Source organism: Chiloscyllium plagiosum, unplaced genomic scaffold (genome assembly GCF_037043375.1).
Source record: "Chiloscyllium plagiosum isolate Xiang-an unplaced genomic scaffold, Cpla_swu_hap1 HiC_scaffold_47, whole genome shotgun sequence".
Lineage (NCBI taxonomy): Eukaryota > Metazoa > Chordata > Chondrichthyes > Orectolobiformes > Hemiscylliidae > Chiloscyllium > Chiloscyllium plagiosum.
This window is the reverse complement of record NW_028270185.1, coordinates 25,478,936-25,550,730: the sequence shown is the minus strand read 5'-3', so window position 1 is coordinate 25,550,730 and position 71,795 is coordinate 25,478,936. Positions and strand designations below refer to the sequence as shown.

Here is a 71,795-nt window from a genome sequence, read left to right as displayed (position 1 = left end):
GGAGCTGAGTGAGAGCGGGGAGAACGAGGAACTGAATGGGAGTGGGGAAAGCGAGGAGCTGAGTGGGAGCGGTGAGAGTGAGGAGCTGGGTGGTAGCGGTGAGAGTGAGGAGCTTAGTGGGAGCGGGGAGAGTGAGGAACTGAGTGGGAGTGGGGAGAGTGAGGAGCTGAGTGGGGGGAGAGTGAGGAGCTGAGTGGGGAGAGAGTGAGGAGCTGAGTGGGAGTGGCCAGTGCGAGTAGCTGAGCGAGAGAGGGGAGAGTGAGGAGTTGAGTGGGAGCGGGGAGAGTGAGGAGCTGAGTGAGAGCGGGGAGAACGAGGAACTGAATGGGAGTGGGGAAAGCGAGGAGCTGAGTGGGAGCGGTGAGAGTGAGGAGCTGGGTGGGAGCAGGGAGAGTGAGAAGCTGAGTGGGAGTGGGAAGAGTGAGGAGCTGAGTGGGAGCGGTGAGAGTGAGGAGCTCAGTGGTAGCAGGGAGAGTGAGGAGCTGAGTGGGAGCGGGGAGAGTGAGGAGCTGGGTGGGAGCAGGGAGAGTGAGAAGCTGAGTGGGAGTGGGAAGAGTGAGGAGCTGAGTGGGAGCGGTGAGAGTGAGGAGCTCAGTGGTAGCAGGGAGAGTGAGGAGCTGAGTGGGAGCGGGGAGAGTGAGGAACGGAACGGGAGTGGGGAGAATGTGGAGCTGATTGGGAGCGGGGAGAGTGAGGAGCTGAGTGGGAGCGGGGAGAGTGAGGAGCTGAGTGGGTGTGGGGAGAGTGAGGAGCTGAGTGGGTGTGGGGAGAGTGAGGAGCTGATTGGGAGCGGGGAGAGTGAGGAGCTGAGTGGGAGCGGGGAGAGTGAGGAGCAGAGTGGGAGCGGGGAGAGTGATGAGCTGAGTGGGTGTGGGGAGAGTGAGGAGCTGAGTGGGTGTGGGGAGAATGAGGAGCTGAGTGGTTGTGGGGAGAGCGAGGAGCTTAGTGGGAGCAGGGAGAGTGAGGACTTGAGTGGGAGCGGGGAGAGTGAGGAGCTGGGTGGGTGTGGGGAGAGTGAGGAGCTGAGTGGGAGCGGGGAGAGTGAGTAGCTGAGTGTTAGCGGGGAGAACGAGGAACTGAATGGGAGTGGGGAAAGCGAGGAGCTGAGTGGGAGCGGTGAGAGTGAGGAGCTGGGTGGGAGCAGGGAGAGTGAGAAGCTGAGTGGGAGTGAGGAGAGTGAGGAACGGAATGGGAGTGGGGAGAATGTGGAGCTGATTGGGAGCGGGGAGAGTGAGGAGCTGAGTGGGAGCGGGGAGAGTGAGGAGCTGAGTGGGTGTGGGGAGAGTGAGGAGCTGAGTGGGAGTGGGGAGAGTGAGGTGCTGAGTGGGTGCGGGGAGAGTGAGGAGCTGAGTGGGAGCGGGGAGAGTGAGGAGCTGAGTGGGTGTGGGGAGAATGAGGAGCTGAGTGGGTGTGGGGAAAGTGCGGAGCTTAGTGGGAGCAGGGAGAGTGAGGACTTGAGTGGGAGCGGGGAGAGTGAGGAGCTGAGTGGGTGTGGGGAGAGTGAGGAGCTGAGTGGGAGCGGGAAGCGTGAGGAGCTGAGTGGGAGCGGGGAGAGCGAGGAACTGAATGGGAGTGGGGAGAGCGAGGAACTGTGTGGGAGCGGGGAGAGTGAGGAGTTGAGTGGGTGTGGGGAGAATGAGGAGCTGAGTGGGTGTGGGGAGAGAGAGGAGCTAAGTGGGAGCGGGAAGAGTGAGGAGCTGAGTGGGAGTGGGGAGAGTGAGGAGCTGAGTGGGGGGGTGATTGAGGAGCTGAGTGGGACCGGGGAGAGTGAGTAGCTGAGTGGGAGCGGGGAGAGTGAGGAGCTGAGTGGGAGTGGGGAGAGTGAGGAGCTGAGTGGGGGGGTGATTGAGGAGCTGAGTGGGACTGGGGAGAGTGAGTAGCTGAGTGGGAACGGGGAGAGTGAGTAGCTGAGTGGGAGTGGCGAGAGCGAGGAGCTGAGCGAGAGAGGGGAGAGTGAGGAGTTGAGTGGGAGCGGGGAGAGTGAGGAGCTGAGTGGGAGCGGGGAGAGTGAGGAGTTGAGTGGGTGTGGGGAGAATGAGGAGCTGAGTGGGTGTGGGGAGAGAGAGGAGCTAAGTGGGAGCGGGAAGAGTGAGGAGCTGAGTGGGAGTGGGGAGAGTGAGGAGCTGAGTGGGGGGGTGATTGAGGAGCTGAGTGGGACCGGGGAGAGTGAGTAGCTGAGTGGGAGCGGGAAGCGTGAGGAGCTGAGTGGGAGCGGGGAGAGCGAGGAACTGAATGGGAGTGGGGAGAGCGAGGAACTGTGTGGGAGCGGGGAGAGTGAGGAGTTGAGTGGGTGTGGGGAGAATGAGGAGCTGAGTGGGTGTGGGGAGAGAGAGGAGCTAAGTGGGAGCGGGAAGAGTGAGGAGCTGAGTGGGAGTGGGGAGAGTGAGGAGCTGAGTGGGGGGGTGATTGAGGAGCTGAGTGGGACCGGGGAGAGTGAGTAGCTGAGTGGGAGCGGGGAGAGTGAGGAGCTGAGTGGGAGTGGGGAGAGTGAGGAGCTGAGTGGGGGGGTGATTGAGGAGCTGAGTGGGACTGGGGAGAGTGAGTAGCTGAGTGGGAACGGGGAGAGTGAGTAGCTGAGTGGGAGTGGCGAGAGCGAGGAGCTGAGCGAGAGAGGGGAGAGTGAGGAGTTGAGTGGGAGCGGGGAGAGTGAGGAGCTGAGTGGGAGCGGGGAGAGCGAGGAACTGAATGGGAGTGGGGAGAGCGAGGAACTGTGTGGGAGCGGGGAGAGTGAGGAGCTGAGTGAGAGCAGGGAGAGTGAGGAGCTTAGTGGGAGCGGGGAGAGTGAGGAGCTGAGTGGGAGCTGGGAGAACGAGGAGCTGAGTGGGTGTGGGGAGAGTGAGGAGCTGAGTGGGAGCGGGGAGAGTGAGGAGCTGAGTGGGTGTGGGGAGAGTGAGGAGCTGGGTGGGTGTGGGGAGAGCGAGGAGCTGGGTGGGTGCGGGGAGAGCGAGGAGCTGTGTGGGAGCGGGGAGAGGGAGGAGCTGAGTGGGAGTGGGGAGACTGAGGCGCTGAGTGGTAGCAGGGATAGTGAGGAGCTGAGTGGGAGCGGTGAGAGTGAGGAGCTGGGTGGGAGCAGGGAGAGTGAGAAGCTGAGTGGGAGTGGGGAGAGTGAGGAATGGAATGGGAGTGGGGAGAATGTGGAGCTGATTGGGAGCGGGGAGAGTGAGGAGCTGAGTGGGAGCGGGAAGAGTGAGGAGCTGAGTGGGTGTGGGGAGAGTGTGGAGCTGAGTGGGAGCGGAGAGAGTGAGGAGCTGAGTGGGAGCGGGGAGAGTGAGGAGCTGAGTGGGTGTGGGGAGAGTGAGGAGCTGAGTGGGAGTGGGGAGAGTGAGGTGCTGAGTGGGTGCGGGGAGAGTGAGGAGCTGCGTGGGTGTAGGGAGAGTGAGGAGCTGAGTGGGTGTGGGGAGAATGAGGAGCTGAGTGGGTGTGGGGAGAGAGAGGAGCTTAGTGGGAGCAGGGAGAGTGAGGAACTGAGTGGGAGTGGGGAGAGTGAGGAGCTGAGTGGGGGGAGAGTGAGGAGCTGAGTGGGAGCGGGGAGAGTGAGGAGCTGAGTGGGAGCGGGGAGAGTGAGGAGCTGAATGGGAGTGGGGAGAGTGAGGAGCTGAGTGGGAACGGTGAGACTGAGGAGCTCAGTGGTAGCAGGGAGAGTGAGGAGCTGAGTGGGAGCGGGGAGAGTGAGGAGCTGAGTGAGAGCGGGGAGAACGAGGAACTGAATGGGAGTGGGGAAAGCGAGGAGCTGAGTGGGAGCGGTGAGAGTGAGGAGCTGGGTGGGAGCAGGGAGAGTGAGAAGCTGAATGGGAGTGGGGAGAGTGAGGAGCTGAGTGGGAACGGTGAGACTGAGGAGCTCAGTGGTAGCAGGGAGAGTGAGGAGCTGAGTGGGAGCGGGGAGAGTGAGGAACGGAATGGGAGTGGGGAGAATGTGGAGCTGATTGGGAGCGGGGAGAGTGAGGAGCTGAGTGGGAGCAGGGAGAGTGAAAAGCTGAGTGGGTGTGGGGAGAGTGAGGAGCTGAGTGGGTGTGGGGAGAGTGAGGAGCTGATTGGGAGCGGGGAGAGTGAGGAGCTGAGTGGGAGCGGGGAGAGTGAGGAGCAGAGTGGGAGCGGGGAGAGTGAGGAGCTGAGTGGGTGTGGGGAGAGTGAGGAGCTGAGTGGGTGTGGGGAGAATGAGGAGCTGAGTGGGTGTGGGGAGAGCGAGGAGCTTAGTGGGAGCAGGGAGAGTGAGGACTTGAGTGGGAGCGGGGAGAGTGAGGAGCTGGGTGGGTGTGGGGAGAGTGAGGAGCTGAGTGGGAGCGGGGAGAGTGAGTAGCTGAGTGTTAGCGGGGAGAACGAGGAACTGAATGGGAGTGGGGAAAGCGAGGAGCTGAGTGGGAGCGGTGAGAGTGAGGAGCTGGGTGGGAGCAGGGAGAGTGAGAAGCTGAGTGGGAGTGAGGAGAGTGAGGAACGGAATGGGAGTGGGGAGAATGTGGAGCTGATTGGGAGCGGGGAGAGTGAGGAGCTGAGTGGGAGCGGGGAGAGTGAGGAGCTGAGTGGGTGTGGGGAGAGTGAGGAGCTGAGTGGGAGTGGGGAGAGTGAGGAGCTGAGTGGGAGCGGGGAGAGTGAGGAGCTGAGTGGGAGCGGGGAGAGTGAGGAGCTGGGTGGGAGCAGGGAGAGTGAGAAGCTGAGTGGGAGTGAGGAGAGTGAGGAACGGAATGGGAGTGGGGAGAATGTGGAGCTGATTGGGAGCGGGGAGAGTGAGGAGCTGAGTGGGAGCGGGGAGAGTGAGGAGCTGAGTGGGTGCGGGGAGAGTGAGGAGCTGAGTGGGAGCGGGGAGAGTGAGGAGCTGAGTGGGTGTGGGGAGAATGAGGAGCTGAGTGGGTGTGGGGAAAGTGCGGAGCTTAGTGGGAGCAGGGAGAGTGAGGACTTGAGTGGGAGCGGGGAGAGTGAGGAGCTGAGTGGGTGTGGGGAGAGTGAGGAGCTGAGTGGGAGCGGGAAGAGTGAGGAGCTGAGTGGGTGTGGGGAGAGCGAGGAGCTGAGTGGGAGTGGGGAGAGTGAGGAGTTGAGTGGGTGTGGGGAGAATGAGGAGCTGAGTGGGTGTGGGGAGAGAGAGGAGCTAAGTGGGAGCGGGAAGAGTGAGGAGCTGAGTGGGAGTGGGGAGAGTGAGGAGCTGAGTGGGGGGGTGATTGAGGAGCTGAGTGGGACCGGGGAGAGTGAGTAGCTGAGTGGGAGCGGGGAGAGTGAGGAGCTGAGTGGGAGTGGGGAGAGTGAGGAGCTGAGTGGGGGGGGTGATTGAGGAGCTGAGTGGGACTGGGGAGAGTGAGTAGCTGAGTGGGAACGGGGAGAGTGAGTAGCTGAGTGGGAGTGGCGAGAGCGAGGAGCTGAGCGAGAGAGGGGAGAGTGAGGAGTTGAGTGGGAGCGGGGAGAGTGAGGAGCTGAGTGGGAGCGGGGAGAGCGAGGAACTGAATGGGAGTGGGGAGAGCGAGGAACTGTGTGGGAGCGGGGAGAGTGAGGAGCTGAGTGAGAGCAGGGAGAGTGAGGAGCTTAGTGGGAGCGGGGAGAGTGAGGAGCTGAGTGGGAGCTGGGAGAACGAGGAGCTGAGTGGGTGTGGGGAGAGTGAGGAGCTGAGTGGGAGCGGGGAGAGTGAGGAGCTGAGTGGGTGTGGGGAGAGTGAGGAGCTGGGTGGGTGTGGGGAGAGCGAGGAGCTGATTGGGTGCGGGGAGAGCGAGGAGCTGTGTGGGAGCGGGGAGAGGGAGGAGCTGAGTGGGAGTGGGGAGACTGAGGCGCTGAGTGGTAGCAGGGATAGTGAGGAGCTGAGTGGGAGCGGTGAGAGTGAGGAGCTGGGTGGGAGCAGGGAGAGTGAGAAGCTGAGTGGGAGTGGGGAGAGTGAGGAACGGAATGGGAGTGGGGAGAATGTGGAGCTGATTGGGAGCGGGGAGAGTGAGGAGCTGAGTGGGAGCGGGAAGAGTGAGGAGCTGAGTGGGTGTGGGGAAAGTGTGGAGCTGAGTGGGAGCGGGGAGAGTGAGGAGCTGAGTGGGAGCGGGGAGAGTGAGGAGCTGAGTGGGTGTGGGGAGAGTGAGGAGCTGAGTGGGAGTGGGGAGAGTGAGGTGCTGAGTGGGTGCGGGGAGAGTGAGGAGCTGCGTGGGTGTAGGGAGAGTGAGGAGCTGAGTGGGTGTGGGGAGAATGAGGAGCTGAGTGGGTGTGGGGAGAGAGAGGAGCTTAGTGGGAGCAGGGAGAGTGAGGAACTGAGTGGGAGTGGGGAGAGTGAGGAGCTGAGTGGGGGGAGAGTGAGGAGCTGAGTGGGAGCGGGGAGAGTGAGGAGCTGAGTGGGGGGGTGATTGAGGAGCTGAGTGGGACCGGGGAGAGTGAGTAGCTGAGTGGGAGCGGGGAGAGTGAGGAGCTGAGTGGGAGTGGGGAGAGTGAGGAGCTGAGTGGGGGGGTGATTGAGGAGCTGAGTGGGACTGGGGAGAGTGAGTAGCTGAGTGGGAACGGGGAGAGTGAGTAGCTGAGTGGGAGTGGCGAGAGCGAGGAGCTGAGCGAGAGAGGGGAGAGTGAGGAGTTGAGTGGGAGCAGGGAGAGTGAGGAGCTGAGTGGGAGCGGGGAGAGCGAGGAACTGAATGGGAGTGGGGAGAGCGAGGAACTGTGTGGGAGCGGGGAGAGTGAGGAGCTGAGTGAGAGCAGGGAGAGTGAGGAGCTTAGTGGGAGCGGGGAGAGTGAGGAGCTGAGTGGGAGCTGGGAGAACGAGGAGCTGAGTGGGTGTGGGGAGAGTGAGGAGCTGAGTGGGAGCGGGGAGAGTGAGGAGCTGAGTGGGTGTGGGGAGAGTGAGGAGCTGGGTGGGTGTGGGGAGAGCGAGGAGCTGGGTGGGCGCGGGGAGAGCGAGGAGCTGTGTGGGAGCGGGGAGAGGGAGGAGCTGAGTGGGAGTGGGGAGACTGAGGCGCTGAGTGGTAGCAGGGATAGTGAGGAGCTGAGTGGGAGCGGTGAGAGTGAGGAGCTGGGTGGGAGCAGGGAGAGTGAGAAGCTGAGTGGGAGTGGGGAGAGTGAGGAACGGAATGGGAGTGGGGAGAATGTGGAGCTGATTGGGAGCGGGGAGAGTGAGGAGCTGAGTGGGAGCGGGAAGAGTGAGGAGCTGAGTGGGTGTGGGGAGAGTGTGGAGCTGAGTGGGAGCGGAGAGAGTGAGGAGCTGAGTGGGAGCGGGGAGAGTGAGGAGCTGAGTGGGTGTGGGGAGAGTGAGGAGCTGAGTGGGAGTGGGGAGAGTGAGGTGCTGAGTGGGTGCGGGGAGAGTGAGGAGCTGCGTGGGTGTAGGGAGAGTGAGGAGCTGAGTGGGTGTGGGGAGAATGAGGAGCTGAGTGGGTGTGGGGAGAGAGAGGAGCTTAGTGGGAGCAGGGAGAGTGAGGAACTGAGTGGGAGTGGGGAGAGTGAGGAGCTGAGTGGGGGGAGAGTGAGGAGCTGAGTGGGAGCGGGGAGAGTGAGGAGCTGAGTGGGAGTGGCCAGAGCGAGGAGCTGAGCGAGAGAGGGGAGAGTGAGGAGTTGAGTGGGAGCGGGGAGAGTGAGGAGCTGAGTGAGAGCGGGGAGAACGAGGAACTGAATGGGAGTGGGGAAAGCGAGGAGCTGAGTGGGAGCGGTGAGAGTGAGGAGCTGGGTGGGAGCAGGGAGAGTGAGAAGCTGAATGGGAGTGGGGAGAGTGAGGAGCTGAGTGGGAACGGTGAGACTGAGGAGCTCAGTGGTAGCAGGGAGAGTGAGGAGCTGAGTGGGAGTGGGGAGAGTGAGGAACGGAATGGGAGTGGGGAGAATGTGGAGCTGATTGGGAGCGGGGAGAGTGAGGAGCTGAGTGGGAGCAGGGAGAGTGAAAAGCTGAGTGGGTGTGGGGAGAGTGAGGAGCTGAGTGGGGGGAGAGTGAGGAGCTGATTGGGAGCGGGGAGAGTGAGGAGCTGAGTGGGAGCGGGGAGAGTGAGGAGCAGAGTGGGAGCGGGGAGAGTGAGGAGCTGAGTGGGTGTGGGGAGAGTGAGGAGCTGAGTGGGTGTGGGGAGAATGAGGAGCTGAGTGGGTGTGGGGAGAGCGAGGAGCTTAGTGGGAGCAGGGAGAGTGAGGACTTGAGTGGGAGCGGGGAGAGTGAGGAGCTGGGTGGGTGTGGGGAGAGTGAGGAGCTGAGTGGGAGCGGGGAGAGTGAGTAGCTGAGTGTTAGCGGGGAGAACGAGGAACTGAATGGGAGTGGGGAAAGCGAGGAGCTGAGTGGGAGCGGTGAGAGTGAGGAGCTGGGTGGGAGCAGGGAGAGTGAGAAGCTGAGTGGGAGTGAGGAGAGTGAGGAACGGAATGGGAGTGGGGAGAATGTGGAGATGATTGGGAGCGGGGAGAGTGAGGAGCTGAGTGGGAGCGGGGAGAGTGAGGAGCTGAGTGGGTGTGGGGAGAGTGAGGAGCTGAGTGGGAGTGGGGAGAGTGAGGTGCTGAGTGGGTGCGGGGAGAGTGAGGAGCTGAGTGGGAGCGGGGAGAGTGAGGAGCTGAGTGGGTGTGGGGAGAATGAGGAGCTGAGTGGGTGTGGGGAAAGTGCGGAGCTTAGTGGGAGCAGGGAGAGTGAGAACTTGAGTGGGAGCGGGGAGAGTGAGGAGCTGAGTGGGTGTGGGGAGAGTGAGGAGCTGAGTGGGAGCGCGAAGAGTGAGGAGCTGAGTGGGTGTGGGGAGAGCGAGGAGCTGAGTGGGAGTGGGGAGAGTGAGGAGTTGAGTGGGTGTGGGGAGAATGAGGAGCTGAGTGGGTGTGGGGAGAGAGAGGAGCTAAGTGGGAGCGGGAAGAGTGAGGAGCTGAGTGGGAGTGGGGAGAGTGAGGAGCTGAGTGGGGGGGTGATTGAGGAGCTGAGTGGGACCGGGGAGAGTGAGTAGCTGAGTGGGAGCGGGGAGAGTGAGGAGCTGAGTGGGAGTGGGGAGAGTGAGGAGCTGAGTGGGGGGGGTGATTGAGGAGCTGAGTGGGACTGGGGAGAGTGAGTAGCTGAGTGGGAACGGGGAGAGTGAGTAGCTGAGTGGGAGTGGCGAGAGCGAGGAGCTGAGCGAGAGAGGGGAGAGTGAGGAGTTGAGTGGGAGCGGGGAGAGTGAGGAGCTGAGTGGGAGCGGGGAGAGCGAGGAACTGAATGGGAGTGGGGAGAGCGAGGAACTGTGTGGGAGCGGGGAGAGTGAGGAGCTGAGTGAGAGCAGGGAGAGTGAGGAGCTTAGTGGGATCGGGGAGAGTGAGGAGCTGAGTGGGAGCTGGGAGAACGAGGAGCTGAGTGGGTGTGGGGAGAGTGAGGAGCTGAGTGGGAGCGGGGAGAGTGAGGAGCTGAGTGGGTGTGGGGAGAGTGAGGAGCTGGGTGGGTGTGGGGAGAGCGAGGAGCTGATTGGGTGCGGGGAGAGCGAGGAGCTGTGTGGGAGCGGGGAGAGGGAGGAGCTGAGTGGGAATGGGGAGACTGAGGCGCTGAGTGGTAGCAGGGATAGTGAGGAGCTGAGTGGGAGCGGTGAGAGTGAGGAGCTGGGTGGGAGCAGGGAGAGTGAGAAGCTGAGTGGGAGTGGGGAGAGTGAGGAACGGAATGGGAGTGGGGAGAATGTGGAGCTGATTGGGAGCGGGGAGAGTGAGGAGCTGAGTGGGAGCGGGAAGAGTGAGGAGCTGAGTGGGTGTGGGGAGAGTGTGGAGCTGAGTGGGAGCGGGGAGAGTGAGGAGCTGAGTGGGAGCGGGGAGAGTGAGGAGCTGAGTGGGTGTGGGGAGAGTGAGGAGCTGAGTGGGAGTGGGGAGAGTGAGGTGCTGAGTGGGTGCGGGGAGAGTGAGGAGCTGCGTGGGTGTAGGGAGAGTGAGGAGCTGAGTGGGTGTGGGGAGAATGAGGAGCTGAGTGGGTGTGGGGAGAGAGAGGAGCTTAGTGGGAGCAGGGAGAGTGAGGAACTGAGTGGGAGTGGGGAGAGTGAGGAGCTGAGTGGGGGGAGAGTGAGGAGCTGAGTGGGAGCGGGGAGAGTGAGGAGCTGAGTGGGAGTGGCCAGAGCGAGGAGCTGAGCGAGAGAGGGGAGAGTGAGGAGTTGAGTGGGAGCGGGGAGAGTGAGGAGCTGAGTGAGAGCGGGGAGAACGAGGAACTGAATGGGAGTGGGGAAAGCGAGGAGCTGAGTGGGAGCGGTGAGAGTGAGGAGCTGGGTGGGAGCAGGGAGAGTGAGAAGCTGAATGGGAGTGGGGAGAGTGAGGAGCTGAGTGGGAACGGTGAGACTGAGGAGCTCAGTGGTAGCAGGGAGAGTGAGGAGCTGAGTGGGAGCGGGGAGAGTGAGGAACGGAATGGGAGTGGGGAGAATGTGGAGCTGATTGGGAGCGGGGAGAGTGAGGAGCTGAGTGGGAGCAGGGAGAGTGAAAAGCTGAGTGGGTGTGGGGAGAGTGAGGAGCTGAGTGGGGGGAGAGTGAGGAGCTGATTGGGAGCGGGGAGAGTGAGGAGCTGAGTGGGAGCGGGGAGAGTGAGGAGCAGAGTGGGAGCGGGGAGAGTGAGGAGCTGAGTGGGTGTGGGGAGAGTGAGGAGCTGAGTGGGTGTGGGGAGAATGAGGAGCTGAGTGGGTGTGGGGAGAGCGAGGAGCTTAGTGGGAGCAGGGAGAGTGAGGACTTGAGTGGGAGCGGGGAGAGTGAGGAGCTGGGTGGGTGTGGGGAGAGTGAGGAGCTGAGTGGGAGCGGGGAGAGTGAGTAGCTGAGTGTTAGCGGGGAGAACGAGGAACTGAATGGGAGTGGGGAAAGCGAGGAGCTGAGTGGGAGCGGTGAGAGTGAGGAGCTGGGTGGGAGCAGGGAGAGTGAGAAGCTGAGTGGGAGTGAGGAGAGTGAGGAACGGAATGGGAGGAGAGTGAGGAGCTGATTGGGAGCGGGGAGAGTGAGGAGCTGAGTGGGAGCAGGGAGAGTGAGGAGCTGAGTGGGAGCAGGGAGTGTGAGGAGCTGAGTGGGAGTAGGGAGAGAGAGGAGCTGAGTGGGTGTGGGGAGAATGAGGAGCTGAGTGGGAGCGGGGAGAGTGAGGAGCTGAGTGGGTGTGGGGAGAGTGAGGAGCTGAGTGGTTGTGGGGACAGTGAGGAGCTGAGAGGGAGCGGGGAGAGTGAGGAGCTGGGTGGGAGCGGTGAGAGTGAGGAACTTAGTGGGAGCGGGGAGAGTGAGGAGCTGAGTGGGTGTGGGGAGAGTGAGGAGCTGAGTGGGAGTGGGGAGAGTGAGGAGTTTAGTGGGAGCGGGGAGAGTGAGGAGCTGAGTGGGAGTGGGGAGAGTGAGGAGCTGAGTTGGGGGAGAGTGAGCAGCTGAGTGGGAGCTGGGAGAGTGAGTAGCTGAGTGTTTGCGGGGAGAGTGAGGAGCTGAATGGGAGTGGCCAGAGCGAGGAGCTGAGCGAGAGAGGGGAGAGTGAGGAGTTGAGTGGGAGCGGGGAGAGTGAGGAGCTGAGTGGGGGGAGAGTGAGGAGCTGAGTGAGAGTGGGGAGAGTGAGGAGCTGAGTGAGAGCGGGGAGAACGAGGAACTGAATGGGAGTGGGGAAAGCGAGGAGCTGAGTGGGAGCGGTGAGAGTGAGGAGCTGGGTGGTAGCGGTGAGAGTGAGGAGCTTAGTGGGAGCGGGGAGAGTGAGGAACTGAGTGGGTGTGGGGAGAGTGAGGAGCTGAGTGGGAGTGGGGAGAGTGAGGAGTTTAGTGGGAGCGGGAAGAGTGAGGAGCTGAGTGGGAGTGGGGAGAGTGAGGAGCTGAGTGGGAGCGGGGAGAGTGAGGAGCTGAGTGGGAGCGGGGAGAGTGAGGAGCTGGGTGGTAGCGGTGAGAGTGAGGAGCTGGGTGGTAGCGGTGAGAGTGAGGAGCTTAGTGGGAGCGGGGAGAGTGAGGAACTGAGTGGGAGTGGGGAGAGTGAGGAGCTGAGTGGGGGGAGAGTGAGGAGCTGAGTGGGAGCGGGGAGAGTGAGGAGCTGAGTGGGAGTGGCCAGAGCGAGGAGCTGAGCGAGAGAGGGGAGAGTGAGGAGTTGAGTGGGAGCGGGGAGAGTGAGGAGCTGAGTGGGTGTGGGGAGAGTGAGGAGCTGAGTGGGAGTGGCCAGAGCGAGGAGCTGAGCGAGAGAGGGGAGAGTGAGGAGTTGAGTGAGAGCGGGGAGAACGAGGAACGGAATGGGAGTGGGGAAAGCGAGGAGCTGAGTGGGAGCGGTGAGAGTGAGGAGCTGAGTGGGAGTGGGGAGAGTGAGGAGCTGAGTGGGAGCGGGGAGAGTGAGGAACGGAATGGGAGTGGGGAGAATGTGGAGCTGATTGGGAGCGGGGAGAGTGAGGAGCTGAGTGGGAGCGGGGAGAGTGAGGAGCTGAGTGGGTGTGGGGAGAGTGAGGAGCTGAGTGGGAGCGGGGAGAGTGAGGAGCAGAGTGGGAGCGGGGAGAGTGAGGAGCTGAGTGGGTGTGGGGAGAGTGAGGAGCTGAGTGGGTGTGGGGAGAGTGAGGAGCTGAGTGGGAGCGGGGAGAGTGAGGAGCAGAGTGGGAGCGGGGAGAGTGAGGAGCTGAGTGGGAGCGGGGAGAGTGAGGAGCTGAGTGGGCGTGGGGAGAATGAGGAGCTGAGTGGGTGTGGGGAGAGCGAGGAGCTTAGTGGGAGCAGGGAGAGTGAGGACTTGAGTGGGAGCGGGGAGAGTGAGGAGCTGGGTGGGTGTGGGGAGAGTGAGGAGCTGAGTGGGAGCGGGGAGAGTGAGTAGCTGAGTGTTAGCGGGGAGAACGAGGAACTGAATGGGAGTGGGGTAAGCGAGGAGCTGAGTGGGAGCGGTGAGAGTGAGGAGCTGGGTGGGAGCAGGGAGAGTGAGAAGCTGAGTGGGAGTGGGGAGAGTGAGGTGCTGAGTGGGTGCGGGGAGAGTGAGGAGCTGAGTGGGAGCGGGGAGAGTGAGGAGCTGAGTGGGTGTGGGGAGAATGAGGAGCTGAGTGGGTGTGGGGAAAGTGCGGAGCTTAGTGGGAGCAGGGAGAGTGAGGACTTGAGTGGGAGCGGGGAGAGTGAGGAGCTGAGTGGGTGTGGGGAGAGTGAGGAGCTGAGTGGGAGCGGGAAGAGTGAGGAGCTGAGTGGGTGTGGGGAGAGCGAGGAGCTGAGTGGGAGTGGGGAGAGTGAGGAGCTGAGTGGGTGTGGGGAGAATGAGGAGCTGAGTGGGTGTGGGGAGAGAGAGGAGCTAAGTGGGAGCGGGAAGAGTGAGGAGCTGAGTGGGAGTGGGGAGAGTGAGGAGCTGAGTGGGGGGGTGATTGAGGAGCTGAGTGGGACCGGGGAGAGTGAGTAGCTGAGTGGGAGCGGGGAGAGTGAGGAGCTGAGTGGGAGTGGCGAGACCGAGGAGCTGAGCGAGAGAGGGGAGAGTGAGGAGTTGAGTGGGAGCGGGGAGAGTGAGGAGCTGAGTGTGAGCGGGGAGAGCGAGGAACTGAATGGGAGTGGGGAGAGCGAGGAACTGTGTGGGAGCGGGGAGAGTGAGGAGCTGAGTGAGAGCAGGGAGAGTGAGGAGCTTAGTGGGAGTGGGGAGAGTGAGGAGCTGAATGGGAGCTGGGAGAACGAGGAACTGAGTGGGTGTGGGGAGAGTGAGGAGCTGAGTGGGAGCGGGGAGAGTGAGGAGCTGAGTGGGTGTGGGGAGAGTGAGGAGCTGTGTGGGTGTGGGGAGAGCGAGGAGCTGATTGGATGCGGGGAGAGCGAGGAGCTGTGTGGGAGTGGGGAGAGGGAGGAGCTGAGTGGGAGTGGGGAGACTGAGGCGCTGAGTGGTAGCAGGGATAGTGAGGAGCTGAGTCGGAGCGGGGAGAGTGAGGAACTGAATGGGTGTGGGGAGAGCGAGGAGCTGAGTGGGAGCGGGGAGAGTGAGGAGTTGAGTGGGAGCGGGGAGAGTGAGGAGCTGAGTGGGAGCGGGGAGAGTGAGGAGCTGAGTGGGAGCGGGGAGAGTGAGGAGCTGAGTGGGAGCGGGGAGAGTGAGGAGCTGAGTGGGAGCGGGGAGAGTGAGGAGTTGAGTGGGAGCAGGGATAGTCAGGAGCTGAATGGGAGCGGGGAGAGTGAGGAGTTGAGTGGGACCAGTTGAATTGCGCTATTGGAAGGTGAGTGAACTTAAAATGTTCAGCAGCGGCTGAACCCGAGACACAACACAACACATGTAGAGTCTCCCAACCACCCTCCTCCTCTGTCCAAAAAACAACGGATTGTGTTAATGAGCTGAGGTTTTCTATTTTTTTTAATCGTGTGACTGGTAATAAATTCTTTTCTTTCCTTTTTTGTTTATCTTAGTTAAGACTAAGTTAAGCTTCAGTGTAAAAGTGGCAGGAGATCTCAGACGCGTATTAAGCTTCTCTTGCTCCATGTGGGAGCTCAGGAATATCCCCGACCCCTGCATGTGCAGGAAGCGTGTCCAGCTGCAGCTCTTGTCAGACTGTATGACAGCTCTGGAGCTGTGGATGGACTTACTTTGGGGCTTATGCAATGCAGACGGGGTTGTGGATAACGCGTTTGAGTTGGTCACACCGCAGACCTGTAACATCTATCCTTTTATTCCTGATGAAGGGCTTTTGCCCGATACATCGATTTTGCCTGTCCTCGGATGCTGCCTGAATTGCTGTGCTCTTCCAGCACCACTGATCCAGAACATCATGGCCTGGTACATCCCTCACTCAACCATTAATATCAATATAAATCCTGGTTCAAAGATGAGTGCAGGAGAACATACCAGGAACAGCATCAAGCATACCTAAAGATGAGTTGTCAAACTGGTGAAGTTAGCGAACAGGACTACTTGCGTGCCAAATGATATAAACAGCACGTGATGGACAGAACTAAGCAATCCCACAACCAACGCATCAGATCCAAAATCTGCAGTACATCCACAATCAGTCATGAGTGGTGGGGGACAATGAAACAACTCACTGGAGGAGGATGCTTCACTAATATCCCCATTCTCAATGATGGAGAAGCTTGGCACATCAGTGCAATAGATAAGGTTGACTCATTCGCCAAAATCTTAAGTCAGAAGTGCTGCGTTGAAGATCTATCTCGGGCTTCTCAAGTGGTCCCTATCATCACAGATACCAGTCTCCAGCTAATTCGATTCACTCCCATGATATTAAGATTTGGCTGGAGACACTGGATACTGCAAAGGCAATGGGCCCTGAGAACATTCCGGCAATAGTACTGAAGAAGTGTGCTCCAGAACATACTGCTCCCCTAGCCAACCTCATCCAGTACAGTTATAACTCTGGCATCTACCTGACAATGTGGAAAATTGCCCAGGTATGTCCTGTACAGAAAAAGCAGGACAAATCCAACCCAGCTAATGACCGCCTAATCTGTCCACTCTCCATCATCAGTAAAGTGATGGAAGGCATCATCTACAGGGTTATCAAACAGCACCTGCTCAGCAACAACCTGCTCAGTGTCACCCAGTTTGGGGTTTGCCGGGGTCACTCAGCTCCCGATCTCATTACAGCCTCGGTTCAAACATGAACAAAAGAGCTGAATTCCAGAGGTGAGGTGTGAGTGACAGACCTTGACATCAAGGCTGCATTTGACCAACTATGGCATCAAGGAGCCCTGGCAAAATTAGAAGCAATTGGTATCGGGGGCAAACACTCCACTGGTTCAAGTCATCCCTGGCACAAAGGAAGACGGTTGTGGTTGTGGAGGGTGAGTCATCTCAGCTCCACGACATCTCTGCAGGAGTCTCTCAGTGTCCTAAGCCCAATGATCTTCAGCTACGTTCCCTCTGTCATAAGATCAGAATTAGGGATGTTCACCAATGATGAACAGTGTTCAGCAGCATTCGCAACTCCTCAGATACTGAAGCAATCCATGCTCAAATGAAACAAGATCTGGACAACATTCAGGCTTGGGCAGACAATAGCAGTAACATACACGTCACACAATTGCCAAACAATGACCATCACCAATAAGAGACAGTCTAACCACCGTTCATTGACATTCAATGGTATTACCATCACTAAATCCCCCACTGTCAGCATCCTTGGGGTTACCATTAGCCAGAAATTCAAATTGACTCCCCACATAAAAACAGTGGCTACAAGAGAATGTCAGACACCAGGGTTACTGTGGTGAATATCACACCTCCTGACTCCCCACATTCTATCCACTCTCTACAAGGCATATGTGAGGAGGGTGATGGAATACTCCCCATTTGCCTGGATGGGTGCAGCTCCAACAGCACTCAAGAAGTTTGACACCATCCAGCACAAAGCAACCCGCTTGATTGGCACCACATCTGCAAACATTCCTCCACCACCAGTGCTCAGTGGCAGCAGTGTGTGCTATCTACAAGATGCACTGCTGAAATTCACCAAAGATCCTGAGACAGTACCTTCCAAACCCATGACCACTTCCATCTAGAAGGACAAGTGCAGCAAGTACTTGGGAACACCACTACCTGCAAGTTCCCCTCCAAGCTACTCATCACCCTGACTTGGAAATGTACTGTCGTTCCTTTACAGTCATTGGGTCAAAATTCTGGAACTCCCTCCCTGCTGGAATTGTGGGTCAACCCACAACAAGTGGACAGCAGCAATTCAAGATGGCATCTCACCACCACCTTCTCAAGGGCAAATAGGGATGGGCTATCAATGCTGGCCAGCCAGTGATGCCCAAGCCCAAAAATGCATTAAAACAAACTTCCTATCTCTGTGAGCTCCCTCTTCTCCCAACAATCCCTCGATATATTTGAAACCTATTCCAATGCTGATTACCCTTCCTACCTCAGTAAATTACTGCAGTCTCCAAATCATTTCCAATCTCTGCCATCTCCACCTCCAGTTATGACAATAATCCCTATTTCTGTCATCTTGTCCAGTACCTACATTCTCAGTATAACATTCTGCAGCCTCCACCAACCTCCCCATCTGTGCACCTTATTCTAGCCCCTTACAGCACATGACATCACTGTAACTTTCTCCAGTCTCTATAACAGTCCTGCCTCCGGTCTTATAGTGTCTCACAACTTTATCGTCCCTACTGACCTTGCTCTCTATATATACTCCGCCTGTCCCTCCAGCCTTTCCTGCCTGTGTGACCTACTTTAATCCTTCAACCCTCCCTTCTTTATAGTGTTCTGAAGCCACCATCCCTCCCCATGTCTGCAATCTCATCCGGTCTCTGCAATCTCCTCTGTTTCTGTGAACTTCTCCCATCACAACTGACCCTTCTAACTCTGTAACCTCTAAAAGCCATGAAATCCATCCATGGACCAGTGACACCCTCTTGATTGCTGTGTCCAACTTCAGTCCCTACAGCTGTCTCTATTTAGAAGCTCCTTCAGACTGAACGACCGTTGCTAGCCCTGTCACCTCACCCAGTGTCTACAATATTACTAACTTCATTCAATCGTGAAATCCATCCCTGTCTCTGTAGACTTCTCCAGTACCTGAATCCAGAATTGATGAGGTTCCTCATGATAGGCTGATGGAGAAGTTGAAGTTGCATGGGTTCCAGGGTGTACTCGCGAGATGGATGGAGGACAGGCTGGGCAACAGGAAACAGAGAGTTGTAGTGGAATGGAATTTCTCAAAATGGAGAATTGTGACTGGTGGTGTTTCACAGGGATCCGTGCTGGGATCATTGATGTTTGTGTTATACAGAAATGACCTGGAGGAAGGTATCGGTGGTGTGATTAACAAGTTTGCAAATGACACAAATATTGGTGGAGTCGTGAATAAAGAAGGAGGCTGTCAGAGACTACTGCAAAATATAGATAGATTGGAGATTTGGGTAGAGGAATGGCAGATGGAGTTTGATGCTGGCAAAAGAGACGTGATGCATTTTGTTTTGCAGCGGTAGCAGCAACAGCAACTCGAAGGGCGGGAGTTAACACCAGGGGACTGCCGGGAGCAGTGAGTCACTGATTTTGAGCCTTTAAGATATTACCACGAGGGCGGGAGACCTCCATTTCTGTTTTTCAGCGGCGGCAGCAACTGAGTCACTGATTTCTGCTTTTAAATTTGAAGTCAGAGAGCAGAGGTTTTTGGGAAAGGATGGACTTCTTATTTTTATTTCCGTCCTGCTATATAAGTCAGTGTTTTCTCAACCCGAGACCCTACCTTTGTAGGGCCTCCCACACAACCACCTCCTCTAACCTTAAAGACCAGGGACATATCAGGTAAGTCCCTCTTTTTTACTTTGTAACTAGGGGACTAGCAGGGATGGCAGTGCAGGGAGAGCAATGTTCCTCCTGCATGATGTTTGAGGTAAGGGACACCAATAGTATCCCATCCAAGTATATCTGCAGAAAATGCACCCAACTCTCGCTCCTCCAAGACCGTGTTAGGGAGCTGGAGCGGGAGCTGGATGAACTTCGGATCATTCGGAAGGCAGAGGCTGTGATAGATAGGAGTTACAGGGAAGTAGTTACTCCTAGGCAAGAAGAAAGCTGGGTGACTGTTCTAAAGGGGAAAAACAGTCAGTGGAGGGATCCCCTGTGGTCGTTCCCCTGAAAAACATGTATACCGTTTTGGATATTGTTGAGGTGTTGAGGGGACGACTTACCAGGGGCAAGCAGTGGGGCCCAGGTGTCTGGCACAGAGCCTGTCCCTGTTGCACAGAAGGGAAGGAGGGAAAAGAGGAGAGTGCTAGTCAATAGTTAGAGGCTCAGATAGAATGTTTGTAGGGAACGAACGAGACTCGTGGTTGGTGTGTTGCCTCCCAGGTGCCAGAGTCCGTGATGTCTCGGATCGTATCTTTGGGATCCTGAAGGGAGAGGGTGACCAGCCTCAAGTCGTTGTCCATGTAGGTACCAACAACAGAGGTAGAAAGAGGGATAGGGATGTAAGGCAGGATTTCAGGGAGCTAGGGTGGAAGCTGAGAGCTAGAACAAACAGCATTGTTATCTCTGGTTTGTTACCCAGGCCACATGATAGTGAGGCAAGGAATAGGGAGAGACATCAGCTAAACACGTGGCTGCAAGGATGGTGCAGGAGGGAGGGAAGAAGAAGAAAGAGGCTTATGTGTTGATGAGGCAAGATGGTACAGATGGATAATTGGGGCTCCTTTTGGGGAAGGTAGGATCTGTACAAACAGGACGGTCTTCACTTGAACCAGAGGGGTACTAATATCATTGGTGGGAAATTTGCGGGTGCTATTCGGGTGGGTTTAAACTAGCTCAGCAGTAGGATGGGAACCAGAGGTGTAGCTGCAGTGTATAGGAGGATGAGAGTAGGAACGACAGGGACAGGATTTCAGGGTCACAGGAATATGCTGGCAGACAGCAAACTGGTTTGAAGTGTGTCTACTTCAACACCAGAAGTATCCCAATTAAAGTATGCGAGCTTGCAGCATGGATAGGTACCTGGACTTCGATGGAGTGGCCATTTTGGAGACATGGATAGAGCAGGGTAAGGAATGGATGTTGCAGGTTCCAGGGTTTAGATCTTTCATTAAAAACAGGCAAGGCACTAAAAGAAGAGCCTTGCTGTCAAAGATAATACAATGGTGGCTGAGAGAACTTTGGATGAGGACTCGTCTATTGAGGTATTGTGGATTGAGGTTAGAAACAGGAGAGGAGAGGTCACACTTCTTGGAGTTTTTTTATAGGTCTCCCCAGAGTTCCAGGGAGGTAGAAGAGAAGATTAGCAACATTATCCTGGGTAGGAGTGAAAGGAAAAGGTGGTCATTATGGGGGACTTTAACTTCCCCAGCATTGACTGGAAATGTTATAGCTCTAGTACGTCGGATAGATCTGTTTTTGTCCAATGTATAGAGGAGGGTTTCCTGACACATTATGTCAAAGGGCCAGCAAAAGGGGAGGCCACACTGGATCTGGTGTTTGGTAATGAACCAGGCCAGGTGTTTGATTTTGTTCTTGGCGAGCACTTTGGGGAGAGTGACCATAATTCAGTTACGTTTAGTTTAGCGATGGAAAGGGATTGGTTCATGCCACAGGTCAAGAGTTATCAGTGGGGCAAGAGCAATTATAATGCGATTAGGCAAGAATTAGGATGCATAGAATAGGGTAGCAAAATACAGGGGATGCAGACAATTGAAATGTGAAACTGGTTTAAGGAATAGATATTGCGTGTCCTTGATAGGTATGTCCCTGTCAGGCAGGGGGGAAGTGATAAGGTAAGGGATCCATGGTTTATTACAGAAATTGCATCTCTTGTGAAGGAGAAGAAAGAGGCTTCTGTGTTGATGAGGTAAGATGGTACAGATGAGGCAATAGAGAATTACAGATCAGCTAGGAAGGATTTAAAGAGAGAATTAAGAAGAGCAAAGAGAGGACACGAGCAGTCTTGAGCAAATAGAATAAAGGAGAACCCTAAAGCTTTCTATGGGTATGTGAGGAATAAAAGGATGATTAGGGTAGGAATAGGGCCAATTAAAGACAGAAGTAGGAAGTTGAGTATGGACCCTTTAAAAATCGGAGAGGTGCTAAATTAATATTTCTCATCAGTTTTCACTCAGGAACAGGAGGATATTGTAGAGGAGAAGAATGGGGTACGAGATATTAGACTATAAAGGATTGATGTTAGTTACACACAGGTGTTATCAATTCTTGAAGGAGTGAATGTAGACAAGTCCCCTTGGACAGATGGGATTTATCCAAGGATTCTCTGGTAAGCTAGTGAGGAGATAGTAGAGCCTTTGGCTTTGATATTTAAGTCGTCATAGTCAAGGGGTTTAATACCTGAAGACTGGAGTATTACACATGTTATGCTCTTGTTCAAGAAGGGCAGCAGAGATGACCCAGGTAATTATAGACCAGTGAGCCTTACTTCTGTTGTAGGAAAGGTTTTGGAAAGGATTATAAGAGATAAGATTTATAATCATCTAGCAAGCAACAATTTGATTTCGGATAGCCAACATGCTTTCGTCAAGGCCAGATCGTGTCTCACAAACCTCATTGAGTTTTTTGAGAAGGTGACCAAGCATGTAGATGAGGGTAGGGCAGTTGACGTGGTAAACTTGGACTTCAGTAAAGCCTTTGATAAGGTTCCACATGGTAGGCTGATGGAGAAAGTGCAGAGGCATGGAATTGAGGGTGATTTAGCAGTTTGGATTAGAAACTGGCTTTCTAGAAGTAGGCAGCGAGTGGTGGTTGATGGAAAATATTCAGCCTGGAGTCCAGTTACCAGCAGTGTGCCACAATGATCTGGTTTGGGACCACTGCTGTTTGTCATGTTTATAAATTACTTAGACGCAGGCATAGGTGGATGGATTAGTAAATTTTCAGACGACACTAAGGTCGGTGGAGTAGTGGACAGTTTGGAAGAATGTTGCAGGTTGCAAAGGGACATGGATAAACTGCAGAATTGGGCTGAGAGGTGGCAAATGGAGTTCAACACAGCTAAGTGTGAGGTGATTCACTTTGGGAAGAATAACAGAAAAGCAGAGTACTTGGTCAATGGAAAGATTCTTTGTAGTGTTGATGTGCAGAGGGATCTTGGAGTTCAAGTGCATAGATCCATGAAAGTTGCCACCCAGATGGATATTAAGGCATATGGTGTGTTAGGTTTCATTGGTAGAGAGATTGGGTTCCAGAACCACAACATCATGCTGCAACTATACAAAACGCTGCTGTGGCCACACTTGGAATATTGTTACAGTTCTGGTCCCCCCATTAGAGGAAGAATGTCGAAGCATTGGGAAAGGTGCGGAGGAGATTTACCAGGATATTGCCTGGTCTGGAGGGAAGGTCTTATGAAGAAAGGCTGAGCAACTTGGGTCTGTTCTCATTGCAAAGAAGAAGTTTAAGAGGGGATTTGATAGAGACATACAAGATGATCGGAGGATTAGATAGGGTAGACAGTGAAAGACTTTTTCCAATGATGATGACCTCAGCTTGTATGAGAGGGCATAACTACAAACTGAGGGGTGATAGATTTAAGACAGAAGTCAGAGGCAGGTTCTTTACACAGAGTGGTAAGGCGTGGAATGCCCTACCTATTAATGTAGTCAACTCAGCCACATTAGGGAGACTTAAACAATCCTTAGATAAGCACATGGATGATTTTGGGATAGTGTAGGGGACGAGCTGAGAATAGTTCACAGGTCGGCGCAACATCGAGGGCCGAAGGGCATGTTCTGCACAATATTATTGTGTTCTATGTTCCATGATATTTCTGTGTTTCCCAACCTTTTTAAACAGAAGAAGATTTGTATGAAAGTTAAGACTGATAACAGACATTGTCAGACATTGCTTGGTCTTTTGAAATATAAGGGAATTGTTTTATCTCAGCATAATGGGGTATATAGCATTGTCACGATTCAGAGAAAAAAAAAGCTTAAAATCAGAAAGTTTCACTAAATTTTGGAAGGTCATTGAACTGTTCAGGACGGGGTGAACTGACCTACTGTAATCAGCTACAGTTTTCTGTTTTCTCCACAATGTTGGCATGTGCACAATAGACAATATACAGAAACGTCAGCAAGTACTTTATTAAACTAGCTACAATGTTTCGCAAAGCTCTAATGCCACAGAAACTGATACCTGAACTTCAAAATCCTACTGCACGGTTTCAGTCAAGGAGCTGAGCCCATTTCAGGCAAATTTGACAAAACTGCATTCTGGAAGTACGTGTTATGTAGCTATCAATTGACAGCTGGAGAACATTAAACTGGGCAGTCATCAACTCAGTCTTTATTTCCAGGAGATAGTTTTATTTGTTATAACATAGAATTTTTGAAAATATCATTTACCGGTTTACCTACAAAATGACCGCATGTCAGGAGTGCATTCTGACATTGTACTTTTACCAGATTCGCATAGATATCTTTCTTCCACTTTAATTTTCTTTGATTTTTCATTCTGTAATGTAACTGTCCATTGCCTTTTTTTTAACCCTGTCTCCTGTTGCTGGGGTGAAAGTTAGAGGGAGTACCTGATTGCTCCAGGCTGGCTGTGTGGATCTGGTTGCAGAGTAGCCTTTTAAAAACAGTATTGGTGCAAGAATACCAGTCAACTCGGCATCTGCACTTGGTGGCAAATTTATCCTGTGTAGGTGAGGTTAAAATAGGGGATTGTATTTGCCATGAATGCAAACCCTATCAGTCCAGCTGAGGGATGACCTTATAGAGGTTTATAAAATCATTAGAGGCAGGGATAGAATAAATAGACGAAGTCTTTTCCCTGGGATGGGGGAGTCCAGAACTAGAGGACATAGTTTTATGGTGAGGGGGAAAGATATAAAAGAGACCTAAAGGGCAACTTTTTCATGCAGAGAGTGGTGCATGTATGGAATGAGCTATCAGAGGAAGTGGTGCAGGCAATTATAATCGCAACATTTAAAAGGCATCTGGGTGGATGTATAATTAGGAAGGGTTTGGACGGATATGGGCCGGCTGCTGGAAAGTTGGACTAGATTAGGTTGGGATATCTGGTCGGCATGGATGGGTTGTACCGAAGGGTCTGATTCCGTGCTATACATCTCTATGACTCTCTGATGCTATCACCCACACTTTACAAAAATACCTTAATATGTGGTTCCTAATCTGAATGCAAAGCGAGCGGAAGTTATACATTTCTTATTTGTTGTGAAAGGTCATGAGGCACATACAGAACAGGCACCATGTGGGCGGCACGGTGGCACAGTGGTTAGCCTCACAGCGCCAGAGACCCGGGTTCAATTCCTGCCTCCGGCGACTGACTGTGTGGAGTTTGCACGTTCTCCCCGTGTCTGCGTGGGTTTCCTCCCAGGTGCTCCGGTTTCCTCCCACAGTCCAAAGATGTGCAGGTCAGGTGAATTGGCCATGCTAAATTGCCCGTAGTGTTAGGTAAGGGGTACATGTAGGGGTATGGGTGGGTTACGCTTCGGCGGGTCGGTGTGGACTTGTTGGGCCGAAGGGCCTGTTTCCACACTGTAAGTAATCTAATCTAATCTAATACAGAACACTTGAGACACATTACAAAGTGTTATAAAATGATGCGCGGGTTTGATTGACGGTGAACAGCATGCGATCATAAACAAGTTTGTTTCTGGGATCTTACGAGATGAACGGTATCCTGCTACCAAATATTTGGGATGCAGTTTTCTAACCTTTCATCTGAATTAAACACAGAGATAAACAAACCAAAACAACGGTTCATTATGACACAGATGTCCTACCCCAGTCTTGTACACTTGTTATGGTTATAACTTTAATTCTTTTTTTGGGGGGGCTGCTTTCTAGTTTGTTTGTATTACTTTATTAGATGCCACTTGAAGACCATAAACAAGACATCATAGAGAAATTCCTGAATAAGAAATGCCCTTTCAATTGCAACTCAAAGAATTTTCTCATTGTATCAATAGATTCTATTGGACAGGAACATGATACTTTATTACTTCAAATGTTTTACTTAGAGTCATAGAGATGTACAGCACGGAAACAGACCCTTCAGTCCAACCCATCCATTCCGACCAGATATCCCAACCCATTCTGCTCCCCCTTGCCAGCACCTGGCCCATATCCCTCCAAATCCTTCCTATTCATATACACATCCAAATGCCTTTTACATGTTGCAATTGTACCAGTCTCCACCAGTGCCTCTGGCAGCTCATTCCCTACACGTACCACCCTCTGTATGAAAATGTTGCCCTGTAGGTCTCTTTTATATCTTCCCCCTTTCACCCTAAACCTATGCCCTGTCATTCAGGGCTCCCTGACCCCAGGGAAAGGACTTTGCCTATTTATCCTAGCTGTAAGTCGGCGGCACGGTGGCTGTGGTTAGCACTGCTGCAGGAATTGAACCCGGGTTCAATTCCTACTTCAGGCGACTGTCTGTGTGGAGTTTGCACATTCTCCCTGTGTCTGCAGGGGTTTCCTCTGGGTGCTCCAGTTTCCTCCCACAGTCCAAAGTCTGTGCAGGTTAGGTGAATTGGCCATGCTAAATTGCCCGTAGTGTTAGGTCTAGGGGAATGGGTCTCAGTGGGTTGCGTTTTGGCAGGTCGGTGTGGACTTGTTGGGCGGAAGGACATGTTTCCACACTGTAAGTAATCTAATCTAATTGTAAGTCATCTAATGCCCCTCATAGTTTTGTAAATCTCAATAAGGTCACCCCTCAGCCTCCGACGCTCCAGGGAAAACAGCCCCAGCTTGTTCAGCCTCTCCCTATAGCTCAAATTCTCCAACCCTGGCAACATCCTTGTAAATCCTTTCTGAACCCTTTCAAGTTTCACAACATTTTTCCGATAGGAAGGATACCAGAATTGCACGCAATATTCCAACAGTGGCCTATCCAATGTCCTGTACAGCCGCAACATGACCTCCCAACTCCTGTACTCTATACTCTGACCAATAAAGGAAAGCATACCAAACGCCTTCTTCACTATCCTATCTACCTGTGACTCGACTTTCAAGGAGCTAATAACCTGCACTCCAAGGTCTCTTTGTTCAGCAACACTCCCTAGATCCTTACTATTAAGTGTAAAAGTCCTGCTAAGATTTGCTTTCCCAAAATGCAGCACCTCACATTTATCTAAATTGAATTCCAACTGCCACTGGGCGGCACAGTGGCACAGTGGTTAGCACTGCTGCCTCGCAGCGCCAGAGACCCGGGTTCAATTCCCGCCTCAGGCGACTGACTGTGTGGAGTTTGCACGTTCTCCCCGTGTCTGCGTGGGTTTCCTCCGGGTGCTCCGGTTTCCTCCCACAGTCCAAAGATGTGCAGGTCAGGTGAATTGGCCATGCTAAATTGCCCGTAGTGTTAGGTAAGGGGTAAATGTAGGGGTATGGGTGGGTTGCGCTTCGGCAGGGCGGTGTGGACTTGTTGGGCCGAAGGGCCTATTTCCACACTGTAAGTAATCTAATCTACGTTTTATTGCATCAATAAATGTAAGCGTGAATGTGAATGCATTAATTTGTTTGTTCAAAGTACTGTCACTAACTCTGACAATATTCCAGACTAATTGGTCCCCTTGAGGTGAAAATCAGATACAAATGCTCGTGGCATGGTGCTGCTTTGGGAGGACACAGTGCACCAGTGCATTGCTCTCACAGAAAATGCATGCACCAGGAAATGGACCAGCATTTGCCATTTATTATTCACTTCTCGCAGCTTTTGGAGTCCTAGGTAATGTCTTTAATGAAAGGAGTACCAAGGCATTGGACATTTAACTATGTAAGTTTAGATCGGAGTGGTGCTGGAAAAGCACCACTATTTAACTATGTAACCTCATACAGCATAGCCATTAGTGGAATGGTGGTTCAGTGGTTAGCTCTACCACCTGACAGTGCAATCAGACCCAGGCTCGGTTCTGGCCTGGAGCCACTGCCTATATGAAGGTTGCACATGCTTCTGTGCGGGTTTTCTCCAGCTGCTCTGGTTTCTGCCCACATTCCAAAGATGTGCAGGTTAGGTAAATTGGCTATGTTAGGTTGGCCGGAGTGTTAGATGCATTCGTCGGGAGTTATCGTATTGAATACATTTTCCTCACAGCGCCCTTCTGAATTTTATTCTGAGTGCTTTGCAATACCATAAATATCTACTTGTGCTGTTAATGGTCTGACCTGTTCACGTTGGATTCAAATTAATTAACTAACATTTTAACATCAATTTGCTTGCTTGATTATCCTTCGTATTTCAATAGATGTCACCTGTCCTTTTACAAGTGAATTAATATTGCAAACTGTACTATCCTGTATATAAAAAAAAGACATAGTGAATTAGGTCATCAGAGCAGCAAATTAAAATGCACAGAATAATATTTATTTTTCACATTTAGTTTTGATCGGAAAACAATAGACTGTGAGAATATATTGTTCTTTGTTCGATATTGCTGTTCCTCTTTCCGTTATTGTCTCGGTCATCAGGGTTGCAGCATCTGTTATGTTAAGTAATTTCAGCAGTCTTGTTCTCTTACCTGCACATTGGCTGATATCAGTTTTGCGTTGAACAATTTTATTAAATCATTGTTAACTGCTCATCTCCATGTATAATTCCTTAAATCATATTCTCTCTTTTACTTATACAGCCTAACATATTGATATACAAATATATTATTTGACAGAGGTCAGGGTCGGAAGGTGGGGGCGGTATATTTCATGTCTGTTCTGACTTGCCATTGGGCGGTGTTGGTGAGCTGCTATTTTCAAAAGCTGCAATCCACATGATCAAGTTTGATGCATAATCCTGTTATGGGGATCTTGGTCAATCATCAGTGAAGGAGTGGTGATATATTTCCAAGTCAGCATGGTGATTGGCTGGGTGGGGCACCTTCAGGTGGTGGTACACCAGTTTCCCTATTGTCCTCTTCTCTCCAGATGGAAGTGATCATGGGTTTGGTAGATATTTTCTAAGGATTTTTGGTGCATTTCTGCAGTGCATCTTGTCGATAGTGTATGCTTTTGATTTTGAACATTGTTGATGGGGAGCTAGATGCTTGTGGATGCAATGCCAATGGAACACGCTGTTTTGTCTTCTATGGTGTCAAGTTTCTTGAGTCTTGTTGGAGCTGCATTCATCCAGCCAAGTGGGGAATATTTCATTACACTCCTGAATTGTGTGTTGAAGACGGTTGTCAAGTTTTGGGGGAATCAAGATTGGGTTACTCACTGCAGTAGTTCTGCCTCTGACTTGTTCTTGTGGCCTCTGTGTGTATCTGTTGAGTCTAGTTGAGTGTCTGGTCATTTATGGATGCATGTTTTGGGTGATTTAGTGATGATACCATCATTGAATGTCAAACATGGTGATTAAATCATCACTTATTGGAGATTCTCTTTGCCTGGCATTTGTGTGGCATAAATATCACTGGCCACTTGTCAGCCTGGATAATGGCCAGATCTTGTTGCAATTGAACATGGACTGTTTCGGTATCTGAGAAGTCACAAATGGTGCTGAACATTGTGCAATCATTAGTGAACACCCCTTCTTCTGACCTTGCTATGAAAGTCACTAATGAAGTATCTGGGTGGGACTTAGACACAACCTTTAAGACCTCCTGCAGAGATGTTCTGGAGCTCAGATGACTCACTTCCAACAATCACAAGCATCTGCCTATGTGCCAGTAATGATACTAATCAACGAACATTTGCCTCCAATATTCATTGATTTCAGTTTTGCTAGAGCTACTTGATGATGTATTCATAAAATGTGGCTTTGATAATAAAGGCTGTCACTCTCAGTTCACCTCTGGAAGTCTTCTCTTTTGTCCATATATGAGCCAAGGCTGCAATGAGGTCAGACGTTGAATGGATCTGGTAGACACATTCCATCTCGTTACTGATGATTATGAGTAGCCTAATATGCTGGTAATTGGATTTGCGCACATTTCTGTGTACAGGACATAATTAGACAATTTTCCACATTATTCGTTGGATGCCAGAGTTGTAGCTGTTCTCGAAGATCTTGACTCTGTGAAATGGCAAGTTCTAAAGCAGAAGTTATCATGATGATTGTAGGAATTTTGTCAGCGCCCATAGAAAATGCAGTATACTATGCCTTATACAATTTATTTATTATCCTTACAAGGATGTTGCCAGGGTTGGAGGATTTGAGGTATAGGGAGAGGCTGAACAGACTGGGGCTGTTTTCCCTGGAGTGCAGAGGCTGAAGGGTGACCGTATAGAGGTTTACAAAATTATGAGGGGCATGAATAGGATAAATAGGCAAAGTCTTTTCCCCTAGGGTCAGGGAGTCCAGACCTAGAGGGCATAGGTTTAGGGTGAGAGGGGAAAGATATAAAAGAGACCTCAGGGGCAACTTTTTCACACAGAGGGTGGTACGTGTATGGAATGAGCTGCCAGAGGAAGTGGTGGAGGCTGGTACAATTGCAACATTTAAGAGGCATTTGGATGGGTATATGAATAGGAAGGGTTTGGAGGGATATGGGCAGGGTGCTGGCAGGTGGGACTAGATTGGGTTGGGATATCTGGTTGGCACGGACAGGTTGGACCAAAGGGTCTGTTTCCATGCTGTACATCTCTATGACTCTGTGGTTGTATGTGGAATGAACTGAATTAGCTACAGATTGGTATGTATAATTTGAGGGACGAGTGAAGGAGGCCAAGATGGATCATTACCTCGACTTTTCTGATTGTTGCAAAAGCTTCAGCCTATTTTTTATACTGTTGTGTTGGACTCTACCATCTTTGAGGATGAAGATATTTGCGGAGTCACCTCTCCCCGTGACATTGTTTAATTGTTCACCACCATCCACGACTAGATTTGGAGCTGATGTTCTTTCTGTGGGCTAGCTTAGCTCTGTTGATTGTTTGCTCCTTATTTCAGCATGCAAGTAATCCTGTTTGATATTTTCATATCACCTTGCCACTTCAATTTTCGGTATGCCTGGTGCTGCTCCTAGCATATCCTCCTGCACTCTCCACTAAAGCAGTGTTGAACTCGTCACTCGATTGCAATGGTTGATTGGGCACTATCCTGAGCCAGCTGTTGTGGATTGTACTTGAGTATGAATCTATTTCTGTAAATGGCCCACATTACCTCTTGAATACTTAACCTTGAGTTGCTGGATATGCTCGAGGTCTGTCCCATTTAAGATGGTGATAGCGACACACAACACATTGAGGGCTTTCTCAGTTTGAAGGCAAGATTTCGCTTCAAAAGCAAGTATGGGGTAGTCACTCTTACCAATACTGTCAGTGGCAGGTACGTTGTTATGGACCAAGTCAGACCACCCTCAAAACATTTCAAGTAGGCAGCCCAGATCCTAAGTTCACGAGTTGTTTATGCAGATGTAGAGAGGATATTCCAGAAGTGACGCAGCTGGCCCTACAACTCAGTTTTACACAAAATATAATTTATTTACAGACTACTAACAGAAACACAAAATAAAGAACCAAATTTAGAATAGTTTAACTTACTGAAAACCGAATCTACTCTACAGCATATTAATGATGCTGCTCCAAATATTTGCAACATTCCTATAAACTTTCCCTTGACAAGAATAATTAAAATCAAATACAGGTTCTTACAGGATAGATGTCAGAGTGAGAGAGAAAAATCAATATGGAGCTGTTTTTTTTTTGACCCGCAGCTTCAATTATAGACTGCTTGCTAAAACCAAACCCTGCACTGGGAGAACTGGCCATTCCCCTTTAGAAAACATATATGTTTTCTCAAAAAGACTTAAAACTTTTCAAGAAGATAATTCCAGACGTATCAGAACCTCTGCCTTTATGAATCCTGTTGAAAAAAAACAAAGACAACATAACCTTGTCAAAGAGACAGTGTCATCACAGCTTCAAAAGACAGAAGATTGGCAAGGATGAGGTCAAGTATGTTTTATGTCCTCTTTTCTGTTCATTCACTAGCTGCCATAGATCCAATCTCATAGCTATGTTCTTTAGGATATGCTCAGCCCAACTATTAGTGTTGCTACTAAGCTATTGTTGGTGATGGACATTGTAATCACCCATCACTGCTTGGTCTGTCCTGCCTGTTGACAGGACGTATTCAGCAATAGTGATGGCACTCTCAGGGACATTTTCAGATATGATTCCATGAGTATGACTTTTTCAGGCTGTTGCTTTAAGAGTCATTGAGATAGCTCTCCCAATATTGGCACTACCCTCCAGAAGAGAGTAAGGAGGACTTTGCAGGATCTGTAGGGCTGTTTATGCCTTTATCTTTTTGAGTCCTTCGATTGATGGCAGGTGCTCCATTCGGTTTCATTTCTCTGTTGAGACTTTGTAGTGTTTGATACAACTAAGTGGTTAGCAAGGCCATTTCTAAGCGCAGTTGAGAGTCAATCTTGACTGCATTCAATTCTTTGACCTCTACTGTTCATTGCATTCTTACTAATCTTCATTATTTCACTGAGATAAAACACAGCTGGTTTGGTGCTTATTTTATCTTTTTCCTTCATTCATGGTGAATGTGGTAGAGAGAAGTAGTAGAGGAGGATTCTGCACGAATTTAGTGTTCAACTGGAAAAAGAGCATCCAATAGAAAGTAGTAGTGAGAAGGAACTGAGAAATCGTTGGGAGAACTTTGAGTTCTTACTGACAGCATATAAAAGGGAGGTAATCTCGAGCTGCTGTTGAAACCAAAGTATGGACTTCCATGATCATCAGGCTTTGCTGAGGAGGGCAAATAGCATTGATGTACAGCAAGGTATGGAATTGAAATTTCTTTTAATATGATAGTTTCTATAACAGTAGTAATTGCAGTTACTAAAGTGGTATGTTCATCCTGAGAGAGTATGAGATCAGGGAAAAGTCAAATATCTTAGTCACTTGCTCGACAAGAAATGTATTGACCTGAATTTCCTTTCAGAACATAGATTTGTTAGAACAGCAGTTGAACACGGGATGGAGCATTGAAGAGGCAGGAAATTTCTGGATGGAAGTTTGAGGGGTGTGGTCACGTGAAACGTTCAGCCAGATCGATAAGTGGCAGCCAGGAAAGGCAAAAAGGCAGTCTAGGAATCCCATATGGCTGTTCCTTTTCACACGTATATACAGATTTGTATTATTCTGGGGTGGAGTGCTAGGTATGGCTTAACAAGGGAAGACGACATCAGCAGCCAGATCAGTGGCACCATGGTTGATTCTATTGTACAAAAAGGAGGGTACAAGTATTGGTGAGAGATAAGCTTTGGGAACATTGTAGTTAAGGACACAGGTAGACTTTCAGGTGGCCGCAAGCAAGACATCATATGTGTATTGCTTCACTATTGCTCGGGTCAAGGATGTCTCTGAGCTGTCATTAGGTGTTGTCAAAGGGAAGGATGAACAGCCAAGTATCATGGACCACATTGGTGCTGAAGATATAAACAGGAAGATATAATGTCCTGCAAACATAAATTAGGGAACTGGATAGAATGATTGAAAGCAGGACCTCTGGGGTTTTAATCCCTATGCCACATGCTTGCAAGGCCAGAAATATGGAGATACTACATTTGAGCGTGTGACTAAAGAGCTGATGGAGTTGTGAGGGCCTAAGATGGATCATTGCGATCTCTTTCAGGGGAGGAGCATCCACAAGGATGGCTTGTTTCTGAACTAGAGGGGCACGAACACGTTTGCAGGGAGACTTGCTACTAGTCAGTTGGGTTTGAATTACTGTGGAACAGCGGATGGAAACAGAACAGCAACTAGAGTCATTGAGGAGAAGATAAAGGTTAAATCAGATCACTTTAATAGGAAGTAAAGGCGAGGGCCAGTTGAAAGAAAATTTCACACGTTGCTGTGTGAAGTACATTTTTTTTTTGCAAAGTGTACAATACATCAGGCAGATGAGTGCAGAATCTGCCTGTATAGAAGCCTGTTTAAGAGAAGGGCAGGGTAGGCAATTCAAGTGAGTTTTGAGAAGAGTGTTGAGAAGTTGAGCTTTTGGATGTAGGTTTGCTCGCTGAGCTTGGAGGTTCATTTCCAGACGTTTTGTTACCTTACTAGGTGACATCTTCACTGGAATTCATGTGAAGCAATGCTGAAAATTCCTGCTTTCTATTTATATGTTTGGGTTTCTTTGGGTTGGTGACGTCATTTTCTATGATGATGTTATTTCCTGTGATGAAGTAACTTCCTGTTCCTTTTCTCAGGCGTTGATAGGTGGAGTCTAACTCGATGTGTTTGTTGAGAGAGTACCGGTTGGAATGCCATGCTTCTAGGAATTCTCGTGCATGATTTTGTTTGGCTTGTCTTTGGATGGATGTGTTGTTCCAATTCAACATTCCAGACTTTAGATGTTTTGGGTAGGATAACGAAGGATGTAAATAATATATTTTATTAGATTATTTACAGTGTGGAAACAGGCCCTTAGGCCCAACATGTCCACACCGACCCTCCGAAGAGCAACCCACCCAGACCCATTCCCCTACATTTACCCCTTCACCTAACACTATGGACAATTTAGCATGGCCAATTCACCTAACCTGCACATTTTTGGACTGTGGGAGGAAACCGGAGCACCCTGGAGGAAACCCACACAGACAGTTTGCCTGAGGTAGGAGATTGCATTACAAATGAGGAGAATGTCGAAGTTGCTTTCATATATAAATTCTTTCATATATAAATCTCAGAACCTTTTTTTTAATTTACGTTCTCGAGTGAACTTTGAGAACAGGTGCCATCTCATCTCAGATAATGCATTTGAGGTATGAGGAGCCCTGTGTGGGGCTGTCTGTGCCCCGATGTTCAGACAAATTCTATTTCTAAGATAGGGATTTACAGAAGCTTATATGGATTACAGTTTGAGCAAAATAAAGCATAATTCTGCAAATACAAATTCACCCCATAAACTTATATATATACGTGCGTGTGTGTGTGGGGGGGTATGAGTGTTTGTGTGAGAGTGTGTGTGTATATGTGTGAGTGTATGGGAGAGAGCTGCGTATGAGAGAAGGTCTGCATGAGTGTTAGAGTCTATAGGGTGTGTGTGTGTGTGTGAAAGAGAGTGTGTAGTGCAGTGGTGCACCTGTAGTGGGTACCGAACTTGGCTATCAGCCTTTGCTTGGCCACTTTGCATTGTTGCCTGTCCCAAAGTTCACCTTGGAGGATGGTCACCCGAAGGTCCAAGGTCAAATGTCGCAGACAGCTGAAGTGTTATCCGACTCGGAGGGAACACTCCTGTCTGTCGATTGTTTAATAGTGTCCATTCATCTGATGCCGTAGCTTTTGTTTGGTCTCACCAATGTATCATGCCTCAGTGCATCTTTGCCTACAGCGAATGAGGTAAACAACATTTGCCAAGTCACATGAGTACCTGCCATGTATGTGGTGTGTGGTGTCCCCACGTGTAATGGTTGTATCCTTGTCGACACTGACTCATCTTGCAGCATCTGCCGTGACTTTTTGTATGGTATTGACCTGAAAATCGGGCAGTTTGCTGTGAACTATGATCTGTTTAAGGTTTGGTTGCTGTTGAAAGGCGAAAAGGAGGCAAGAGGAAGGTTTTGGTGAGGTGCTCATGCTCTTTGCAGGCTGCGAAGAACACGTCATAGTTTTTCAGCTCTTGGAAGTACTGGACAATGAAGGAGTCCCTGTCGGTTGCAGCTCGTATATGTCTCCTGAGGAGTTCATTCCAGTTTCTTGCTGTGGCACGTCAGAACTGGCAGTTGAGCATTTAACCCCATTCTTATGACGACAAGTGCCCGTTACATTCCTTCTCATCTGAACAGATCATACATCTGCAAAGGGTGTGTCCATAGGGGATGGATGTTTTAATATGTTTGGATGGAAGCTGAAGAAGTGTACCATCGTGAGGTTATCCATGGGTTTGCAGTAGAGTGAGGTGCTGAGGTACCCATCCTTGGTGGAGATGAATGTGTCCCAGTAATGAGACATATGCTAAAGAGTAGTCCATAATGTATTTGATGGTTTAATGAAACTCATTGATATCACTGTGTAGTTGTTTCAGTGACTTCTCAACATGGATGAGAGGAAAAAAATGTCATTAATATACCGAGTGTATCGTGTTGATTGGAGATCCTGCATGGAGAAGAAGTCTTGTATGAACCTGTGCATGAAACTGTTGGCATATTGGCGTGTAAATTTGGTCCCCATGGCTGTTCCATGTGTCAGTATCAAGAACTGGTTGCTAAAGGTAAAGACATTGTGGTCGAGAATAAAGTGGATGAGTTGTAGGACGGTGTGTAGAGATTGGCAGTTGGTGGTGTTAAGTATTGAGGCTGTTGACGTGATCTTATCATTGTGGGGGATGCTGATGTGGAGTGCTGAAACGTCCATTGTGACGAAGAATGTTCCTAATTCAACTGGTGCATGAGTGATGAGTTTCTGTAAGAAATCTCTGGTGTCATGACAGAAACTGGAGGTCCCCTGTACAATGGGTTTCAAGATTCCTTCAACATAGCTAGAGAGGTTCTCACAGGGTCCAATTGCCTGATACAATGGGACGTCCTGGTCTGTTGGCTTTGTGTATCTTTGGAAAACAGTAGAAGTCACCTACATGAGAATTACACGGGGTGACGATATGTAGGAAACTGTGAAGAACTGGATCCAAAGTTCTGATCAATGTTTTTAGTTCATGGGTGTGTTCTTTAGTCGGATCAGCCCGTAGTTGCCTGTAGTGTTTCTGGTTGTTCATTTCTCGGTACACTTCCTTACAGTAAGCTGTAAGGCTATGGCAACAGATGAATAGATACTGCACAACAATCAACAGACAGGAATGTTCCCTTCCAGTTGGAGAATACGTCAGCAGTCAGGGACATGACCATCCTTCAAGGTGGACTTTGGGACAGGCAAAAACGCAAAGTGGCCGAACAGAGGCTGATAACCAAGTTTGGTACCCATCAGGATGGCCTCAACCAGGACATTGGGTTCATGTCACACTACAGGTGACCCCCACTGCACTACACACACACTCTCTCTCTCTCACTCTCACATACACACACAAACGCAGACACACATATGCACACACATGTACAGACGCATAAACTCATGCAGACCCTCTCTCATACACAAGCTCGCTCTCATACACTCATACACACCCACACTCACACCCACACACACACCCTTTACACTCACACTCACACGCATACACATACTTTCTCACAGACACTCATACTCTTCCCCCCCAAAGGGGTATAGACTTATACCCTTCCCCCCAACATACACAGCCACATGCACACTCATACATAAACATTTGTGGGGTGAATGTTTACTCGCAGAATTATATTTTAGTTTACTCAAAAACTGCATGAATCCACTGAAGGTTCTTTAGAAATAGAATCAATCTGAATATTGGAGCACAGACAGTCTCACACAGGGCACCTCACCCCTCCATTGCATTACCTGAGATGACATGGCAACTATTACTAATGTTCACTTGAGAACATAACTTTAAAAAATGTTCTGTTATTTACATATGGAAGAATTTAAACCAACATGGCCATTCTAAAAGATTCGAAAAATCCTGGTCTTTTTCAATATATCATTTCAATTGCATCACTGTGTAAATGTTTGCTATAAATTTTGTGTCTTACGATCTTATACTCCACAACCACATTAAGAAGGAGCAGTGCTCCAAAAGTTAGTGCTTCCAAATTAATCTATTGGACTATAACTGAGTATTGTGTGATTCTTAACTTTGCCTACTGAGGACAGTAAGCATGTCATTTGCCTTCTTTGCCACATTAGCAAACTTGGTTACCATGTTGAGGGAGCAATGAATGTCTAACCCAAAACCTACTATTATTTCAATGTTTCTAAGAGATCTAACATATAGTTTCCTGTTGAACTTGACCATTCCAAATGCTTCAATTCACACTTGAACTCCATTTTACATTTCTCTGCACAACTTTCCAATTGATCTATGTCCTGCTGTAACTTGTGACAAATGTCCTTATTAATTACGACTCCATCAATTTGCATGTCATCTGCAAACATACGAATCAGGTCACTGACCTTTTCAATAAAATCACGTACATGAATTACAAACAGAAGTCCCAGTACTGATCCCTGTGGAACACAACTGATCACAGACCTCCAGTTAGAAATCTATGCCTCCATAACTACCCCCGTCTTCTATAAGCAAACCAAATGTGCAAACGTCTTACCGAATCACTATAAGTCCCATGGGACTTACACTTCTGAACCAATCCACCATAAGGAATCCTATCAAATATTTTTTCGTGAATTCCATGCACACAACATCGGTCAACTGACCTTCATCAAACATCACTGTTACTTCTTCAAATAACTCAATATAATTTGTAAGACAGGATGTTCCCCACACAAATTAATGCTGTCTGTATTAAGTCAATTCTTGATTAATTTGATCTGTTACTGTCACATCTGCTGTAATTCAGTGAAAAGGGTTGTTTTATGTGCTTTATAGGCAGATTGTAAAGTACAAGTGCATCATGTTAACAGAACAGAGCGCATGATGCATTGATACAGGTGCACAGAAATGCAGAGAGAGATAAGCATTAACATTTAAAATATTCATGCAAAAGTCTGATAACAACAATGAAGAGGTTGTTCTTGAGTCTTTTTGAATGTGTATTCAAACTTCTTTATGTTCTGCATGATGGAAGAGGGTGGGAGAATGTATAATCGAGGTGGGAGTCTCTTTGATTATACTGGTTGCTTTCCTGATTCAGTCGAAGTATAGATGATGTTAATAGATGAGAGGCTGCTTTGTGTGATGGACTGTGCTGTGTTCACATCTGCCTGTAGTTTCTTGCACCTTGGGAGCAGCAGTTACCACGCCATGCTGTGATATATCCTGACAGGATGTTTTCTACGATGCATCTATAGAAATTTTTAAGATACTTTTTAGATTAGATTACCTACAGTGTAGAAACGAGCCCTTTGGCCCAACAAGTACACACCGACGCTCTGAAGAGTTACCCACCCAGACCCATTCCCTACTAATGCACCTATTACTATGGGCAATTTAGCATGGCCAATTCACCTGACCTGCACATCCTTGGACTGTGGGAGGAAACCGGAACAGACACAAGGAGAATGTGCAAAATCCACACAGACAGTCGCCCAAGTCTAGAATCGAACCCGGGTCCCTAGCACTGCAAGAGGAATGTTGTGCTTTCTTAATTATAGTGTCAAAATGTGTAGATCAGGACAGATTGTTGGTGATCATTTTCCCAGGATCTTGAAGGTCTTGACCATCCCCAGTTAGCACAATTGATGCAGACAGAGGTGTGCCTTCCACTGAAACTCTGGAAGTCAATCACCAGCTCTTTCATTTTGCTGAATTTGATGGAGTGATTATTGTCTTTACACCATGCCACTAAGCATTCCGTATCTTTCTTGTACTCTATCTTGAGACCCAACTACAATGACGGTGTTGTCAGCAAACATGTGAACAGAGTTGGCATGGAATTTAGCCACACAGTCATGTGCATATCAAAAGTTAATAGGGAGCTGAGTACACAGCTTTGCGGAGAACCAGTGTTAAGGATTATCGTGAAGGAGGTGTCATAATCCATCCTTCCTGATGGCAGTTCTTTGGTCAGGAAGGCGAGAATCCTATTATAGAGGCTCTATAGAGGATAGAGATGAGTTTGTTAATATGGTATTTAAGGGGAGCTGCAGTCAATAAGAACGAGCCTGATTTACGGGTATCCTTAGTGTCCAAATAGAATCATAGAATATAATAGAATCCCTATCGTGTGGAAGAGGGGCATTCAGCCCATCAAACCCAGCCCAATTCTCTGAAGAGAATCCCACTCATACCCTACGTTTTCCTTGGCTAATCCACCCAACCTTCACATCCCTGGATGCTATGGGCAATTTAGCTTTGCCAAATCTGCGCAGTTTTGGACTGTGGGAGGAAAGCGCAACACCCATATAAAAGCCACACAGTCATGGGGAGAGTATGCAAACTCCACACACACACAGTCACCTGAATGTGAAATCAATCTCAGATCACTGACGCTGTGAGGCAGCTGCTAATGACTAAGCTAACGTGTCACCCAAGGGATGCTCCAGTGATGCGTGTAGGGCCTGGGAGCTGGCATTAGCCGTGGGCTATTTGCACTAGTAGGTGAATTGCAAGGGATCAAGTTGATCTGGGAGGCTGGCTTGATGTAAGCCGTGGCCCACCTCCCAAAACATTTCAGAATTATGGATATTAGAGACACCGGGCTGCCGTCATTGATGCATGCTCTATGATTCTTCACCTGCACTGCGATGATGGTGGGCTTCCTGCAGCAGTTGAAGACACAAGATCGTAGTAAAAAGAGGCTAAAGATGTCTACAGATGCTTCTTCCAATGGTCCATACAGCATTCCTTTGGCCCATCACATTTGGTGAGTTCACCTTGAAGATGATGATCTAGCAGTGACCGAATGTACAGATGTATTCGAGGCTGTTAGAACAGGTGATATTGTTTCATTGCCCTTCTGTTCAAAGTGAATGTACAGTGCATTGTGCTCATGAGGTAGGAATGCACTGTTGCTCACAATTCTGTTTGAATTCACTGTGTGACCTGCTATAACGTTAATCCTTGCAACAAACTTGGGATGGACACGTGGTTAGTCTGGGTCTTCAGCTTAGTTTGATATTGCCCGTTGGCATCCATGATGGTCTTGTGAAGGCGGTCCCTGGATATCCTCTGTAGGTCAGGGTCCCTGACTTGATTGTCTCACTCATGGACTACAATACAGAGTGGTTCTCCTGACTCAACCATGCTTTCTGGTTGGGGAACGTTTTGATTAATTTCTTATGAGGTTGTCATTTACACTCTTACTCATGAAGTCTGTTACGGTAGTGGCATGCTCATTTAGGTTGTTCACTGAATTCTTGAATATATACCACCAAATCTAAGCAGTCCCACAGAAGCCCTTCTTTTTCCTCCAGCCAACATTGCATGACTTTCCAAATTGGGTCCACAAGCTTTAATTTCTGCTTGCAAGCCTTAAAGGGAGCACAGTGTTGTGGTCTAATTTTCCAAAATACCGATGGGAGATGGAGTGGTAGGCAGTTTTGGTGCTTGTAAAGCAATGCTCAAGGATGTTCAGACTTCTGATAGGATAGATGTGCTGGTGATATTTTGCTACCATATTATTGACGTTGGCCTGGTTGAAGTCACCTGCTACCATAAACAAGGCCTTGAGATATCCTGATTCAATACTGCACATAGCATCATATATAATGTCAAGTGCACTATTCACTTCCACAATGGATGGGATGTAGACCTCTGTCAAGATAGCAAATGGAAACTCATGCATCAGGCAGGGTGAACAGCATTTCACTATTAAATATTTTAGATTGAACGTTTTTTTCAACTTAGAAATACATTGTGTCCCTAAGAATCTTCTCCAATAATTTCCCTACTACTGAAGTAATGCTCCTTTGCCTATAATTTCCAGGATTATCCCTATTGCCCTTCTTGAACAAGGAACAAAACTGGCTACTGTTCATTCTTCTGAGAGATTTCATGTAACTAAAACAAAATAAAAATAGCACTGTCAAGGCCACAGAAATCAATTCCCTTGACCACTCAGTGTTCTAGGATTGATCTATCTGGCCCTGAGAATTTATGCACCTTGATACTATTCAATCATTGCCAATAACTGCTTCCATTCAAAGTTGTATTATAACTATTGTGCTACCTTCTTGAAACTTTGCAGTCAATTCGTTCTGCAATATTATTAGGGAGCTATTTCAAGAATTTGGACCCATTAACACTGATATAACAGACATAAACTGGTGAGTTGCAGCAATGTAAATGAAGTGATGGCAGATATATTTGTTCAGAAGCCATATTTCATTCATTGCCTATTTTTACTGCACACTCATCATTTCAAATATTTACTGTGAAATTGTTGTTAAGTATGTAATGTTTTCCCTCAATATCTTGATTCCGCTGTTATTGAGATACATTTTATTGTCATTTCTCACAATGCCTACAAATTAATTAACTTATTCAGTAAACAATCATTATTTCTGCCTTTTTCTATCGTGTTGAAGGCTTTAACGTAATTCAGTTGCTGCTATTTCAAGGCAATCTAATATATGAACTGTTTTGGAAATTAAATAAGATTTTTTAAAAAAAAACGAAGTTAAAAATGGAGTGAGACATCTCCTTGTAGTGAGTAAGGCATAATTTAGCATGTAGGAAGCTTAAATGTCAAAAGGGTTTGTGGCAGTGGAAATGGATGTTGATAGAAATTGGATATCAGGGTTCTTAGCAGAGGCAGTAATGCAGAGACTTGAGCAAACAGCTCTGCCAACCATCCAACCCAAAATCTGGGTCCGCTATGTGGATGACACCTTTGTCATTACTAAACGAAACAAGTTAGAGGAAACTTTCAGGACCATCAGTAATATCCTTACTGGCATAAAATTCACTAAATAAGAGGAAAATAACAACAAACTGTCATTCCTAGATGTCACAGTAGAGCGAACAGCCAATGGGGAACTTCAAATTAGCGTCTACAGAAAAACAACACACACAGACCAAATATTGAACTACAGAAGCAATCATCCCAACATCTACAAGCGAAGCTGCACCAGAACATTATTTCAATGAGCCAACACACACTGCAGCACAGTAGAACTATGCAGAGCAGAGGAAAATCACCTAAACCGTGTAGTCAAAAAGAATGGGTACCCAATGAACACAGTCTACCGATTTCTCAGCAACAAATCTAAACAAGCAGATAAATGCCACTCTCCCCTACATCAAAGACATCTCGGAAATGACTGCCAGACTACTCAGTCCCCTTGACATCACGATAGCCCACAAACCTGCCAACACACTAAAACAACAGCTAATGAACTTGGAAGACCCGATACAGACAATGAGCACAACCAATGTCATTTACAAAATATCATGCAAGGACTATAGCAAAAACTACATTGGACAAACAGGCAGAAAACTAGCCACCAGGATACATGAACACCAACTACCCACAAAAAGACATGACCCTTTCTCACTAGTATCCTCAAATACAGATAAGGAGAAAGTGAGGACTGCAGATGCTGAAGATCAGAGCTTAAAAATGTGTTGCTGGAAAAGCGCAGCAGGTCAGGCAGCATCAAAGGATCCAAACACCCATGTGAATTGAGGTCAAATCAGATACCAAAAAAAGAGACAGTGTAGGAGAAGGAAAGGTGGGATCTCGACATGCAGAGACAGGAAACATAAAGGTTTGTGTTTAAATTTATTTAAATGCCTGAAACGTCGATTCTCCTGCTCCTTTGATGCTGCCTAACCTGCTGCGCTTTTCTAGCAACACATGTTTAAGCTCAAATACAGATAAGGAAGGACACCACTTCGACTGGGCCAACAGATCCATTCAAGGACAAGCCAAACAAAGACGCACACGAGAATTCCTAAAAGCATGGCTTTCCAACTGGAACTCTATCAACAAACACAGCAAGTTAGATCCCATCTACCACCCTCTGAGAAAAGGAACAGGAAGTGACTTCACCACAGGAAATAACATCACCACAGGAAATGACATCACCAACCCAAAGAAACCCAAACATATAAATAGAAAGCAGGAATTTTCAGCATTGCTTTGCATGAGGCCCACTGAAGATGTCACCTAGTAAGGTAACAAAACGTCTGGAAATGAACCTCCAAGCTCAGCAAGCTAACTTGCATCCAAAACCTCAACCTGAGCTACAAATCTTCTCAAAACTCGCTAACATTGGCCAGTGATTGGACAGTGTTGTTTGAATGTTCCCCAAGTTAAACAACTTCATAAAAGAATAACAAAGGTATGAATAAATTATAAAAATGTTGCACTTGATTATAAGTGTCACTGCATCATTAGCATTTTCTTTAGATCATATAGAATGTAATATACAAGCAGTAAAGTATTGATTTGAAATTCATAAAACTGAGAATACTGGAAGTCAGAAACAAAATCATAAAGTTTTGGAAAAAAATCTCAGCAGGACTGGCAGCATTCTGAAGAGAAACTGACGTTAACATTTCAAGTCCAATGAGCGTCTCCAGTAATATGTTGATATAGCTCTCAACATTAGTAATGCATAAAATATCAACAACATAGATTTCAAAATCATTTTGCTTGAAACAGACGGTGAAGTGATCAATAATTCATGCTTTTTCTCTGTAATTTACTTACAGCTAATTTGGCAACAATTGTGATTCTCTGCCGTGGAAAGTGTGGTCTATCCAAGTGCATTACACAGTATTTGATATCGATGGCGGTGACAGATCTCTTGGTTATTATCAGTGCTGTGATATTAAGTCGACTTCGTGCTATTTATTTTCCTGCTAGTTTCCTTTCTACTACCCCAGGATGTAGCCTCGTTATTGTTCTCAGTTGTACTTCCAGAGACAGTTCTGTTTGGTTAACCGTTGCTTTCACCTTCGATCGGTTCCTAGCCATTTGCTGCCAGGAACTCAAAACAAAATACTGCATGGAGAAAACAGCAGCTGTGGTGATAACAATCATATGCTTGATGTGCTGTGTAAAAAAACATTCCTTTTTATTTCATATTTGAGCCAATGTATATGATTGATAATGTACCCTGCTATTGCAGTATAAAAGCAAGCAATTACAATTTAATTGCATGGAGAGTATATGACTGGCTGGATCGTATACTAACCCCTTGTCTTCCTTTCATTTTAATTTTACTGCTCAATGTTATAACTGTTAGACATATCCTGTGGGGAGAAAGTGAGGTCTACAGATGCTGGAGATCAGAGCTGAAAATGTGTTGCTGGAAAAGCACAGCAGGTCAGGCAGCATCCAGGGAACAGGAGAATCGACGTTTCGGGTATAAGCCCTTCTCCAGGGAATAGGAGAATCGACGTTTCGGGCATAAGGCCTTCTCCAGGGAACAGGAGAATCGACGTTTCGGGCATAAGCCCTTCTTTCCAGGGAACAGGAGAATCGACGTTTCGGGCATAAGCCCTTCTTCCAGGGAACAGGAGAATCGATGTTTCGGGCATAAGCCCTTCTTTCCAGGGAACAGGAGAATCGACGTTTCGAGAATGCCCGAAACATCGATTCTCCTGTTCCCTGGATGCTGCCTGACCTGCTGCGTTTTTCCAGCAACACATTTTCAGCTCTGATCTCCAGCATCTGCAGACCTCACTTTCTCCTCAAAGATTTCAACCTACTGCGAATCCTCTTACAAGGATGCCTTCCTTGAAGAAGCTCTCTTCCTCCCTCAGAAGGACTTCTGCCCGAAACGTCAATTCTCCTGTTCCCTGGATGCTGCCTGACCTGCTGCGCTTTTCCAGCAACACATTTTCAGACATATCCTGTTGGCCAGCAGAGTCCGTCAGAGACTTCGAGCAAAAAGCAATGGTAAGAATCTGAGTGACACAGAGATGGAAAGCCGCCGAAAGTCCATTATTTTACTCTTTGCCATCTCGGGAAGTTTCCTCTTATTGTGGTTGGCCTATGTTATAAATTTCTTATTTGATCAAATTTCAGGCAGCAATTATTCAATCGGTTCCAATGCTAATGACCCAAACTTTATCCTCCAGGAATGCGGATATATGTTACAACTTCTCAGTTCTTGCACCAATACGTGTATTTATGCAGGGACCCAGACTAAATTTAGAAGAGAATTAAAGGACGCATTTAAAATATTTTTTTAATCTCATTACCAAATGGCATAAACAATGACAATGGCTGAATACAAAGTTGCCATAGTGAAGTCCTTGCATGTGAATCGAATAAAATAGAAGTCAAATTTTAAATGGTGTATGAATAACTTGTGTTTACTATTACTCAGTAATATTTTCATAACTTCAAATGAGGGTGAAAGACCTGTCTATCGGGCTGGTACTTGGGTGGCAACCAGAAGTTCAAATCCTTTGTCCAGAAATTGTTTGCTTGAATTCTCCAGAGTTTTTTTTGTCTTTTGTATATGTCAAAGGAAAAGAAAAGAAACAAGGTGAGCCATTAGAGTTTGGTGCAAATTGTTTGCTCTAGCATTGACATGTAGGAAAAGGAAAAGTCCACCAAGCATGTGGATGAGGGAAGAGCAGTGGATGTAGTGTACATGGATTTTAGTAAGGCATTTGATAAGGTTCCCCATGGTAGGTTTATGCGGAAAGTCCGGAGGCATGGGATAGAGGGAAATCTGGCCAATTGGATAGAAAACTGGCTAACCGGTCGAAGGCAGAGAGTGGTGGTAGATGGTAAATATTCAGCCTGGAGCCCAGTTACAAGTGGAGTTCCGCAGGGATCAGTTCTGGGTCCTCTGCTGTTTGTAATTTTTATTAATGACTTAGATGAGGGAGTCGAAGGGTGGGTCAGTAAATTTGCAGATGATACGAAGATAGGTGGAGTTGTGGACAGTGAGGAGGGCTGTTGTCGGCTGCAGTGGGACTTAGATATGATGCAGAGCTGGGCTGAGGAGTGGCAGATGGAGTTCAACCCTGCCAAGTGTGAGGTTGTCCATTTTGGAAGAACAAATAAGAATGCGGAATACAGGGTTAATGGTAGGGTTCTTAGTCAGGTGGAGGAACAGAGGGATCTTGGGGTCTATGTACATAGATCTTTGAAGGTTGCCACTCAGGTGGATAGAGTTTGTAAGAAGGCCTATGGAGTATTATCGTTCATTAGCAGAGGGATTGAATTCAAGAGTCGTGAAGTGATGTTGCAGCTGTACAGGACTTTGGTTAGGCCACAGTTGGAGTACTGTGTGCAGTTCTGGTCGCCTCACTTTAGGAAAGATGTGGAAGCTTTGGAGAGGGTGCAGAGAAGATTTACCAGGATGTTGCCTGGAATGGAGAGGAAGTCGTACGAGGATAGGTTGAGAGTTCTCGGCCTTTTCTCGTTGGAACGGCAAAGGATGAGGGGTGACTTGATAGAGGTTTATAAGATGATCAGAGGAATAGATAGAGTAGACAGTCAGAAACTTTTTCCCCGGGTACAACAGAGTGTTACAAGGGGACATAAATTTAAGGTGAAGGGTGGAAGGTATAGGGGAGATGTCAGGGGTGGGTTCTTTACCCAAAGAGTGGTGGGGGCATGGAATGCGCTGCCCGTGGGAGTGGTAGAGTCGGAATCATTGGCGACCTTTAAGCGGCATTTGGATAGGTACATGGATGGGTACTTAATCTAGGTTAGAAGTTCGGCACAACATCGTGGGCCGAAGGGCCTGTTCTGTGCTGTATTGTTCTATGTTCTATGTTCTATTTCCCAAGTCAAGCCTTAATATGGTTCTAGGTCCTCGCCATGAGAGTCGCTTATCATACACTCAGGGTAACCAGAAGGGGACAAATATGTACAATAGAAGTTTAAACTGGAAGAATAAAAATGGTGTTTTTCATTTGCCACTAGGACATGAAACATATTCTATTTCACTTCAGTGCACTATACAGTTGACTGCTTCAGATAAGAAAACTTTTCACTCAACCAGTGTATTAAATTGCACTAAAAGAGCTACTCTGAACAGTCTAGAGAACAAGAGAGCTTCACTTAAGAGTATCTATAATTTTGTCCAACATTTTCAGAGTACGAAGCTGCTGCAGTAAATATTTTATGATGTGAAGCCAATATTGATGTTCAACTCACAGTTTTCACTCCCAAGATGTGAGACAAATTTAAAGTGCTTAATTGGGTGGGGGTGGGGGTGGGGGCAACAGTGTTAGTGCAACAGGATAACAGCAAAGTTTAACAAAGGAATGGTTCAGAGGGAATATAAGCATTTTAATATTCAAGGGAGTATGATGACGCTGGCAGGCACTGGTTCAATGCAATCAGTATTAAAAGTAAGAGAGCGTGGTGCTGGAAAAACTCAGCCAGTCAGCATCCAAGGAGCAGGAGAATTGACGTTTTGGAAATGACGCTTGGGGGTCAGCGCTAAGATATAAATGGGAGGAGGGTGGGGTTGGGGTAGGTAGCTGGGAAAGCAATAGGTGGATGAAGGTGAGAGAGAAGGTGATAGGTCAGAAGAGGCAGTGATGGGCGGGTCCAGAGGGCAGTGCTGAGTTGGAGGCTTGGGACTGAGGTAATGTGGAGGCAAGGGAAATGAGAAAGCTGTTGAAATCCACATTTATCCCATGTGGTTTCAGGGTCCCAAGGCAGAATATGAGGTGTTCCTCCTCCAAGCGTCGGGTGGTAACAGTTTGGCGGTGGAGGAGGCCCACTACCTGCATGTCCTTGATGGAGTGGGAGGGGGAGTTGAAGTGTTCAGCGATGGGGCAGTGGGGTTGCTGTGTGCGGGTGTCTCAGAGATGTTCTCTGAAATGATCCACAAGAATGTGTCCTGTCTCCCACATGTAGAGGAAACCACACCGGGTGCAGAGGATGCATTGGTAGAGGTGCAGGTGAATTTCTGACAGATGTGGAAGGACTTCTTGGGGCTTTGGACAGAAGTCAGAGGAGTAGTATGGGCGCAGGCTTTGCACCTCCTATGGTGACCCGGAAAGGTGCCAGGGTTGAGGTATGAGCTGATGGAGGGTGTGGACCTGACAAGGGAGTCGTAGAGGGAATAGTGTGATTGTATGAGGCATGTGACTGCATTTGCTAAATTGAGGACTTATTTACAGTCTGAACTGCTACCTGATGAGGATAAAATGGTTGTATTTGTAGCTGACTCATGTTAGAAAGATCATGATTGAAACCATGTGGGGTTTGCAGTTGTGCAGCAAGAGCAATCTCAGTTTAGAACAGTTAAATTGGAGGCCTGTTTGCAACCTTGTTCAGCACAGCTAGCTGAGTTTAAGGCACTAACAGCAGCATGCGAGTTGATCGAAGGTGAGATGGGGGATATCTATACTGATTCAGCTTATGCTCATGGGGTCTGCCATCTACTTGGGGCAGTCTGGAAGCAAAGGGAGTTCAGGAAGAGCAACAGAAATCCCATACAACATTACCAACAGATTGGAGATTTGACGACTGCGTTAATGAAGCCAAAAACACTGGCTATTATAAAGTGCCAGTCTCACAAAAAAGGCAGTGATATGGTGGTTAAGGGTAATTGTTCAGCTGATGAAGCAGCTAGAATGGCCTCTTCAGCTGTCATTGCACCCCAGGTGCATTTAGATCCGGAGCCTATCGTAGCAAACATCATTGAGATGTAAGGTAAGGTGACCTTAGCTAAACAAATACTGTGGAGACAAAGGGGAGCCAGGTGAAACCAAGAAGGTCTGTGGAACACAGAGGAAGGTTTGTAGGTGGCACCTATGCCTTTGTTGACCATTCTCATCTCAGAGGCACAAGGTTGGATTACTGTGCTAGAGCGGAGGTGCTGAGGAAGATAAAGAAGGACGGCTTCTGGTCACCTTACTTGCAGGCCTCCATTGGATTACATATTGTCACAATGTGATGTCTGTTCTCAAAATAATATCAAAGGGCATAGCAACCCCCATGAGACAACTACCTGAGGGATCATTTAATCATTTAGTGATTGACTATGTGGACATGACAAAGATAGTGAGAAGGGAGACATATATGTTAGTGGCAATCGATAGGTTTAGTAGATGCGTAGAGGCAGCTCCATCGAAAGAGTCAGGGGCAGGCATGGTAGTAAAATTCTTAACAAATGAAGTTATTCCAAGGTTTGGCATACTTTCAGATCAGGTCAGATAACGGGTCTGCTTTTATCCAAGGAGTGGTTAATTTGGTGCTGCAGAGTTTGAGGATCAAGCAGAGATTTGGATGTATCATCCCCAGTCACAAGGTATTAGCAAATTTTGAGAAGATTTGTATAGTGGAACAGATTACCAGAACTTTAAAAGCTAAGTTGCATTAAATTTGTGCAAGTACCAATCGTAACTAGGTCGATGCTCTGCAACTGGCATTGAGCTACCATATGCAAACTAACCACATGACTAATTTGACGCCGCATGAAATGTTTACTGGTAGATCCATGCTAGTGCCCAAGTGGAGGGGTTCATATGACAGGCATACCTTAGAACAATTGGAGCTAGAACTTAAGCAGGGGAGGCAACAACTAACTATGATGCACGAGGAAACACAAAGGGAGCCGGTCTGGTAAACCCGGAGATCAGGAGGAAGTGGAATGAGCCAAGGAGAGAGAGATCCTACACAGTAAGCAAGGCATCGCCCACTGCCATTCAAGCAGAGGGCTGATCCATGTGGTATCATCTCAATCACTGTATCAAGTTGTTCCACAGACAGAGAGGGACTCTGGAGCTGAGGTACTTGAGGGTGGAGAAGGGGCATCAGTGACTGGAAAGGATGCTCTGAGACTCAATACTCCTTCTCGTGATTTTGAGCAGTCAATGAGTGAGGTCTTCGGGGATACTGGTGCCTCCAGAGCTATCAATGATGGGTCTGTGGAAGGTGAATTTCATCACTAATGAAAACTGAAGCAAAGAAACTCATTTTGAGACTCCCCTACCTCTTCAGATTCCAGTCAGAAGTTCCCTCCACTATCCCTGATCAGCGTTATCCTCTCTATGATCATTCTCTTATTCCTCACTTATGTGTGAAACACCTTTGGGCTTTCTATAGTCCTTCCCACCAAGGCTTTTTGTGCCCCCTCCTAGTTCTCCTCCGTCCACTTTCCCAGCTACCCTGTCATCCTCAAATGCTGTGCTTCCTCAACCTTAAATAAGCTTACTACTTCCTTTTGATGAGAAGATCCTCTGCTCTCGTGATCCCTTCACTTTACCACCCTTCCCTGTCTCAGTGGGACAAAGTTATCCAACACTTGCAACAAGTGCTCCTTAAACAGCCTCAACACTTCTGTTGTGCTTTTCCCCAAGAACAATTGTTCCCAAATGATACTCCACAGCTCCTGTCTAATAGCAGTATAACTCCCCCGCCTGCAGTTAAATACTGTCCCGTACTGTCTGTTTCCATCCCTCTCCATGGTTATGTAAAGTTGAGGCAGTTATGGTCACTGTCACCAAATGCTCTTCCATTGAGAGATCTGACACCTTGCCTGGTTCATTGTCTAGGACAAAATCCAATATTGCCTCCACTCTAGTTGGCCTACCTACATATTGAGTAAGGAATCTTTTCAAAATTGGCTCCATCCAGACCTCCTGCACTAAGGCGGTCCCAATCAATGTTGGGGAAGTCACCCATAATAACAAGTCTGCAGCTTTTCAAGATCTGCTGTCCAATCTGTTCTTCCATTTCTCTGCTACGATTGGGGGTGTTGATAGAAAATACCCAAAAAAAGTGACTGATCATTTCTTGTTACTGACTTCCACCCACATTGACTCAGTAGACAAATCCTCCTCACATTTTTCTGCAGTTGTGATGCACTCTATAATTAATAATGCAACTTGAAAGGGTTCAGAAAAGATTTACAAGGATGGTGCCAGAGTTGGAGGATTTGAGATATCGAGAGAGGCTGAACAGGCTGGGGCTGTTTTCCTTGGAGTGTCGGAGGCTGAGGGCTGATCTTATAGAGTTTTACAAAATCAATGAGGGGCATGGATAGGATAAATAGACAAAGTCTTTTCCCTGGGTTCGGGAGTCCAGAACTAGAGGGCACAGATTTAGGGTGAGAGGGGAAAGATATAAAAGAGACCTAATGGGCAACTTTTCACACACAGGGTGATACATGTATGGAATGAATTGCTAGAGGAAGTGGTGGAGGCCGGTACATTTGCAACATTTAAGAGGGAGTGGGATGGGTATATGAATAGGAAGGGTTTGGAGGGATATGGGCCGGGTGTTGGCAGGTGGGAGTAGATTGAGTTTGGATATCTGGTCGGCATGGACAGGTTGGACCGAAGGGTCTGTTTCCATGCTGTACATCTCGATGATTCTAAGACTCGATTCCAGTTGTGATAAAGCTGGTCAGACCACTCAACTTTCAGCAAAACAGAATTTACTTAAACACGAGAGTTTAACAAAACAAAACGGAATTTAGAATAACGTAACCATTGGAAAACGTAACTGACTAGATACAGCAACTTCATTCAGGCACTATTCCAATGCAGTAGCATCCCATAACACACCCAATAGATATATCACCCAATAGACTAGAGTAAGATTAGGACCAAAAAAGGATAGTGGTGGGAAGTTGTGCATGGGGCCCGAGGAGATAGGAAAGCATGAAATGAATATCTGTCAGTATTTACACTAGAAAAAGACAATGTTGTCGAGGAGAATACTGAGATACAGACTCCGAGACTTGAGATGATTGAGGTTCACAAGGAGGAGGTGTTAGCAAATCTGGAAACTGTGAAAATAGGTAAGTCCCCTAGACCAGATGGTAGTTCTCTTCGGATTCTCTGGGAAGTCAGGGTGGAGATTGCCAAGACTTTGGCTTTGATCTTGATGTCACCATTGTCTACAGGAATAGTGCCAGAAGGCTGAAGGATAACAAATGGAACATATAACAATACAGTGCAGAACAGGCCCTTCGGCCCTCAATCTTGTGCCGACCTGTGAACTATTCTCAGCTCATCCCCCTACACTATCCCATCATCATCCATTATCCAATGATTGTTTAAATCTCCCTCATGTGGAGGAGTTAACTACATTGGCAGGTAGGGCATTCCACACCTGAACACTCTCTGACTAAAGAACCTGCCTCTGTCTTCTGTCTTAAATCTATCACCCCTCAATTTCTAGTTATGTCCCCTCGTACAAGCTGACGTCATCATCCCAGAAAAAAGACTTTCACTGTCTACCCTATCTTATCCTCTGATCCTCTTGTATGTCTCTATCAAATTCCCTCTGAGCCTTCTTCTTGCCAATGAGAACAGATCCAAGTCTCTCAGCCTTTCCTCATAAGACCTTCCCTCCAGACCAGGCAACATGCTGGTACCTTTTCCAATACTTCCACATTCTTCCCGAAATATGGCAACCAGAACTATACACAATATTTCAAGTGTGGCCGCAAGAGCATTTTATATAGTTGCAGCATGATATTGCAGCTCCGGAACCCAATCCCTCTACCAATGAAACCAAACACACCGTATGCCTTTTTAGCAGTACTATCCACCTGAGTGGCAACTTTCAGGGATCTATGTACATGGACTCCAAGATCCCTCTGCACATCCACACTATCAAGATTCCTTCCATTGAACCCAATATTCTGCCTTCCTGCTATTCTTCCCAAAGTGCATCACCACACATTTATCTGCATTGAACTCCATTTGCCATCTTTTAGCCCAATTCTGCAGTTTATCCAAGTCCCCTGCAACCTGTAACATTCTTCCAAAATATCCACCACTCCACCGACTTCAGTGTCATCTTCAAATTTACCTATGCCTGCCTCTAAGTCATTTATAAAAATGACAACAGCAGTGGACCCAAAACAGATCCTTGTGGCACACCACGAGTAACCTGACTCCAGGCTGAACATTTTTCATCAACCACCACTCGCTGCCTTCTTTCAGAAAGCCAGTTTCTAATCCAAACTGCTAAATCACCCCCAATTCCATGTCTTTGCATTTTCTCCAACAGCTTACCATGTGAACCTTATCAAAGGCTTTACTGAAGTCCATGTATACCACGTCAACTGCCCTATCCTCATCTACGTGCTTGGTCACCTTCTCAAAAATCTAAATGAGGTTTGTGAGACATGACCTGCCTTGACAAAACTATGTTGACTATCTGAAATCAAATTGCTGCATGGTAGATGATTATAAATCTTATCTCTTATAATCTTTTCCAAAACCTTTCCTACAACAGAAGTAAGGCTCACTGGTCTATAATTACCTGGATCATCTCTACTGCCTTCTTGAACAAGGACACAACATTTGCAATCCTCCAGTGCTCTGGTACAAAACCTGTAGAAAATGACGACTCAACTATCAAAGCCAAAGTCTCTGCTATCTCCTCCCTAGCTTCCCAGAGAATCTTTGGACAAATCCCATCCGGACTAGGGGACTTGTCTACTTTCATTCCTTTTCTGAATTAATGACACCTGTTCGTAACTAACCTCAATCCTTTCTAGTCTAATATATCGTACCTCATTCTTCTCCTCTCCAATATTCTCCTTTTACCGATGAGAAATGTTCATTTAGCACCTCTAAAGAGTCCATACTCAACTTCCCACTTCTGTCTTTGACTGGCGCTATTCCTACCCTAATCATCCTTTTATTCCTCACATACCTGTGGAAAGCTTTAGGGTTCTCCTTTATTCTATTTCCTAGAGACTGCTCATGCCCTCTCTTTGCTCTTCTTAACTCTCTCTTTAAATTCTTCTCAACTGATCCGTAACTCTCCATCACCTCATCTGAACCATCTTGCCTCATCAACACATAAACCTCCTTCTTCTGCTTAACATGAGATTCAATTTCTGTAGTAAACCACGGTTCCGTTACCTTATCACTTACTCCCTACCTGACAGGGACATACCTATCAAGGACACGCAATATCTGTTCCTTAAACCAGCTCCACACTTCCATTGTCTGCATCCTCCACATTTTGCTACCCTATTCTTTGCATCCTAATTCTTGCCTAATTGCATTATAATTGCCTTTGCCCCATCAATAACTCTTTACCTGTACGTATCCTTTTCCATCGCTAAACCAAACATTACTGAATTATGATCACTTTCTCAAAGTACTAACCTACAACTAAATCAAACATCTGGCCTGGTTCATTACCAAGCACCAGATCCAGTGCGGTCTCCCCTCTTGTCAGCCCTTCCACATTCTGGGTCAGAAAAACCTCCTGGACACATTGGGCAAAAACTGATCCATCCGAGGTACGAGAGTTATAGCATTTTGAGTCAATGTTGGGGAAGTTAAAGACACCATAATGACCATCCTGTTCCTTTCACTCCTACCCAGAATAATTTTGCTAAACATCTCTTCAACCTCCCTGGAACTCTGCAGAGGCCTATAAAAAGTAATGTGACCTCTCTTCTCCTGTTTCTAACCTCAGTCCACACTAGCTCAGTGGGAGAGTCCTCATCAAAAGTTCTTTCACCCACCATTATACTATCCTTGACTAACAAGGCCACACCTTCCCTTCTTTTACCACTTTGCCAGTTCTTAATGAAAGATTTAAACCCTGGAACCCATTCCTCACCCTGCTCTATCCATGTCTCCGAAATGGCCACATCGAAGTCCAAGGTACCTATCCATGCTGCAAGCTCACCTACCTTATTTCGGATACTCCTGGCATTGCAGTAGACACACTTCAAACCAGCTTGCTGTCTGCCAGCACATTTCTGTGACCCTGAAATCCTGTCCCCCCAACTCTCATCCTCCCGTGCATTGCAACTACACCTCAGGTTCCCATCTTCCTGCTGAGCTAGCTTAAACCCACCCGAATAGCACCAGGATATTAGTATCCCTCTGGTTCAAGTGAACACCATTTGTACAGTTCCCCAGAATGAGCCCCAATTATCGAAGTACCTTAAACCCTCCCTCCTGCACCATCAGCTGATGTCTTTCCCTATTCCTTGCCTCGCTATCACGTGTCACTGGTAACAAACCAGAGATAACACCAAATATTGTCCCCTTGTTAAAGAAGGGGGGTAGAGACAACCCTGGCAATTATAGACCTGTGAGCCTTACTTCAGTTGTGGGTAAAGTATTGAAAAATGTTATAAGCGATAGGATTTATCATCATCTACAAAGGAATAATTTGATTAGGGATAATCAACCTGGTTTTGTGAAGGGTAGGTCGTGCCTCACAAGCATTATGGAGTTCTTTGAGATGGTGACCAAACAGGTGGATGAGAGTTAAGCAGTTGATGTAGTATATATGGATTTCAGTAAGATGTTTGATAAGGTTCCCTATGATAGCCTATTGCACAAGTTACGTAGGCATGGGATTGAGGGTGATTTAGCAGTTTCGATCAGAAATTGGCTAGCTGAAAGAAGACAGGGGACAGTGTTTTAATGGGAAATGTTCATCTTGGAGTTCAGTTACTACTGGTGTACTGAGGAATCTGTTTTGGGTCCACTGCTGAATGCCACTTTTATAAATGATCAGGATGAGATCGTCAAAGGATGGGTTAGTAAATTTGTGGATGACACTAAGGTCGGTGGAGTTGTGGGTAGCGCCGAAGGATGTTGTAGGTTACAAAGGGATCTCGATAAGCTGCAGAGCTGGGCTGAGAGGTGGCAAATGGAGTTAATGCGGAAAAGTGTGAGGTGATCCACATTGGAAGGAGGAACAGGAATACAGAGCACTGGCCTCATGGTAAGATTCGTTTTAGTGTCGATGAGCAGAGAGATCTTGGTGGCCACATACATTGATCGCTGAAAGTTGTCACCCAGATTTTATTAGTCGAGGGACTGAGTTTCAGAGTGATGACGTCATGCTGCCGCTGTACACAACTCTGGTGCAGCCGCACTTGGAGTATTGTATACAGTTCAGGCCACCGCATTATAGGAAGGATGTGGAAGCTTTGGAAAGGGTTCAGAGGAAATTCACTAAGATGTTTCCTGGTATGGAGGGAAGGTCTTACCAGGAAAGGCTGATGGATCTGAGGCTGTTTTCATTAGAGAGAAGAAGGTTGAGAGGTGACTTAATTGAGACATATAAAATAATTAAAGGGTTAGATAGGGTGGACAGTGTGAACATTTTCCTCGGATGGTGATGGCTAGCACAAGGGGACTTACTTTAAATTGAGGGGTGATGGATATAGGACAGATGTCAGAGGTAGGTTTTCACTCAGAAGGTAGTAGGGACATGGAATGCACTACCTACAACAGTTGTAGAGTCGCCAACCTTAAGGACATTTAAATGGTCATTAGATAGACATATGGAATAGTGTAGGTTAGATGGGCTTCAGATTGACTTCACAGATCGGCGCAACATTGAGGGCCGAAGGGCCTGGACTGCGCTGTAATGTTCTATGTTCTATAATATAAACTGGAACACAGATTCTTACAGGCAAGAGGCAGACTTGATCAGGGATCTGAAGGTGAAGGAATCCTCAGCAGGCAGTGATCATAATATGATTGAAATTACTCTGCAATTTGAGAGGGAGATGATAGAATCAAAGGTAATGGAATTACAGCTGAATAAAGGCAACTACAGAGGACTGAGAGAGGAGGTGGGTAGAATTGACTGGGAGAGGAGTGTATCAGGAAAGACAGTGGAACAGCAATGGCAGGAGGTTCTGAGAGTAACTCAGGAGACACAGCAGAGATTCATCCCGAGGGAAAAGAAGCATGGTACAGGGAGGAAGAGGCAACCATGGCTGACTCGGGAAGGCAGGGATATGGTAAAAGTGAAAGAGAAAACAGAACATTTGGGGAAGGGCAGTGGGAAACCAAAAGATTGGTAACTTGCAAAGACCAATAGAAGGCTACAACAAAAGATATAAGGAGGGTCAAGATGAAATATGAGGGTAAGCTGGCCAGACATAGCAAGGAAAACTGTAAGAGTTTCTTCAGATACATAAAAGGCAAAAGAGAGGAAAAAGTGGACATTAGATCGCTGGAAAATGACGCTGGAAAGATAGTTGTGGGGAAAAGGAAATGGCTGAGGAATTGAATAATTATTTTGTGTCTGACTTCATGGTGGAAAGTACGAGTAATATCAAATATATTCAAGAGAGTCTCAGGGCAGAGCTGAGTATGATGGCCATCACCAAAAGAGAAGATTCTAGAAAAACCGAATGGCCAGAGAGACACAGACAGAGAGATGCACGGTGGCTCAGTGGTAAACACTGCTGTCTCAGTGCCAGGGACCCAGGTCGTACATTCTCCTTGTGTCTGCCCGGGTTTCCTCTGGGTGCTTTTGCTCCCTCCCCCCCTACCCTGCCACCCCACAGTCACAAGATGAGCAGATTAAGTGGACGAGTGGGAAGTGTAGGGTTACAGAGATGGGAAGGGTTTGGGGAGACTGTCCTTCAGAGGGTTGGTGTGGAATCAATGGGCTGAATGGCCTGCTTCCATCCTGTGGGGAATCTATGGAAACCCAAGGAGAGAAGCAAGTCGGTGGGGAGAAAGGCAACCAGAGATACCATTGAGCATGAGCGATGGAGAGGGACAGAGAATGAGGGGGATGTGGCTCAAATGACCCTCAGGGAGCAATAGCAAGATCACAGAGGGTAGGGAGAGGTTGGCAGGAAAGGCCAAAGATCGGAACTACTGAACGACGGATCAGTTCCTGAAAAACCTGGGGAGAGGGTGAGAGAGTGGGCAGGGGTAGATATGAAGGATATGGAAGAGAGGGGACTTTATAGAAAGCTGTGTGAGGGACAGGCAGCTGGGAATATGGAGGCAGAGAGAGAGGGAGGTAGTGAAATCTGTGGGATCAGACTGTGCAGCAGCTCCCTTTTTGCCCCTCTGTCTTCCCACACCCTCTACCGCTCCCCCCCCCCCCCCCCCGAGCTCACCCCCTTGTGGTACAAACCCCAGACACTGCCTGAGCCCCACAATTGTTCTCCCCCGGGAGTGTGTGTTTGTGTGTAAATGAATGACAGGAGATGGGACAGTTTATTATAATTGTTTCCCTCTCTGTCTCTGCATCATCCCGTGTTTCAGCTCCCGAAACGAATCTCCTCGGAGAGGGGAGGTGGAAAGACAGAGAGAGAAATGAAAATTAATTAGTTTTTTCAAATTCCTGCACCAAAAGCACAGCAAGATCCCACCGCTCGCCGCCTGCACAATCTGACAGGCTCCTCCCAACACAGCCCCTGATATTAAACACATGGACCGGGAACGGGAAGGTTACTCAGACTGCCTCCGGACTGTCCCAGTGTTTCTGTTTGAGGGGAGCGGGGACAGAAATATTTATTGTCTCCCACCCCCCCAACTCCCCCTCCCCACACACTACCCCCATTCCCACTGCCAGAGTATGTCCAAGGTTCAGTCTCTCAGAAATCCCCCCAGGAGAGAGATGGAAATTGATCAGATCAAAGCTAAGACGTTCTGAAACAAAACTAAAGAGAAACAAACGAGATCCCATCACTGACTGACTTCCAAAGTCTCTATGTTTAATCAGCACCTCGCCCTAATCTTAAACCCAGAGAATAGGAACAGATTTCAAATGGGATCAAGGGCAAATGCTTTCTGACTGCCCCCTTTTATTTTCTGAGGGACTGGGCAATGACTCAGTGGTGGAGAGTCACTCACCGCAACTTGTGTCCCTCTCCCCCTTTTCCCACCACCCACCCTCCAGCCCCCACCATCCCTTGGGTTTAATCTTCCCTGTCCAGCTGGTTCTCTGACACTCCAGGGGGTAAGAAAAGCACAAAAAACAAGATCAATGTTCCCCTGACCCATTCCCATTCAAAGGGCACCACCCCCGTGCCCACTCCATCTGGGATTGGTGCAGTTTCTACATGAAACATTAATGAGGAACCTTCCCCTGGTACAGACACCTCTCTGTGTGTCTCTGACTCTCTTTCACTCCTCTCTCCCTCTGTCTAACCCTATCCACTTGTCCATCTCTGTTCAGCTTTCTCCCTCTTCCTCTTTCACTGTCCCACCCACACCTCCATCTCTGGTCAGATTTCCCTTTCCTCGCAATAATCTCTCTCTCTCTCTCTCTCCATTCCACACATGTTTTGATTGAAATGCCCTCTCCTGCCTCACGTTTGCCTTGTGCTCCAATCTCTGTGCCATGTTTCGGAGGGTGAGGGAATGACGGGAGGTGTTGGGAGGGTTAGAGCTATGGGGAAAATGGAGGGATGGTCCACCCTAAACACTATCAGACCATCAGTGACCTCAGTCTGTGGCCCTATGGATAGGCTAACGTAACATGTGAGGGTGAGCTGCAGGCCGAGGGAGTGTACAGCAAGATCCCACAGGTAGCTGTATGCGGACCACCATTGTATTCCTTCAACAACCTGTCACAGTCCACCTTCATTCACCACCACCCCCACCGCCCCAGTGCCCCCACAGAGAGGGGTTGATATTGGAGTGAAGGGTGTTCTGCACAGCTGGATCCCACCAGCTGTCCCCAGTTTCCCCCGTTCCACGTTGATTGAAACTGAAGGTTTCTGTACTTTCACCACCCACGTTCAGAACCCCTTGCCCTCACCTCCTGAATTTCCTGAATGTGAAAAGTGTTGCTCCCTACTACTGTAAAGGAAATGGCTGCAATCTATCCCCACAAAGCAAGATCCCACAGGCTGCAATGTGAAAACAGCACCCCCCACCCCCCATCCCCACTAAGCCACCAGCAAATACTAAATTCTCCCGTTTCAACCTGGAGCTGGGCTGGGACTGAACACTGGAGTAAACCCTCACACCCTCACTCCAGATCCGGTAGCTAGCCCCCACCACCTCATCCCTCTTTCAGCTGTCTTTCTTTTCCAACCAACAACCCCATCTTCACCCCCTGCCCCCACACTCCCTGCTGTGCGGGAACCCACAAGAAGCAAGATGTGAAATGGCCAATCGTTGATGGAGTGGGTTAATATCATCCTGAACGTTGGCCAAAAGGGAGTGGGGTTTCAGATCCTGCACTTCTTGCCCCTTTGCAATGCTGAGGATCCTCCCAGATCCTACTCTGAAAACCCCACCCCCTCACCAATCCCCCACCCCCTAACCCCAGAGACAGTAATGAGATCCCAGTCAATGGCAACAATTCCTTCTGTTCATCCCCTAATCCTCACAGATAGACTGAGAAGGGTAGGAGGAGGGAGTGGGACATGTTATGGGGTGAGGGGGCGTTGGGATCACACTCCCTTCCCACACCATGATCCCCTCTGACCACTCACCCATCTCCCCATTAAAATGGTGACAAGTCCCAGTGGAGTCTCTCCCAGATATTCCAAGAGGAAATAGAGAAAACAGAACGGCTGAGTGGAGAGACAGGAAAATCCAAACCCTCTCTTTCCCTCTCCCATTAGCCTCAGCTGACCAATAAACAAATTTGACATCTGCAACTTCCATTTAGCACTGTCTGAAGTAATAATACAACCCTTCCACAATGATTGGAAAAAGCTTCAGTGGCTCAGGACTCCACTCTCACCCCCCACACCTCCCAACACCTCCATCCTCAACCCCCACCACCCCAACACGTCCATCCTCACTGCCACCACTCCCGCCACACACACACCTGCACCCTCACCCTCCCAGCCCCACACACATACACACAAGTGGTTTATGTTCGAATTCGTAAGACCATAAGAATGAGCCTCCTGAGTCATTCAGTGTGATCATGGCTGGTCTTTTTGTGGCATCAGCTCCACATACCCACCCACTCACCATCACCCTTAATTCCTTTCCTGTTCAAAAATCTATCTCTCTTAACTTTAAACTCATTCACTGAGGAAGCCTCAACTGCTTCACTGGGCTGGGATTTCCATAGATTCACAACCCTCTGGGTGAAGAACTTCCTTCTCAATTCAATCTGAATCTGCTTTTGAGGTTATGCCCACTTGTCCTAGTTTCACCTGCCGGTGGAAACACCCTCTGTACTTCTATCTTATCCATTCCTTTCATAATTTCATATGATCCTATGAGATCCACTCCCTCCCCACCATCCCCACTATTCTAGGAAATTCCAATGAATATAATCCCAGTCTGCTCAGTCTCTCCTCATAAGTCACCCCCCTGAACTCCGGAATCAACCTAGTGAACCTCCTCCTCTTCACCACCTCCAGTGCCAGTACATCCTTTCTCAAGTAAGGAAACAAAGCCTGCACACAGTCCTCCAGGTGTGGCCTCCCCAGCACCCTATACAGCTGCAATGTAACCTCCCTACTTTTAAACTCAATCCCTTTAGTGATGAAAGACAAAATTCCACTTTCCTTCTGAATTACCTGTTGCACCTGCAGACTAACATTCTCTGATCCATGCTGGACCCCCAGGACCCTCTGCACAGTATCAAGCTGCAAGCTTTTTTCACCATTCATAGAACATAGAACGTGGAACAGTGCAGCACAGAACAGACCCTTCAGCCCACAATGTTGTGCCGACCATTCATCTTCATGTAAGGTAAACCTAATGTACGAACCCTCACATTTCTGTGACCATATGCATGTCCAACAGTCTCTTAAATATCCCCAATGACCTCGCTTCCACAACTGCTGCTGGCAATGCATTCCATGGTCTCACAACTCTTTGCGTAAAGAACGTGCCTCTGACATCCCCTCTATACTTTCCGCCAAACAGCTTAAAACTATGACCCCTCGTGTTCACAATTTCTGCTCTGGGAAAATGTTTCTGGCTATCAACTCTATCTACGCCTCTCATTATCTTGTACACCTCAATTAGGTCCCCTCTTCTTTTTTCCAATGATAAAAGCCCGAGCTCAGTCAACCTCTCTTCGTAATATAAGCCCTCCATTCTAGGCAGCATCCTGGTAAACCTCCTCTGAACCGTCTCCAAAGCATCCACATCTTTCCTATAATAGGGTGACCAGAACTGGACACAGTATTCCAAGTGCGGTCTAACCAAAGTTTTATAGAGCTGCAACAAGATCTCACAGCTCTTTAACTCAATCCCCCTGTTAATGAAAGCCAAAACACCATATGCTTTCTTAACAACCCTGTCCACTTGGGTGACAATTTTAAGGGATCTATGTACCTGCAGACCAAGATCCCGCTGTTCCTCCACACTGCCAAGAATCCTGTCTTTAATCCTGTACTCAACTTTCAAGTTCGACCTTCCAAAATGCGTCACTTCGCATTTATCCAGGTTGACCTCCATCTGCCATCTCTCAGCCCATCTCTGCATCCTGTCAATGTCACGCTGCAGCCTACAACAGTCCTCTACACTGTCAATGACACCTCCAACCTTTGTGTCATCTGCAAACTTGCTAACCCATCCTTCAATCTCCTCATCCAAGTCATTAATAAAAATTACAAAGAGTAGAGGCCCAAGAACAGAGCCCTATGAAACACCACTCACCACTGACTTCCAGGCAGAATGCCTTCCTTCCACTACCACTCGCTGTCTTCTGTCAACCAGCCAATTCTGAATCCAGACAGCTAAATTTCCCTGTATCCCATTCCTCCTGACCTTCTGAATGAGCCTACCCTGGGGAAACTTATCAAATGCCTTACTGAAGTCCATATACACAAAATCCACCGCTCAACCCTCATCAACTTGTCTAGTAACATCCTCAAAGAACTCAATAAGATTTGTGAGGCATGACCTGCCCCTCACAAAGCCGTGCTGACTGCATTTAATCAAGCCATGCTCTTCCAGATGGTCATAAATCCTATCCCTCAGAATCCTTTCTAACACCTTGCAGACGACAGACGTGAGACTGACTGGTCTGTAATTGCCGGGGATTTCCCTATTTCCTTTCTTGAAGAGAGGAATTACATTTGCCTCCCTCAGTCCCTCAGTCCTCTGGAGAGCGAGGATGCAAAGATCTTCGCAAGCGGAGAAGCAATCACATTTCTCGCTTCCCAAAGCAGCTGAGGACAAATCTGGTCTGGCCCTGGCGACTTGTCAATCTTAATGTTTGTCAAAATTTTCAAATTCAGAAACAGTCCTTCTCACAGTTATTCCAAATTGGATGATTTCATATTTATTAACATTGTACTCCATCTACCAGACCTTTGACCACTCACTTGAACTATCGATGTCCCTTTGGAAACTTTCAGAGTGCTCTGCACACTTTACTCTACCACTCACCTTTGTGTCATCCACAAACATTGGCACTAAATGTGATCCCCCAACTCCAAATCATCTCTGTAAATTGTGAATAATTGTGGTCCTAATGCTAATCACTGAGGCAAATACTCATCACTGATCAACAACTGGAAATGCACTCATTTATCCCCACTCTTTGCTTCCTGTCAGCTAACCCATCCTATATCCATGCTAATACGTGGCCTGTATGTTTAGCTTATGCTAGAACCTTTTGTGCAACACCTTGTCGAATGAAGGAAGATTCCACACGCAGTCTCACTGCATTTCAACAAAAGCACATCACACAGTTAGAAACCAGAGACTGCAAAGGTTGAGACACTGTCACCCCCTCCCCTCAAGTTTGTGTATCTGTCCAACCTCTCTCTGCCTCATTCTGTCTATCCCAGGCTGTCATCTTCACTCATGTGCTGGGAACTATTTCTCTTGCAAATTCAGTGTTCAATGACTGGAGATTATCACCACTCCTCAACTCAACCCTTGTACCTATTCCCTGCCCCCCACATCCCCATCCCCACGGCCCTCCAGGCTGACTCCCATCCCTGCCTTTCCACAACCTCCCTCTCACTGCATCCCCATCCACCTTCTCAGTGGAATTGATGGTCTTGTGGTATTGTTGCTTGACTATTAATCCAGAAACTCAAAATAATGTTCTGGGGACCTGGGTTCAAATCCTAACATGGCAAATGGTGGAATTTGAAATCATTTTAAAAATATCTGGAATTAAGGATTGACCATGAAACCCTTGTCAATTGTCGGAAAAAAACTATCTGGTTCACTAATGTCCTTTAGGGAAGGAAATCTGCCATCCTTACCGGGTCTGGCCTCCATGTGACTCCAGAGCCACAGCAATGTGGTTGATTCTCCACTGCCCTCTGAAATGGCCTCACAAGCCACTCAGTCGTATCAATCGCTAGAAAGTCACAACAAAGAAATGAAACCCTGGACCATCTGGCATTGACCTTGGAACCAGAAAATACAACGGCCCTGTCCTCTATACTGGCATCTGGGAGCTAGTGCCGAAATTGAGAGAATTGTCTCACAGCGAGTCAAGCAACAGCCTGATATAGTCATTCATATCAAATCATACAAGTCAGGAATGTGATGGAATACTCCCCACTTGCCTGGATAGGTGTAGCTCCAACAACACTGAAGGAGCTTGACGCCATCCAGGACAAAGCAACCCACCTGATTGGCACCACATCGACAAATATTCAACCCCTCCACCACTGGCACCCAGTGGCAGCAGTGTGTGCTATCTACAAGATGCACTGCTGAAATTCACCAAAGATACTTCAACAGCACCTTCCAAATCCATGACCACTTCCATCTAGAAGAACAAGGGCAGCAGGTACTTGGGGACAGCACCCACCTGCCAGTTCCCATCCAAGCCACTCACCATCCTGACTTGGAAATATACCGGCATTTCTTTACAGTTGTTGGGTGAAAATCTTGGCAATCCCTCCCTACCGGCATTGTGGGTCAACTCACCGCAAGGGGACTACAGTGATTCAAGATGGAGCTCACCACCACCTTCTCAAGGGCAAATAAGGATGGGCTATCAATGTTAGCCAGCCAGTGACGTCCAAGGCCCACAAAATAATATTTTAAAAATGTTTCTGTGATTGAAACCTCTGTCTCTGAAATGTTGGAGTTTCTTTCATTTTGTAAACCTGACTCAAAACATTGCAGCATTGATGGATTAAAATGATGGGATGGTCTGGAGAATTTGATGGGGAGGCCGGATGACAGACAGAGGAATTGTGGTGGAGAGGCAGAAAAGGAATGTGTTTGTGTGTGAGAGAGAGAGAGGGGGGAGTGGAGTGAGAAAGAAGAGCCAAACGATGGAGAGAGAGAAATGGACGAAGACCCAAGACTGAGGGAGGTGCAGACAGAAGGAAATGGACACAGCCGGACAGAGAGTGAGAAAGAAAATGTAAAATCACAGCCTCTGCAAATGACATTTTGACTCTGAGCCACTTGTTGCAATATAGGACACTGTCGGAGAATCGTCCAATTACAAATAGAGGCCACACACCGATCTTGCGAAATTGACGAACACTAGTTTATTTCTCACTAATATGGTGGGAAAGAGAAATTGACAATACTCATAGAAAACGGACACTTTGCCCAGTTAAGTCATGGATTCTTTTCCCCAAGCTGCAGATACAGTCAGTTTTATAGTGTTACAGTGGTGTTACAGTAGTGTAGTGTTAATTACAAGAAAAAACGAATTAAATTATATTCAATGGAAAACAATCGGCTGGCCGGTCGGAGCAATCAGGTAATAACTATAACAGGAGGTTCCGTTCCTCTGCGAGAGCAGGTGCTAATGTCCAGTATCCTGGTTCCAATGGGCCTGCAGGGGAGTGCGTATTCTTGTCAGGTATCTGGGTGCCACTCAGTCCAGGGAGGCTTTGTGGGGCTTCAGTACCTGAGGGCACTGTGGATGCCCTCGGGGCTGCAGGAGCGGTGATGCTATTGTGAGGTAGGAAGTCTGTTATCAGATCATCTGAGGAGTGTATTCCTTCAGTCTGGAAGCTGTTTAGGTAAGGTCTGGTTTTGCTTTTTAGTTCCTGAGCTGGTTGTAGTGAAGTTGAGGGATTATAGAACAAAGAAAGAAAATTTACAACCCAGGAACAGGCCCTTCGGCCCTCCAAGCCTGAGCCAATCCAAATGTACTCTCTAAACCTGTCGATCAATTCCTAAGCATCTGTACCCCTCTGCTCCCCACTCACTCAAGCATTTGTCCAGACACATCTTAAATGAATCTACCGTGTCTGCCTCTATCAACTCTGCTAGCAACACGTTCCAAAAGCCTACCACCCTCTCTGTGTGAAGCACTTGCCGTGTGTTATCCCCCTTAAACTTTCCACCTCTCAGCTTGAAAACATGAACTCTCGCGATTGAATCCTTCATCCTGGGAAAAAGCTTGTTTCTATCCACCCTGTCCATACCCTTCATGATTTTGTAAACCTCGATCAGGTCCCTCCATAATCTTCTTTTTCCTAATGAAAATAAAACTAACCTACTCAACCTCTCTTCAGAGCTAGCATCATCCATACCAGGCAACATCCTCGTAAACCTTCTCTGCACACTCTCCAAAGTATCCTCATCCTTTTGGTAATGTGCTGACCAGAATTGTACACAGTATTCCAAATGCGGCCGAACCAATATCTTGTACAATGTTAACATGACTTACCAGCTCTTATACTCAATACCGCATCCAATGAAGTTGAGGGATTATAGAACAAAAAAGAAAATTTACAACCCAGGAATAGGCCCTTCGGCCCTCCAAGCAAATCCAAATGTACTCTCTAAACTTGTCGATCAATTCCTAAGCATCTGTACCCCTCTGCTCCCCTCTCCCTCGAGCATTTGTCCAGACGCATCTTAAATGAATCTACCTTGCCTGCCTCTACCACCTCTGCTGGCAACGCGTTCCAAACACCGACCACCCTCTGTGTGAAGCACTTGCTGCGTGTAGGTTGAAAGCGTGACCTCTCGTGATTGAATCCTTCATCCTGGGAAAAAGCTTGTTTCTATCCACCCTGTCCATACCCTTCATGATTTTGTAAACCTCAATCAGGTCCCCCTCAATCTCCTTTTTTCTAATGAAAATAAACCCAACCTACTCAACCTCTCTTCAGAGCTAGCATCATCCAGACCAGGGCAACATCCTCGTAAACCTTCTCTACAGCCTCTCCAAAATGTCCACATCCTTTTGGTAATGTGGTGACCAGAACTGTACACATTATTCCAAATGCGGCCAAACCAATGTTTTGTACAATGTTAACATGACTTACCAGCTCTTATACTCAATACCGTGTCCAATGAAGGCAAGCATACCGTATGCCTTCTTGACCACTCTATCCACCTGTGCAGTAACCTTCAGGGTACAATGGACCTGCACTCCCAGTATGCTCTGTTTTGCTAAGAACACACATGGTTTCTGTGAACAAAGCAGGCAGAGTGGTTTATCTTTTCTCCTACAATTCCCCTTTTTTGTTTTTGTCAGGGAAGCGCTGAGTTAGGGGTAGAGGCGAAAGGGGGGAATGTAGCCAGAGCCAGGGGGAGGGTCGGAATCAGTGGGGTAGTATTCGGAGTCCAAGTCTGAAACCACATATTCCGTGTCGGGGACAAAGTTATTGTCCCTGTGGACCTTCACTAGTTGGGTGGTAAGGTCAGGGCAGGGGGGGGTGGGGGTAGCAGCATTGAGCACAAGCTCAGACAGCACATTTTAATAGCCATGACAAGAACTGCAATAATGACAATGACAGTAATGAGGACTATGAGACCCTGGAGCAAGGCCGTGCCCCAGGAACCCAGCCAGGAGCCATGCCCAGTTCCATGGGTCCCATTTTGGTTTTGGGTTGTGCAGTACAGCGGCAACCTATTGGATATGTCGGGCTGAGTTAGTAATGTTCCCACTGGAGCCGGGTATGTTACCGCAGCAATCAGAGCCGATGAGGGCACATGTGCCCCTTTCTCCGCCAGCAGATAATCCAGGGGCAGACCTGTTTTATTGGGCCACAGTGTGAACGGTAAGAACTTCCGCATTGAGCTGGGTGAGTGCTTTGGATGTGGCATTGGCTACCTCCTCCAAGGGGTTGGCCAGCAGCTGGGCTTCTATTTCTAATCGAATGGCTGCATAGGTGGGTGAAAAGACAGAGAGAATCTGGTCAAGGGTGTTGAGGGTTCACTTCCTGCGAGACGGTGGCTTCGTGAAGGGAGAAGACTGGGAATGTTATACAAATGGGACCACGTACCCAACATAGCAGCTCCTGGTCCAGGATAACAGGAACCAAGGGGAGGCTTTGTGGCTGTAAATAAAGTAAGTGCCATTATAGGTTCTCAGGCGGTCGGTCTGGGTCCCTGTCCAGGTGATGGTGAAAATGGAGTTTTGCCTGCTCCTGTTGAGGATGTGAAGGTTCAGTATCCTGCCCTCTGCTGTGGACTGACTTGCTGCGGTATGAGGAGCAAGAGTTGGCACTTTGGCTCCAGCCAGCATTCCATCCAGATGGATGGCTGCTTTTGAGGCAGATTGATCCAATGGGTGTGCCCTGTCCGGGAATGTTTGTGAGGAGTAGGGCCGGGGGTTCATGGGGAAGATTGTATGAGGGATAGAACCATCCCTGAAATTTGTTTAATGGGGACTCTGTGGATTTCCAGCAGGCTGGAGAATTACCTCTGTAAGATCCCATTCACGGTGGGAGGCTGAGATGGTCACTTCAGGGGACCTGTCCCGTCCCACCCACCTTTCAGCATTGTCTGATTCATTAAAAGGGAAGGGTCTCAGGGGAATGCCTCCTTGGGAGCGCATGGGGACTTGAGCACAAACCCAACAGCTACTCTGGCTGACCCTCTGAGCATATACACAGGTCACACAGAGGAATATATTGACCAGTGACTCGTGAATGGTAAGGTGTCTCACTGCATGATCCTGGTTCCAGTCATCCTGAGGCAGGATGATCAGGTGGAGTATAAAGATGGTGATGGCTGTGGTGGTTAGCTGGAGCTTTCCTCGGGGTGTGGAGCTGTCGTTTGCTGTGCTTCCTGGTTGTTGTCTTTTGGGGGCGGAGCTCACTTGCAGCAGGTCCTGTGTGTCCAATCAGGTTTTCCCTTCAGTTTGACAGCTGTCGGGGCTGTCAGAGGCATCAAGTATGGGCCTTTCCACCGAGGAGAGAGAGAATCCTTTCCCAGTGATTTGATCATTACATAGTCCCCAGGTTGGAACGGATGAGGTGGGGTCTGGGCATCGCTGCCTTTATCAAATCACAGTGAAGGTTAATGACACTACTGTGGGCTTGGCCCTAATCCAGCAGAGCCTCCTGTGTCAGGGGTAGTGCTGTATCTGTGGAGAGGTTTGGGGGGCCGGGTCACTAAGGGCATGGGTCTTCCCATAAGATCCAAAATTGGAATGGAGGGGAAATTTTGGGATGATATTTGTGTACTACTGAATTGATGGGAACACTACATTTGATGAGACAGTATTTGGCAGATGGTGGGCAAAATATTTGTGCGGAGGGAGTGCAACATCTGAAGGAGGGTAATATTCTTTTAGGGTGACTCAAGATTTTGGGAAGTGACATATTATTGTGAGGGTGGCAAAGTTGTGGGGTAAAGAAAAAGGCAAAAGTGGGAGGTAGTGTAACATGTTTAGGGAATATCTGGGGGGGCAGAAAAGCGAAGGTGAGGGTGTGAAATGGGGGTTGTATGGGATCGCAAAATTGGATGACATAAAGTTCGATAGATACCATTTGGCAGGGAGTCACATTCAGCAATTATGGATAGAGAAAAACATTTGAGGGAGGGGCAGGAAAACTGCAGAGAGGGAGAGGCAGAAAGGTAGGTATAGGGGACAGAAAAAATGCAGACAGAGAGGGAGGGGGACACACAGCTGGAGGGAATGGACAGACAGAGGGAGAATGAAATAAAGAGTTGAGAGTGTGACAGACAGAGACGCAGGAGGGAAAGACAGAAGGACCAAAAGAGAGAAAGGAGGAGAGACCTTGAGAGAACGATACAGGTACACAAACTGAGAAACAGAGAGACATAAAGTGACAATGTGAGAAAGAGATGGGAAATCAGTCAGTGACAGGCAGGAGTTTGGAAAAGACACAGTCTGAAAAGGTGATACTCACCATTACCGTGGGTCCCAGCTCTCTCTCTCTCGCTGGTTTCTCACACTCCCTCACTCCCCTGAGGGATAGACACTGCTCCTGGGGTTCACTTCAGACAGAGGAGAAAGTGAGGTCTGCAGATGCTGGAGATCAAAGTTGAAACTTTATTGCTGGAACAGCACAGCAGGTCAGGCAGCATCCAGGGAACAGGAGATTCGACGTTTCGGGCACAGGCCCTTCTTCAGGAATGAGCAGAGAGTGTTCAGCAGGAGAAGATAAAAGGTAGGGAGGAGGGACTTGGAGGAGGGGCGTTGGAAATGTGATAGGTGGAAAGAGGTCAAGGTGAGGGTGATAGGTCGGAGTAGGATGGAGGTGGAGAGGTCAAGAAGAAGACTGCAGGTCAGGAAGGCGGTGCCGGGCTGGAGGGATTCGGCTGAGACAAGGTGGGGGGAGGGGGGATGAAGAAACTGGTGAAGTCCAAGTTCATCCCCTGTGGTTGGAGGGTTCCCAGTCGGAAGATAAGACGCTCCTCCTCCGACCGTCGCGTTGTTGTGGTTTGGCGGTGGATGAGTCCAATGACCTGCATATCCTCGGTGGAGTGGGAGGGGGAGTTGAAATGCTGTGCTACAGGGTGGTTGGGTTGGTTCGTCCGGGTGGCCCAGAGGTGCTCTCTGAATCGCTCCGCAAGTAGGCGGCCTGTCTCCCCAATATAGAGGAGGCCACACCGGCTGCAGCGGATGCAGTAGATGATGTGGGTGGAGGTGCAGGTGAATCTGTGGCGGATATGGAAGTTTCCTATGGGGCCTTGGAGGGAGGTGAGGGGGGAGGTGTGGGCGCAAGTGTTGCACCTCCTGCGGTTGCAAGGGAAGGTGCCGGGAGTGGAGGTTGGGTCGGTGGGGGGTGTGGATCTGACAAGGGAGTCGCGGAGGGAGTGGTCTCTACGGAAAGCTGATAGGGAGGGGAGGGAAATATATCCTTGGTGCTGGGGTCTGTTTGGAGGTGGCGGAAGTGCCGTCACTTCCGCCACCTCCAAACAGACCCCAGCACCAAGGATATATTTCCCTCCCCTCCCCTATCAGCTTTCCATAGAGACCACTCCCTCCGCGACTCCCTTGTCAGATCCACACCCCCCACCGACCCAACCTCCACTCCCGGCACCTTCCCTTGCAACCGCAGGAGGTGCAACACTTGCGCCCACACCTCCCCCCTCACCTCCCTCCAAGGCCCCAAAGGAAACTTCCATATCCGCCACAGATTCACCTGCACCTCCACCCACATCATCTACTGCATCCGCTGCAGCCGGTGTGGCCTCCTCTATATTGGGGAGACAGGCCGCCTACTTGCGGAGCGATTCAGAGAGCACCTCTGGGCCACCCGGACGAACCAACCCAACCACCCTGTAGCACAGCATTTCAACTCCCCCTCCCACCCCACCGAGGATATGCAGGTCATTGGACTCATCCACCGCCAAACCACAACAACGCGACGGTCGGAGGAGGAGCGTCTTATCTTCCGACTGGGAACCCTCCAACCACAGGGGATGAACTTGGACTTCACCAGTTTCTTCATCCCCCCTCCCCCCACCTTGTCTCAGCCGAATCCCTCCAGCCCGGCACCGCCTTCCTGACCTGCAGTCTTCTTCTTGACCTCTCCGCCTCCATCCTACTCCGACCTATCACCCTCACCTTGACCTCTTTCCACCTATCACATTTCCAACGCCCCTCCTCCAAGTCCCTCCTCCCTACCTTTTATCTTCTCCTGCTGAACACTCTCTGCTCATTCCTGAAGAAGGGCCTGTGCCCGAAACGTCGAATCTCCTGTTCCCTGGATGCTGCCTGACCTGCTGTGCTGTTCCAGCAATAAAGTTTCAACTTCACTTCAGACAGAGTCTGTTTCAAGGACAGGCTGGTAAACGTCCAAAACTGGAACTGAGCTTCCAGCACACACACACACACACACACACACACACACACTAGAACTGATATTCACACAGAGACAAAGCAGTTTCAAACCAGCTACAAAATGCTTTTATTCAGACAGGGGAACAGTCTTCTGTAGCCAAGGAACATAAATTGATCCCACACACAGACAAACACAAGGTGTGAGTGGGATGAACCTAACCAGTAAAGTTAGTGAGTTTCTGAGAGTGAACATCAAACTCTTTCACAGATGGACACGAAGGGACTAATCGATCTATTGTACCAGTGGACGCTTGTTCATTGTACAATTGATCATGAGTTTGTTGGACACATTCACTTCCTCCCTGACAATAGCTGAGGGACATCACAGCACTGTCTCACTCTCTCATTGATGTTCCATCAGGAAAAGCTGGGAATTATCTGACTGACTCTTTTAAAAATAGTTAAACCCAGGCAAGTGTCATTTACTGGACACACATTCTCTGTGTGTATATGTTTCTGTGTGTCTGTGTATATGAGTGAGGCAGTGTGTCTGTGTGAGCATGTTTCTGTGCATCTGTATGGATGTGTGAGTCAGTGTGTCTGTGTGTGTGCATGTTTCTGTGTGCATTTATGTGTGTCGGTGTGTGTGTTTCTGTGTATCTGTATGTATGTCTGTGTCAGTGCATCTGGATGTGACAATGCTGTCACTTTAATGAGCTTATTTTGTCGTTCGCTTTTTAAAAAACTAGAAGACATAAAAGTAGAAATAAGGCCATTCAGCCCATCGAGCCTGCTCCACTATTCAATCTTGGCTGCTACATTATTTGCTGTTTAGTTCCTGAGCTGGTTATAAAAATATTCAAATTCCTGATCTCCACAGCCTTCTGAGGCAGTGAATTCCATAGATACATCACTATTTGGCTGAAGACGTTTCTCCTTGACTCCATTTAAAAAGGTCTTCCCTTTACTCTACTGTTGTGTCCTCGGTCCTTATCTTGCCTACCAATGGAAGCATCTTCCCAACATGCATTCTGTCCAGGACATTCAGTATTGCTGGTTTCAATTAGATTCCCCCTCATCCTTCTGAACTCCATTGAGTGCAGACCCAGAGTCCTGAAACAGTCCTCTTATGTTAAGCTTTTCATTCCTGGGACCATTTCTGAACGTTTCCTGAACAGACTCCAGGGCCAGTACATCCAGGAGTGTCAGAAATAAGAGTGATGAACTGACAGTGTGGATCAGTACTTGGGACTATGATGTTGTGGCCATAATGGAGACGTGGGTTTCACAGGAGCAGGAATGGTTGCTAGATGTTCCAGGGTTTAGAACATTTAAAAAGAACAGGGAGGGTGGAAAAAGAGGAGGGGGTGCAGCATTGCTAATCAGAAAGTGCATCTCAGCTACAGAAAGGAAGGCTGTTGTGGAAAGTTTGTCTACTGAGTCAGTATGAACGGCAATGGAGCATCCACCTCATTGGGGGTTTCCTACAGACACCCTAATAGCAGTAGAGAGATCAAAGAATTCATAGGCTGGCAGATTTTGGTAAAATGCAGATGGAGCAGAGTTGTTGTTATGGGTGACTTCAACTTTCCCAATATTGACTGGAACCTCCTTCGTTCAATTGGTTTGTATGGAGCTGTTA

General features: G+C 48.3%; 1 pseudogene; it reads left to right on the top strand.

Moving 5' to 3' along the window:
* The first annotated feature begins 25,838 nt into the window (after positions 1 to 25,838).
* Positions 25,839 to 43,840, top strand: LOC148136017 (putative G protein-coupled receptor 139; annotated as a pseudogene).
* The last annotated feature ends 27,955 nt before the right edge of the window (positions 43,841 to 71,795 follow it).